The sequence below is a fragment of the Phacochoerus africanus genome, chromosome 15 (genome assembly GCF_016906955.1).
Source record: "Phacochoerus africanus isolate WHEZ1 chromosome 15, ROS_Pafr_v1, whole genome shotgun sequence".
Classification (NCBI taxonomy): Eukaryota; Metazoa; Chordata; class Mammalia; order Artiodactyla; family Suidae; genus Phacochoerus; species Phacochoerus africanus.
This window is the reverse complement of record NC_062558.1, coordinates 133,270,581-133,342,669: the sequence shown is the minus strand read 5'-3', so window position 1 is coordinate 133,342,669 and position 72,089 is coordinate 133,270,581.

Sequence of the window (72,089 nt, the reverse complement as noted above, 5' to 3'; positions counted from 1 at the left end):
TGTCCAGAGGCAGGATGCTTTAAGCTGTTAGAGCAAGTTAATATAACTCAGCAGCGCATTGACACTTACGGACTCCCAGTGAGATGGGGGATGTTCTACGAAACAAGGACATAAGGAACTAGTGTAGGAAGGCATCAGTGTGGGGTCACCCCAGACATAAGCCAATGCCCATGTGGCCAGCCTCCTACCAGCGTGCCAGGAGCTGCTCCATGTACTTACCCTGCATCGTGTCATTTTACTTATCTCCCAACCGCCTCCAAGGGAGGGTCTCTTCTTGCCACTCCCATTTTGCAGATGAGGAAACCAAAGCTCAGAGAGGAGAAATAATAGGCCCAGGTCACATGGCTCAGAAGCAGTGGAGCCAAGATCCAGGTTCAAAGAACCCCACTCCGGCACTATCCCTCCTCTTACAAAGAGCTGAATCAATACTGATTGGGTGGCACGTGAGTCAATGAGGCCTTTCCTGTATCGATCTAATGGCTCTTCATCAGGGGGGTGACCTCCAGGCTGACCCCTCCCCTGAGGCCCTTCCATGAAGCCGACACTAATTCAAGGGTCGCTCTACCTACCATCTTAGGTCATCATTTGAAAGAGTTAAAGGCAAGCCTTCCGATTTATGCGTTTGCCTCTCAAGTTGGGGAGTGTCCTATTAAAACACTGACTAAAACGACGCAACTCTGAAAAGTCTGGGGCTGAGTCTTCGCCTTCGACATGTGCAAACCACTCCCAAATGACACTCCTTGCTTTGCATCCCGCCGTTAAACTGTCACGAGGGGAAATAAATAAAGTCCCAGTGCACTGTTTGGCAATTAGCAATTATATCACAACCTCTTCGGTAGCCTTCGCACTGCTCTGTAATTGTGAGATTAAAAAGCTATCATTTACATGGTTGGCTATAAGTGTGTGGATATCTTGCTATGACAAAGCAATTACCCAAGTCATTATCCTCATAAAGCAATCTACAAATGTAAGTAAATAACGATTACGCGGCTGACAAATGTTGCAGTATTGACTCTTAAAACAAATATGAAGATTTATCTTTTCATATGGCCCCATATGATAGATATTCCTAGAGTCCAAGGTGAGGTCACTTTAAGCTAATAGAATATGAGATCGATTTACAGGCCACTTTAAAGTCTGGAAAATACTTTAAGAATACATTTTCCTAACTGGGTCACACAATTACGGCAGAAAAAAAAAAGCCGAACAGGTAATGTCATGTCCATGTGTTACAGGGAAGACGGAGCCTCAGAGAAGCTCAGAGACTCGGCTCAGCAGATGTGAAATGCCTTTTTTCAAGGATTTTTAAGCCGATGAACCCTCCCAGGATAGCCCGTCTCTCCCCCGCCCCAAAGGTCTTCCTCCTCTCAAAGGCTCGTAGGCTGATGCAAGGGACTTTTCAGTCTCTGTAGAATGTCCCAGTCCGTTAACGAAGTAGAATAATTCAAGCTATAATGACATCCCCCACCCACCAAAAAAAATCAAAAGGCACTATATACTTCAACTACATTTTATTGCCCTGTTCAGTAAAGTTGGCCAAAGGTCGTAATTCTTTCCTTGTGTCTATACAAAGCCAAATGGCCATGAGAAAAATGTGAGGCTAAAAATGTTCAGATGAAATGATTCCAAATCTACCGCTCAAATTTTATTACTTGCCTCAGTGTGACCAACATGATAATAAATGCAGCCTTATTGCTTTGTAGAGACAGAGTCAAGAGCCATGGCAAGCCCAGGAGAGGGCAGGAATTCTCCAGAGCATCTGGCCTACAAGACCAGCTTTCAGGTCGGAGCTACTCAAAAACCTGTTTTCAGAGCCCCTGCGGTGGAAACAGGATGGCTTTGTTCTGCTGCAAATGGTCGTGGAATTTTGGCCATTAAGAACCTGACTTTCCGGAGTTCCCGTCGTGGCGCAGTGGTTAACGAATCCGACTAGGAACCATGAGGTTGCGGGTTCGGTCCCTGCCCTTGCTCAGTGGGTTGATGATCCGGCGTTGCCGTGAGCTGTGGTGTAGGTTGCAGACGCGGCTCGGATCCTGCGTTGCTGTGGCTCTGGCGTAGGCCGGTGGCTACGGCTCCGATTAGACCCCTAGCCTGGGAATCTCCATATGCCGCGGAAGCGGACGAAGAAATAGCAAAAAAATAAAAAAATTAAAAAAAAAAAAAGAACCTGACTTTTCATTGATTCCTTCCTTCATGCAACAAATACATATTGAAGGCCTGCTGTGTGCCAAGAAATGGCTCTGGAGCTCCCCCAAGAACAAGTGTGTATCTTCACGGAACCAGCATCCAGCTCAGATGGAGACAGGAAAAGCAGAAAGAGAGGTGATTATTCCATTTGAATAGACGTTTGGAAAGCTGTTCAAATACCAAAGTTATACTGAGTTTTATTCATTTTTGAATGTTTCTGTTTCAGGATGCTAAAAAAAAAATTCCAGGTTTTAAACTTGCGTCATTCAAATTACATAATTGTCTAACCAAAATCACTTGAGTCAACCTGCAGACAAGTGTCCATCACCCGGTGAAGCCATGTCCCAAGTGGTCCAGTCTCTGGGTGACACTACGGTCAAATGACCGTGGTCTGCCAACCAAAAGTCATTTCAATATGGTGGCATCTCCACCCAGGCTCATCCGTTCGCTCTCAGGTACACATGGCCCAGGCAGCATTTCTTAAGTGGTCCTTTTACCTTCACATATTTTTGTTTCCAAGCTGTGGGCTTCTCATCTACTCCTCTCTTTCACATTCTAGAAAACGCCAGTAGTCACTGCTAGGGCCGTCCCATCTGCCCTGGCCTGAGCCCCACTTCGTAGCCTTTTTTCCCCACCTACTCTTCCTTCCCCCTCCCCCTGAGTCTATCACAAAAACCCAAGAAACCTCTCCAGGCAGTGGAAGGATCTTCCAAGAAGGACCGGAGAGGACAGAAAGGAAGTAGGCAACACCAGTATGTCCCCACTTGAATAAAGTGCACCCCTTCATATGGATGTATTACCAATCAAGATCTCTCTCTAGCACTGTTTCGATACATCGCCGAGGAGTGCAACTGTGGAAGATTCAGGAATTCCCATGCCTGGAGAGCGTGAAGAAGGAAAAGAGGAGGTTCACGCTGGAGCCGATTGGAGCCGTCCAAATATTTGTTTAACATCTGCTTTCATCAGGATTGTCAGACCTGGCCACAATTGGTGGCATTGTTCCTAGAGCTAATCTCATAGATTTACCCCTTTCTTTATTTTTAATTGAATTGCCCTACAGGTAAATACACGGGGCCCTTTCCAGTGCAGACACCCTGTGTGTGAGTATCATCCTTGCCCCGGCTTCTTTGTGTGTCAAATGAAAGCCTCTCCAGACCCCCGAGTCCAAAGTAGTTAATTAACAGAAATCAAAGGAGCCTTTGTTGCCACCCCAAATCTTCCTCTCTTCTCCAGATGGGGACAGATTCACTGACAATTTAGTTCCATTTCTGAGAATGGTTTCTCAGGTTTCCCTTGTCGGTGACTAGAAAGGGCCAGGTGCCATCAAGGACTCCTGTTCCTGGGGCTCTGCCAAGGACCAAATCAAAGGAAGCAGAAGGGCCTCAAATCAGTGGTCCAAGACCCATCAGGCTCTTTCGACTGGGGACTGAGATGGGGGCGGGGGGTAACCAGCAGAGAGACGCGCTGGCCAGGGCTGTTGATGGATGACATCACAGGGCACGTCTCTGAGCAGAAACCCACGGGGAGGGGGCTCCAAGCCGCGTGGAAGCTCCTTGCAGATAAAAGTTCCTGGGCCCGCCCACCTGAGACCCATCAAGCCGTGTCTGGAAGAACCGCATCTGAGCTGAGCGAGACTCTGCTTCCTTGGATGAAAGATCAGCGCCAGGATAAGCTTTAAGAGATAAGAAAAAGACCACCTTTATGAAGGGCGTTCATTCCTTCTGTGTTTACCAAAATCCAGGTGGAAAAGAGAAAAGATTGGCAGGGGGGTGCTGCAGGCAGGACGCAGGCAGTGGTCCACGTTACCTAAGAGTCATGAGGGATGCGGGCTGGAGACCCAGGACTGTAAACCCAGGATGTTAGGAAAGGTAAAGCCCCTCATGCAACATCTGATGCAATTATCACGAGTCCCGGCAGGTGAAATTTAACCCATGGAAGAATTGACCCTTAGAGAGGAAATGGTCTTTGTGAGTCCAGCACCACACAGCTGGGACTGCCCCCAGAACGCTCAGACTCCAGAATCTATGCTGTTCCCAAGAAATCACGTGGCTTCCTGCACAAACTAGACAGCACCTTTCGGAGCTTGAAGGAGACAGTTTTCAAAATGAAAGGAGGTTCTGCCTCATACAGTGTGTAATGAGGTGCTAGGGTTTATTTTAATGCTAAGAACCGAGCATAAGCTGAGAAGAGATGTAGATTCAAGAATATTTTTAAGCAGTGGTTTTCAAAGTCGCTCATGCAGACAAGGGTGGGGGGTGGGGGGCGTGTGGAGGTGGATGGGGCAGGGGAAGGACACAGGAGCATCCTGGGGAGCCTGGGATGGGGCAGGCAAGGCCTCTGAAACTCTTCTCACAGGCCCAAAGCAATTCGTATGTTTTTCACCCCCAGATTGCCTTCAAATTACATTGCTGAAAAAATAAGTTTTTTGTTTTGTTCTGTTGCTTTTTAGGGCCGAACCCACCGCATATGGAGGTTCCCAGGCTAGGGGTCTAATCGGAGCTACAACTGCCAGCCTACACCACAGCCACAGCAATGCAGGATCGGAGCCGCATCTGCAACCTATGCCACAGCTCATGGCAATGCTGGATCCTTAACCTACTGAGCGAGGCCAGGGATCGAACCCTCATCCTCACGGTTCCTAGCAGATTCGTTTCCACTGCACCACAACGGGAACTCCCCCCCAAATCAGTTTTAAATGAATAGTTTCAGTGAATCATTTTCACCACATGGATCTGGGCATGCTGGGGCACTTGGGTGGACAAACAAAAAGAAAGGCTCGGCCCTCCCTGCTCAGACCATGCCTTTCAGCTCTGAGCCTCCTGCATGGAGTGAACCAGGGGTGCTATTTTAGACCCACAAACTTGCTGGGTCCATGTTTGTTTCTCTGTGGGGGCCAGAGTCTCACCAGCTCCCTCAGAAAGACGTGTTTGGGGAGTTCCTACTGTGGTGCAATGGGATTCGTGCTGTCTCTGGCGCGCTGGGATGCAGGTTCAATCCCAGCCCCGCACATAGGTTAAGGATCCGGTGTGGCCGCAGCTGCAGTGTAGTTGCAGCTGTGGCTCCGGTCTGATTCCTGGCCCAGGAATTCCATATGCTGCAGGGTGGCCAAAAAAAGAAAGAAAGAAAGAGGAGTTCAGGATGACGTGGCTGGAGTAACACAGTAACTCTCGTGGATACCCTGGTTCCACTTTCTCACTTGCGGTCATGGGGTCTCTTGGAGCCCCTCCTTTCCTCGTCAGTGAAATCAAGAAAACAACACCCACTTTGCCGGATTAGGTGACAGAGTGACACCCTTCAATCTGACCCTGACATCCTACCAGGAACCCAGGCTGTGTGATGCAGTGGGCACGAGAGATGACAAGGCTTGCAAACGTCCAGCCAGCCCCCTGGCCAAACCTCCCATTCCTGGAAGGGAGATCAGGAGCAGGATGCCCTGCAGGCTTATTAGCACATGTGAACTAGGGCTTTCCCTTATTTGTCCTACATAAAATAATTGCTGCAATGAAAATACAAGGAGTTCAGGAAACAGTATTTTCTGAAATATAATGCTCAGTGAATTGGGAACAATACCAACTCAAACCCAAACCAAACAAAAAGAAAGGAAAAATGAATAGAATCTACTGACCAAAGGGGACGGAAAAGTCTCAACCTCAATATTGTGTCAAATTGAGTACTAAAGTGAATTCCCAAAATGCACCAAAAGGTAGTTGCTGACTGCCTGCGGAACTCAGGCCCCATCAGCCCCCTCCCCTCCTCCCTGAGTCGCTCTCACCGTTCTGAGGTCACCGAGACGGCACTCTTCTAGGGTGCCAGGAACCTCGTGCCATGCCCAGACCTCAGCTGCTTAGCTCCTGCCCCCACCCAGTCCTCCCCCCAATCTGGGTGGAACAATTTCCAGTTCCTCCAACTCTGAGTCGCACCCTCTCCCACCTCCAGGCCCTTGCAGAGAACACCCTTCCTTCTTCCAACCACCCCCCCATCCTTACCTTTCACCCAGCAGGCTCTGTAAACAGTCAACGTTACTTCAGCCTCAGTTTGATGTCCCTTCCCACAGAGCCCGCATCCCAGCAGGCCGGCATAGATGCTTTCCAGAAGCACCTGTCCTATTGCCACACGGCCCTGCCCGTTTGTGTGCCTGCAGGCCCTCTAGGCCGCCCATCACTAAGGGCAGAGCCCAGCCCACCCTTCTCCATGGCAGTTGAGTGCCTAGCTCAGTGCCTGATACTCAGTAGGTCCTCCGTAAAGATACATTTAGAGGAGTGGTTTCCAAAGCCACGTCTGGGCAGTCTAGTCTCCCAGCAGGAGAGAGAATGAAACGCCCAAGTGTCAGTTTCAGCCTGTCCGTGCTGAGAGGGACACGCAGCACACAGCCCATGTGTCTTAGGGGAATTGCTGGGATTTCTTTCCACATCCGTGGTTGGAGACAACGACCTGATGAACTTTCTGGAAAGCCCTGGCCTTGCCCTACACGGTTGTCTGTGCCTCCGGTCTTCACTGATCCCCACTGGGCAGCCCAGCCTCTCCTTCCTTCCTGGACCTTCCCCTCCTTCCTGGGCCCCTCAGACGCCTCTGGGGCTTAACCAAATTGCGGCTGTGTGTCTTGGGAACATTCATCACGGCATCACACTCCAAGATCCCGCTTCTGCGGCTGTGACATGATGACTGTGTATTTCACGCCTTTCAGTTTGCCAGCTGGGATTCGGAGGTTTAAAGACATGGGAGATGTATTTTGAAATTGACGAGAGGGTCATTGATTTAATTAATTGTGCTCAGAGAGTGTAGTCGGTCACAATAAGAATTCTTAAAGGCAAAGGAGACCAGGGGAGGGATGACGGTTTGGGGCTGCAGAGCTTCTGTTTCGTTGATGAAGCCAGGGATGCTAAGGACCTGAGCTAAAATGAGTTCTTTCCCAAGGCTTGTCCATCGCAGGCACTCTGAGAAGCGCTGGTTGCCCACAGCAAGTGCATACGCGCAGTGGTTCCACCAAAGCAGCTTTGCTTCGAGGATGTCCATGTAACCCGATTGTTCAAAAAGAGCAAAAACCAGTTCGGCAGCCAGAAATCGTCTCTGCTCCCACGAGCTCCCCTCCATCAGCTGACTGGCGCTGGCTGGGCCAGAGCACGTCCCCCTGGCTTCTGTGAATCCGGTTTTCCCCAATCAGTTCCAGGGAGGAGCGTGTTCTTCTCTGGATTAACTGGGTCCCAGGGTCAGGCGTCAAAGCCACCTAGAGCCTGCCTGGTCCAATCTCCTTATTTTATAGCTGGAAAAGTGAGTCCCAGACAACTGGCCTGAGAGTGACAAAGCCAGGCAGAGCCCAGGCTCCTGATCCCGCTTAGGGCTCTTTCTGCTGCCTGGTGCTGACTCTTGGCTGGGAGGCCATCGCCTGGAATTCCTTTCCTGATGCCCAATTATTTGCTCTACTTTTAGGCTTCCTCTCTTGCATGGAAAAAAAAAAAAATCATTTAATGACCTTACAAATTTTCCTCCAGAATTACACCTCTTATTTTTCTCCTTAGGCGCACCTGAGAGGAGACGCAGCCTGAAGTTTGAGCCTGGGGGGAACCTTCCTTCCACTCCCAGGGGGGTCTCCCAGGACACACTTCCCAGGGGCTCCAGAGGAGGGAGGGACACACAGAGAGAGGAGACACAGCCGTAGCTGTCACTTAGGACTTGATATCTGCATCTCTAAGAGGAGTGTGTCAATAGCGGAGAAATGCTGGCTGTCGTCTAGAAATGTTCCCAGATTTTTAGCAGGGCAGATTCCCTGGCGGGCAGGACAGTCCGAGGTGAAGGTCCCAACTGGAAGATGAGACCCCTTGCCCAGGAAGCCCGCACCACCCCCCCCCCCGCCCCCGCGCTTCTTCCTGTGTTGGTTGGTCCTGTCTTCCCAACACAAGGTTTAGCCCTCCTCCTAAGGAGTGCTGAACAGCCCAAGCTGGTGTCTGCTGACCCGCCTGCCGCCCCACTGGGTGGGGACCTCTCTGAAAGCAACGACCGTATCTAGCCTGTTGTATCTTAATCTACTAGCAAGTGCCCTGCAAATCACACATGCTCAATAAATGCAGATGGCCAAAATGGGAGATCTGGCCCCCCTCACTCATGTTATAGAAGAGGAGACCAAGGGCCCAGGAGGTCAAGTGGGAAAGTGGAGTTGGAACCAGAGCAAGGACCAGGGCCCCCAACCCGGACTCCTCTGGACTCCATAGCTTTGCAAATAATAAGGAAGCAATAAGGGTGAACCCGAACCACTTCGTTCTGCTGTCCCAGGATCAGCAAACTTCCTCTGCTTCTGCCTCCCACTCCCCAACCCCTTCCCAAGGTCTCAGAAAGGCTGCAGGTTTTTATGCAAATGACATTCTTGGAGCCTAAAAGAAGCAAATGTTTATTTTTCATGCAAAGGTCCCAGATGGGTTTTATCTGCTGGGCCTGCTTAGGCCCCTGCTATCAGATGGGCATGCAAATGACTCCCCTAGAAAGACCTGGAAGAAAACAGCTCTGTTTCAAAACACACAGACATTTGCCTGGCCATTTCCCTAGCTCATTTTCCTTTTCCACTCCAAACAATGCAGAGATAGCATGTAACCGTACCTGCCTCGCCTAGTAAAATTCTAACAGCAGGTAGATAGATCCAGGCCTCTTGACACCAGAGAGCTTAGCTGCCTTCCGACCAGGCCGTGAGAAGGGGCCCAGCCTCGGCACCCAGAAATTCTCTGTTTAGAGGGAGCCCCAGCTTATCCGGAACCTAAAGGTGCCTGAGGGAAGGCACTTTGAGGAAGGTTCTTGAAAAGCATCTCTGCAAACCAAGGGGTTGTCAGGTGCAGAGTCATCAGCTCAGAATATTGAGAGGTTTTAAAATGCAAACTTCGGAGTTCCCATTGTGGCACAGTGGATAACAGATCCGACTAGGAACCATGAGGTTGTGGGTTCCATCCCTGGCCTCGCTCAGTGGATTAAGGATCCGGCGTTGCCATGAGCTATGGTGTAGGTCAAAGATGTGGCTCGGATCCGGCGTTGCTGTGGCTGTGGCGTAGGCTGGTGGCTACAGCTCTGATTAGACCCCTAGCCTGGGAACCTCCATGTGCCACGGGAGCGACCCTAGAAAAGGCTAAAAAAAAAAAAAAAAAAGACAAAAAAATATAAATAAAAATTAAAAAAACACAAAATGCAAACTTTATCCCCAGGTCCGACCAGCCTAGTTTCTTTGGGAAGATCCTGAGGGAGCGTCCTGAGCCCCACAAGACCCCTCAGGGAAGGGATAAAGTGCGGGTGAAGCGAGGGCCTCCCCCATCCCAAGAAGCACAGGCTCAGGGGCCTCTTTTGGCATCCTTGGGTGGGATGCTCACGGATCCCAGAGTAAGCCAGCCTCGGAAAGCCACCTCCCAGGCATAAAGACGACAATACCATTACTGCCCACTCCAGGGTCCAAAGACGTGCATGGGAATGTTCACAACTGCTTCATTCGTAATAGTCCCAGCTGGAGATCACCTGAAGGTCCATCCACTAGGGAACGGAGGAACACATTGTGGGCCCATCCAAATCACAGACCATCACTCCGCAATGAAGGAATAAACTATCAAGAGCCCCAACGCGGGTGAATTTCAATGCCTTACGCTGAGTGGGGGAAGCCAGAGCCTAGGGTGGCAGAGGGCTGCTGGAAAAAGGCACAGGGACACTGTGAGGAAACAGAAATGTTTTATATCTTGATCGTGAGGGTGGTTGTACAATTCTATACGTGTGTCACAGCTGATCAGGTTATGCACTTGAAACTGGTGAATTTATTGCATGTAATTTATATTTCAGTAAGGATGACTTTTTTTTCCCTTTTACAGCTGCTCCTGCAGCATATGGACGTTCCCAGGCTAGGGACTGAATCGGAGCTGCTGGCCTATGCCACAGCCACAGCAATGCCAGATCCAGGCTGCATCTGTGACCTATGCCACAACTTGCGGCAACACCGGATACTTAACCCACTGAGAAAGGCCTGGGATCGAACCCACATCTTCGTGGAGATAGTATCAGATTCTTAACCTGCTGAGCCATAATGGGAACTCCAGGGTGACTTTTTTTAAAAAAAGAAATATCATGATAAGTTAAATACATTGAATTAGAGATTAATCTTCTTTAAGAATGCTCATTTTTCTGCCTGAAAAATGCTATTCAAACCATAGACCCACCAAGACCCTTCCTCAAAGAGTCATAGGAGAAAAGTGCCAGAGAGCCTCGCCCTGCTATCTCCTTGGCCCAGATCAGCTGCTCTGACATGCGGAGAGAGAGTGGACCCAGAACTTAGGAGTGGAGATTTTAAAACCTGAATCTAAAGCCTACCTCAGCCAGTCAGCTGGGGCTTCCTGGGAAAAGCACTGACCTCAGTTCCTTTTCTGTGAAATGGTGATAAGAAGAGCAATTCTCGAGGTGAGACAAGGCAAATGGCCATCGATGGATAGATAAGCAAATTATGGTGTATCCATGCAATAGAATACTATTCGGCCATTAAAAAAAAAATGAAATACTGGAGTTCCCGTTGTGGCTCAGCTGCTTAAGAACCCGACATAGTGTCCGTGAGGATGCAGGTTCCATCCCTAGCCTCCCTTAGTGGGTCGAGCATCCGGTGTTGCTGCAAGCCACGGCCTGGGTTGCAGACGGGGCTTGGATCTGGCATTGCTGTGGCTGTGGCATAGGCCAGCCGCTGCGGCACCAATTCGACCCCTAGCCTGGGAACTTCCATATGTCGCAAGTGCGGCCATAAAAGGACGAGAGAGAAAACACGAAATACTGACACACACTACAGTATGGATGAACTCTGAAAACACGTTAAGGCACAAAAGCCCACATATTATATGATTCCATTCATATGAACTATTCAGAATAACTAAATCCATAGATTTAGTAGAAAAGTAGATTTACCATGTGCTGGAGGAAGAGGGCTGAGAGAAAACTGCTTCAGTGGGTACAGGGTTTTACTTGGGGGTGAAATGGTTTGGAACCAGACAGAGTGGCGGTTGTACAACATTGCGATGTACCAAAATGTCACCGCATTGCTCACTTTAAAATGATTAATTTTATACCATGTGCATTTCACCTGAATTTAAAAAATACAGCACTTCCCTCCTTGGTGTCAGGAGGAGGCTGAGAAGGCAAGAGGCACAGTCCCTGGGGCAGAGCGAACCTTGGTGGACAGCAGCTCTAAGGATGCTGAGTTTGCCGGAGGAGCCCGTCTCCCAGCTCTGAACTTGGGGAAAGAGCGCCGTTCATGGGCGTGGCCTCCCGGGCAGGTGTCCGCAGATCCTAGAGAAGCCGAGATGGAGGGTCACCGTGCCGGTCCAGGTCCCAGCCTCCAAACCGCTGTCCCTGGGACATTTCCCCTCCCCTGAATCTGGGCTTGGACTGGAAGATGAACCACTTAGGAAACTCATCTCACTTGTGTCGTGGACCCGGACGTGGCCCCAAGTGCTGACACTTGATCGTCATCCTGCGACCCTGGCTCTGACCTGTGCCTAATCCCACGGTGGTGCTGATAGCAGGGCGGGCCGGCCAGGGACGCAGCGTTCTCATGGGGCCCAGGCAAAGCCTTGACTCCCAACTGCTTGTGCCTTTTGAGGGGCTTGTTGGACCCCTACAGAGGACAGAACAGCCTAGAAATTTTTAACAGTCTCATAATGACGAGACAAATTACTATCGAATGAGACTCATTCGCGCAGGAACGCACTGAAGAATAGTGATCCACAGTCCTTAAGACTAGGTTTTCTGGTTCCCACTGTGGTGCAGTGGGTTAAGAATCCAACTGCAGTGGCTCAGGTCCCTGTGGAGGTGGGGGGTCCATCCCCGGCCGGGCACAGTGGGTTAAAGGATCGGGCATTGCCGCAGGTGTGGCTCATATTCAATCCCTGGCCCAGGAACTTCCAAGTGCCATGGGTATGACCATAAAAAAAACCAATAATAAAAGACTATATATTCTTTGACTTTTTAAAAATTTACTCCATTTTATTTTTATTTTTTGCTTTTTAGGGCCGCACTTGCTGCATATGGAAGTTCCCAGCCTAAGGGTCGAATCAGAGCTGTAGCTACTGGCCTGTACCACAGTCACAGCAACATGGGATCCGAGCTGCGTCTGCAACCTACACCACAGGTCACAGCACTACCAGCTCCTTAACCCACGGAGCAAAGGCCAGGGATTGAACCTGCGTCCTCATGGCTCCTAGTCAGGTTCGTTAACCACTGAGCCATGAAGGGAACTCCAAGACTATATTTTCTAACAGAAATTAAGGAGTGCCAGGAACAGCTCTCAGCCCAAGTGTGAAGGGATGTTCAGACGTCCGCAGGCTCCAGACAAGGAGGTTTCGACCTGCCTCTCCTTAGGGGCCTGCTTTGGGCACCTGTAGCCATGAAATGAGCATCCCCCCAGCCCCATAAACCTGTAGCTGATTTTGAGGAAGGGTCAGACGTTCTTCAGAGCGTTCCTGCACTTTACCTGCTGAAAAAGAAAGGCCTCTTCGGACTAGAACTTAGCTGTGTCAACTTCACAGGCCCCTTCACCCTTTCGAGGCTCAGGATACTTTTCATTAAGTGAAATGGGGCTGTTTCAATCGACCAGTCCCTGGGGATTCTTCTAGATCTTTCTAGGAACTGAGAAAACTTCAAGCTTTCATAGACTCATGGGGACCAAGGAGAGGGCCTGGCTGGAGACAGAGATTGGGGATCATTCACTCCTGAAAGGTTAGAAAAGCTACGAGGATAAACTCGCGGAGCATAGATCCAAGTTCCCAGAGGCGCCTGGAAGGCCAATAAAAAAAAACACTGCCGGGCTCATCCCCAGAGTTTCCGACTTGGTGGGTCTGGTCCCTAACAGGCTGCCAGGTGAGGCTGAGGCTGCTCACCCGGGGACCACACTTTGAAAACGTCTGATGTGGAACCATAGAGAAGAAGGAGGGAGAGGACAGGAGGCCCACCAAAGACGGGACCAGCCCTGCAGGGTTTCGACAGGGAGGAGGCGTGGCCTCTGAGGGAACAGACAGGATGGTGCAGGAAGGGGCAGCAGTGTCCAGCCTCGAGTGGACGGTGTTCCTGAGAAAGGAGGATGGGCTTGGGTCACAGACAGGCCCAGCAGGAGGAAGCGAAAAACCAGGGGAGAGGCAGCCAGCAAACTCGGGAACAGAGGCAGGATCCAGGGGTGAGAAGGGACGGAGATTTGGTCCATGGAAGCGATGTGGTCACTCTTTAAAAAGAGAGAGACCTGGGGAGTTCCCATGTGATGCAGCCTGTTAAAGAGCTGGCGTTGTCACTGCGGAGTCTCAAGTTGCTGTCGTGGCTCAGGTTCAATCCTTGGCCCGGGGAACTTCCACGTGCTGTGGGAGTGGCTAAAAAAAGAGAGACTTGTTCTGTTTGGCTCAATGTCATGGTTCTGACATTCATGTTCTGAGTATGACAATTCGTTGGCCGGCTCTGACTTGCAGAAGATTCCGTCGATGCTGCAGTCGATGGAGAGACTGGTCTGGGACACACTGGGAGTCGGATGCAGGGCCTGGATTCAAACCCAGGCCAACTGTCTTTCAATCGGTCAGAGGCGGGGTTGGTTATCATGAAGTCCCCAGTAAAGTGACTTAGCCACCAGCCTTTTCTGCCTCTGCCATTGAAAGGGGGCTGTTACCACCAAGTCCAGGACTGAATCAGCTCATACAGTGAAATGTGAAGAAGCATCGCATTTACTATCCATATTTACTAAGAGGCACTAGTTATTGTCTATTCTTTCCAACCAGCCACAATTAAGATTGCAGATAGGGGCGTTTCTGTCGTGGCTCAGGGGTTAACAAATCCGACTAGGAACCACAAGGTTGCAGGTTCGATCCCTGGCCTTGCTCAGTGGATGAAGGATCCGGCGTTGCCGTGAGCTGTGGTGTAGGTCGCAAAGGCAGCTCGGATCCCGCGTTGCTGTGTCTGTGGTGTAGGCAGGTGGCGACAGCTCTGATTCGACCCTTAGCCTGGGAACCTCCATATGCCGCGGGAGCGGCCCTAGAAAAGACAACAACAACAGCAAACAAACAAACAAACAAACAAATCACAGATAGAAGCTGAAACAGTAACATTTGGCATTTTATGGGTCTATTCTTTCAGGCTCAGACCGAGGGCGTAGTTAGGGGTTTTGGCTACAGTGATGGCTGGATGGAATTTCCCTTCAAAGCTGAGCCAGGCAGAGCCTCAGGGCAGGACACTGCGGGACTGTGTGTGAAGGAGACAGTGCGGTCTGGGAGGGGCCGGGCGGCTGGGCTAACTCTGCAATCCCTAAAGAACAGGAAAGGGAGCCTGTCAGCCAGGAGCGGAGGGAACTTTCCCTGCAGACTGCGAGGCACCAGGGAGCCTAAGAGGTCACTGGCCTAGGACCCCGAGAGCCAGATGTTATCACAGGCTTGACCAGTGAAACCTGAGCCCAGACCCTCACAAGGCAGGTGACATCCTGGGGCAGGCGCCAGGCGGCCATCAAGGCAAGGAGCTGTTCCCCACTGGGGTGCTGCGGAGACTCACTGAGGGCTGGCGATCTTCTCTCTCTCCTCCCCCCCCCCTCCTTGTTCTGGTACCATCCTCCTGCACCTGAACCAAAGTCACTGGCCAAGTGGCGGCCAGGTGACACTCCTAGACTGCAATCATCTTGCATTTGCAGGGGTGCGGGCCAGGCAGAGGGACTGAATCCCTACCCACTGAGCACCCTGACTGACTCACAGACTCCTCCAGGGCCATCACTTGGCCACTCTCCCCTCCAGTCACTTCCTCCTAGAAGCAAGATTGGAGCCCATGGACCCCAAACTCAGCCTGGACACGGAAGTCCAAAACCACACCCTGTCTACGCAATCAAGACTCTGTGTCCCCTGCCTCATGGGCATAGCTTTATTTACCCGGAAGCCTCTTGTCCAGGCAAATGGCTTGATTGCTCATTAGAGGAATTTCCGAATTTCCCCAAAGACACATCAATTCTCCCATGGGCAGCATCAACAGATATGAACCCTAAGTTTGCAGCCTAAGAGTCTTTGACTCCTTCATCCTAGACTGCTGTTTCACAATCCTTATCTAACCTCAAGCCAGCCTTCTCACACATCCTGCAGTGAACCAAACTCCCAATTATCAATAGGTTCTGACCTTGCCCTCCTCCCTTCGGCACACTAACTCCCTAAGCTCTGTACAGGTGGTATTCTCCCTTACCTTGGTGATCAAGAAACTCAGCTTTGGAATTCCCGTTGTGGCTCAGTGGTAACAAACCTGACTAGTATCTCTGAGGACTTGGGTTCAATCCCTGGCTTGGCTGAGTAGGTTAAGGATCCAGTGTTGCCATAAGCTGTGGTGTAGTTCACAAATGTAGCTCAGATCTGGCATTACCATGGCTGTGGCGTAGGCTGATAGCTGCAGCTCCAATTCGACCCCTAGCCAGGGAACTTCCATATGCTGCAGGTGCGGCCCTAAAAAGACACAGACACACACACACACACACACAACAACAACAACAACAACAAAACAACAACGAAAGAAATAAATTCCGTTTTGTCTTGTCCACAAGTTGTGTTGGGTCTATTTGGGGAGTCAGAATTCAATAGAAGCTTTCAATAAGGGCTTTTTGGAATGATGAGTAGATGGGTGGATGGATGGATGGATGGTTTAACGTGGGAGGATGGAAGAATGGGTGAAGGGGTGACTATGGATGGGAGGACAAACAGATGGTTGAATGTGGGGAGGACAAATGAAGAGGTAGGGAGATGGATGGATGGATGGATGTGTGGGAGATGAATGGATGGGTGGATGGGTGAGTTGCTGGATTTCAACCAATGCAGATGAAGCCTTTAGGTCTGGGCTAAGCCTAGACCAGGAGAAGGTCCTGTTCTCATCTCATGAGGATTGGAGGCCTGTCTGATTGGAGAAGCATTGCCCATGCTGCAAGGAAGCTCCTTAGAAATACAAAGGTTAATTCTTAAATAGCAGATCAAGATGATTTTGGTTGAAATTTGCAACTCAAAGGCAGCATTTGAAAACAGCCCTGGTGAGTGAGTGGGGCTGCCCACCCCGACTTGATGCCATGCGTGTAGATCAGTATCAAATTCAATTTCCCCATTGTACCTTCTCTGTGATGGGCACAATGCACAGTGTTTCTCCCCCCGCCTCTTGGCAACATCCTTTTCAGCTCAAATTATACAGAAGCAAATAATTATCAGGGCTTTCTGTTTACCCTCCTTAGAAGATTTAATTTATCCCAATAAACATGGGGCGGCAGACCTTTTGGATTTGAAATGACATATAATTTACTTCTAACAAATGCTCAGGGTCCGGGAGAAAGCCCCATTCATCCAGCTGATCTGAGCCCAGGCAGCTTACCAAAAGGACCTTTTGTCTAATTGTTTTCCATCACAAACAACATGTGGGGAAGAGATTTAGGCAATATTTCCAAACACTGTAAGCTACATAATTATTGTCCTCAGCAAACCTGGTGATAGTCAAGAGTCACAATAGCAATTTATCTGCCTAATCCCCCTTCACTACGGCCCATCACGAGTGTCGTGTGGTGGAGGAGGCATTTAATAATGTTCCATTCAAACCCTAGATTTAAATAACATTAACGCAGTGACCCGGGCCCAACAAAGCCCAGGAAATCCAAAGGGGGCTGGGGGACCGTCCTTGAGGCCTGGCATTCGGCCGAGGGTCCCAGGATGGCAGAGAGGAGACTCTGGGCTGCCACTGTCTCCAGTCTAGACCAGGCACAAAGGACATCATCCGTGAAAGGAGAGTCAGGGGCTGGCTCTGTGCTGACCCACCTGCCCGTCTGGTACCCATCACCCACTGGAGGTGTCAGCCTCATTTTCAGCTCTTTGTAGAGTCACAATAGAATGGCCTCCCGGGCTGCCGGTGGACTGACCTCTGTCTGGGCTCCTGACTCAGTACCTAACCATCCACTGGATATACATCCCTTCTGATGTTTCACTGACACCTCAAACTCAGCCGTCCAAAATCCAACTCTTATCTCTCAACCTCCATCCCTTGTGCCCAATTTGCTCCTCAGTGTACAACCGCACCATCTACCCAAGCCCAAAACCTCGTGGCAGCCTCCATACCTAACTCCTACTCTACCTACAAAACCTTATCTGCCGTATCCCATCTCCCAGGACACCTCTCTGGCCCCAGGCCCCAAAATGGGTTTGGAAGGCCCCATGCTAGCACGCTTCTTGGCACTTTTCATCCTGGTCTCAGTTGCTGGGTTGTTCATCGGACTCTCACGAGGGACCATTAGTTGTGCAGGGCAGGGAGCAGGGCTTGCCTGTCAGTGTGTCTCTTGCCTGACTCATGTCTATACTGGCCACGCATGATGCCTCAGATCTCAATAGAAAGCTTCTCCCATCACAGTCCCTTTTCTCATCTCCTTGTCACACATTTGAAGCAGTTTTTATTTTGAGCCTTGAAATTGTCCATACACTTTTCTTTAAAAAATTAAAAAAGGAGTTCCCCATTATGTCACAGTGGGTTAAGAATCTGATTGCAGGAGTTCCCGTCATGGCTCAGTGGTTAATGAACCCAACTGGGATCCATGAGGATGTGGGTTCAATCCCTTGATCAGTGGGTTAAGGATCCAGCATTGCTGTGAGCTGTGGTGTAGGTCACAGATGCAGCTCGGATCCCGAGGTGCGGTGGCTGAGGTATGGACCAGCAGCTGTAGCTCCAATTCGACCCCTAGCCTGGGAACCTCCCTATGCCACAGATGTGGCCCTACAAAGCAAAATATATATATTTACAGCAGTGGCTTGGGTTGCTGCAGAGCCATGGGTTGGCTCTCCTGCCTGGCATAATGGGTTAAAGGATCTGACATTGGCAGCTGTGGCTCGGATTTAATTCCTGACCTGGGAACTTCCATAGGCCACAAGTGTGGCCATAAAAAATTTTTAGGAGTCTAATCGGAGCTACAGATGCCGGCCTACACCACAGCCACCAAAACTTGGGATCCAAGCTATATCTGTGACCTACCCCACAGCTCATGGCAATGCCAGATCCCCGACCCACTGATGGAGGCCAGGGATCGAACCTGTGTCCTCATGGATGCTAGTCAGATCCATTTCTGCTGTGCCACAACAGGAACTCCAAATTTTTTTTTAATTGAAGCAAAAACTAAAGGAATTGCCCTACCTTTAAAACTTTCATCAGGAACGACCTCAATTCCAGATACGTGCGTGGTCTTTAGCAGATCCTGGCTGTTTCTGCCATCACTGACCTAAGGAGGCAAAAGGCCCAGCCAGCAAGGGCACGTTCTTCTTGGAGACGGCTTCCTGAGCTCTGGCTTTGCTATCCATCCGTGATTGCCTCTGATCGGCCGGGAGGGTCTGGCTGCTCCTTGCCTGCAGGAGTGGGCTATAATCTTGCCAATGAGATGGGGGCTTGATAGACCACCACATTCCAAGCAGCTGCATCTTCCTTTGAGGCCAGGTCACCGAGCTGGTTGGCAGAATGGCAGCTTGTGGGTGCTGCGTGGAGCACAGGAACCCCTGTCTGTGTCCACTATTGAGGCTGCAGGGAGGCTGCGGAACTGCAGACAGCACATCCCTGATCCATCCTAGCAAGAGGCAGGCAGAGATCATACAGCAAATCCTACCACTCCTGGGCTGACTACCTGTGAGCTAAGCATGCCCTCAGCACCCAAGGAAGTTTCCAGGAAAAGCAGCAGGGAGACTGGGACAGCTGTGGCAGCAGGCTGTCGATGAGCTGGAAAGTGTCCTTTGCCGCTGCAGAGGACTCAGAAGCGGCCCCAGGAGACACAGACCTGGCCATCAATGGTGTCTGCCACACCAAGTACTCCTGCATATAAGACAATCTTCTTTTTTTTTTTTGGCCCCACTCATGGCATGTGAAAGTTCCCAGGCCAGGGACTGAACGCACACCTCAGCAGTGACCTGAGCCACTGCCGTGACAACACCAGATCCTTAACCCAGTGGGCCATAAGGCAACTCCTAGGACAGTCTCATGGCCAACACATTCTCATTACTGTGGGCTGTCTTGCTTACCTGGAGAGAGCCTTTGCCCAGCAACTGGAAAGCTCGGATAAATTAAGAAAGCAGCCTAAAAAGTGAAAATATATAGGAGTCACAGAATTCATGGGTTGAAGTTCATCCAACAAGTTCATGATTGCTTACCATTGCTTGGGTGCTAGGTGCCTACACCCAAGAGGTACAGTGGTGGAGAAGGCAAATTTGCTTCGCCTTTGAGGTGTTAGCATTTTATAAGGAAAGAGCAGCCCCCCAAATTTGATGTATCCTAGGAATGAATCCAAAAAAGGGGCAGCAATAGGAAAAGGAGAGGATGGGAGGGCCCCTTAGTAGGGTAATCAGGAAAGGTCTCTTTGGGGAAGTGACTTTTAAGTTTAGAACCAAAAGATATAAAGGAACTAGCTATGCATGGTAGAGCAAAAGGTGTTTTAACCCAGGAAGTGGCTTGTGCAAAGGCCCTGGGGCTGAAAAGACCAGTGATGTTTGAGGAGCTGAAGGATGCTCAGTGTAGCCAAAGTGTGTTTGGATAAGAAAAAGAGCAGTGGAGCATGAGGTTGGAAAGATGGGCAGGAGCCAAACCATGGGAAGGCTATGGGCAGAGTTTGGGGCTTGATCCTTGGGGGTAATGGGGAGCCACTGAAGGTTTTAACGCAGAAAAGGGACAGGCTCTGATAGGTAAATCCAAATGGCCACAGTGTCTTCCGAGCGGGAAAGAATGGAAGAAGAACAGGAGAGGGAGGAGGCCATGGACAGGATCCAGGTGCACTTTGTTCATAAAGGAACCTTTTCACCCTTCACTCAAAGAGGAATTACTGGTCATTTACACTCTATTTTAATACCATAGCTAGCTTGGCTCCTGGTCCAGAACACAAGAGAAGTCATTTTAAAAGGACGAGGAGAGGAACTCCAGGAGCTCAGTTTGCCAGAAAAAAACTGAAGCCACAGGAGACAATTTAGGAGGTCACGTAAACCTGAAAAGAGGACAGGAGAACAAAAGTGTCATCGTAGGGGGCCACTCCATGTGGGACCAAGCAGTCCCCGCCCTTCAGCAAAATGTTCCAGGAGGCACCGTCTGATGACCGGAAGCAGTGTTTCCTTGACCTTGGACGGTTCCACTAGGCTGGGCACACACACTGCCACCCCAAAGGATGAGATGCACCTTCAAGCACCGCGGCTTTTCTTTTCCAGAAAAGTCCCTTCAGTGCCGAAGGGAAGGGAGCCGGTGGTGGGTGCTCACAGGAGTAGGTCGCACTCACGCAGTGCTTCCCTGTGCCTGGCGTGTTCCCAGCCATCGGCGTGCACAAGAGCCTCATGAGGTAGGTGCCAGCCCACGTTCCAGAGGAGGAAGCCAGGGCTTGGGGTGGTGAGGTGACTTACCCAAGGCCCTCCAGGCAGTGCGCGGAGGAGCTGGCACTGGAACCCGGGCCGTCTGGCTCCAGGGCAAATGGTTTAGACAGGACACTGCATGGACGCTGAGACCTCCGCTGCACATCCTCTGCTGGGTGCCTGGGCGCCCCCCGGGAGAGCTGGCCATCTGTTGCCTGGTACGGAAGCCCAGCTTTCAGAGAACTGCCATGATCCAAGACAGAATGATCCCCCTTGGCATTCCTCACTCGGTAGGTAACATGCTCATTTATTTGTTCAGCATTTACTAAGCACCTACTGTTTACCGAGTCCTACCTGCGGGCTAGTCACGGACCCTCGGGAAGAGCACAGGGTCTGGAGTCCCCGTCCCTTTCTGCTCCTCGCAAGTGTCACTGAGCAGGCAGCTCGCTTAACTTCTCTGAGCCTTGGTTTCCTAACTCTGCCACAGATAGGCCAAGGGTGGTACTGGGGGTTTCATAAAAGACAAAAAAAAAAAAAAAAAGGAAAGAAAACAACATGAAAGTCGCCTGTGAGTCAGAGCATACTGGATGGTCGAGTGGCTTTAATTCTGCAAAGGCAGAGTGCACGAGACTGAAACCACTGATGTGCTGGCCGCAGGGGCCACAGACACATCCCTAGATCGACTTTGGCTTTTCAGCCCTTTGGAAAACAAAGCTGAAGAAAGTTTTGCGGTTTACAAATGTTAGGTATTTGCGTCTTAGGTGCGTAGATACACTGAGGTAGGTAGGTTTATTTCAGTGAATCCAAATTTCCTTCCTTGACTTGAAGCTCTGATACTTTCTATTTCCTCCAAGTGAAATCAACTTGATTACCCCAAGGTGTCGGGGACCTCACTGCCTACCAGGTAGTCTCTTCTTAGCCTTCCTTCTGCAAGCTATTTATTTATTTATTTTATTTTTTTGGTGTCTTTTTGCCATTTCTAGGGCTGCTCCTGCGGCATATGGAGGTTCCCAGGCTAGGGGTCTAATCGGAGCTGAAGCTGCCGGCCTACACCACAGCCACAGCCATGCAGGACCTGAGTTGCGTCTGTGACCTACACCACAGCGCTTGCCAATGTCGGATCCTTAACCCACTGAGCAAGGCCAGGGTTCGAACCGCAACCTCATGGTTCCTAGTCAGATTCGTTAACCACTGAGCCACAACGGAAACTCCTGCAAGCCCTCTTTCTTATGCTCTATCTTAAGTGGGTCCGTTTCCTCCACCTACAGTAACCTGTTCAATGAATGGGCTGCTTTGGTACCTTTTACTGAACAATTAAAGGTCAGAGGAAGGTCAGGGGCCTAAGGACAATTAAAATCTAGGCCCTCCACCTCTCCCAGATGGAGGCCAGGATGTTTTAAACAAGGACATGTATGTTTTCGGGTGAAATCTATGCCCCTCACCTGATCTGAAATGGTGACAGTGGCTTTCTTCGGGTTGGCTGTAAAATGGATTAAGCCTGCCTCTCCTGTTTTCCTGCACACTCTGCTCCTTTGGGGGAAAGGCCACTTCCCAATAAATAAATAACAGCAAATCACAAATAAAATAACACCAGAGTCCTTCCTATCCTGGAGTTACACATGATTTACCAGGACTGAAATTCACCCCCTAACAGCTTCTGAGTTTGGGGGAGGGGGGGCAGGAGAGCAAGTGCGCGGGCCCCCACGTTGCCTGAATCCCGAATATGTGCCTCGAAGGGAAAGGTTTAGTTTCTCTTCTCCCAGAGAAGAGAATCAACAGAGAAATAATGATAGTGTGCAGTGAAGGGAACAAAACGAATAAATAAGCCCTCTATGAGCTGGATTCAAACATTTATTTTACATGAAAGAGGGCTAATGACATTCAATAGGATATAGAGGAAATCAAAAAGTCATAGCCAGCAGCCACTCTTTTAAACCAGATTTTGAGCACAACCCCCCAAGGGCTGTTTCCACCAATTTTCCAATAAATCACGCACTGACTTTTAGAAGAGACAGATATTTAATTCGTGCATTAGAAACACCGGGCCGTGACCGAAGGCTGGGGCCCCGGCAGCCCACACTCTTCTGGCCCAGTCCCCGAAACCCCCGCTATAAAACGACGCGTTAATTGGGTAATTAAGCACCGGGCAGGCTGCAGGATGCAGGGCTGATGGATGACCTTTAGGGCGGAGATCAAAGTTCAAGGGTTAAAGGACTTACCTCTCCCGGGAGCCCACAGCTTCCTCTTTTGCTTCAGGTAGTTAGATTAGAATTAATTATTTAAACGGACAGATCTGTCCAGAGCCTGAAACACCCGGATGAGAAGTCTGCCTACCTGAGAATGTTAATTACCTCCTCCGTAGGAGCTGAAGTCAGCCTCCCATCTGCGTCCAGAAGGCAGGTGGCAGAGGAAGACAATGCCCCCGGGGCTGGTCCCGCAGGAGGCACTCTCCGGCACAGGAAGGGCAGAGGTCCACCCTTAAGCAGGGGCATTCAGACCCTCACCACCCACCCTCATGCTCTTCCTTTATCTGCTCATTCAACAGTGAATGTTCTGGAGTTCCCCGTCGTGGCTCAGCGTAACGAACCCGACTAGCATCCATGAGGATGCAGGTTCAATCCCTGGCTCTGCTCAGGGGCTTAAGGCTCCAGCATTGCCCTGACCTGTGGTGTAGGTCACTGACACGACTCAGATCACGTTGCTGTGTCTGTGGCGCAGGCCGGCAGCTCCAATTTGACCCCTGGGCCTGGGAACGTCCATATGTCCCAGGTGCAGCCCTAAAAAGAAAAAAGAAAGAAAAGAAAAGAAAAGGAAAAAAAAAAAAAAAAAAACAGAGCAGGAAAAACAAACAATGAACGTTCCTTCAGGGATAAAGCCTCCCAGGGTTCACGGTTTGTCCAGGAAACCCGGAGGGAGGTTGCCACAGCCTGAACAGGGCTCCCAGCAGCAACGCCAAGATCAGGACATCCCAGTTCTCGGCGTCTCCCAAACCCCAAGTCTGTGTGTCTAAGGGGAGGCGGCTACGGTTTCCTCTCCCTGGAGAAGGACTCGGTAGGGAAACAAGGCTGGTGTCTGAGAAGGGGACACACGCGGCTTCCTGACAGAGTGAGGAGCTGAGATCTGAGGGGGTTGGGGGGGCAGCACACAAGGGCATCAGGGGTTTTGCCGCAGAGGAGGCAGCACAAGGGAGCTCGGGAGAGAAAGGAGACCCAATTCCGGGTGAAGCGGCGGGTGGGGGTGGGGTGGGGGGGGGTGAGGTGGGGGGCTCAGACAGGCCCTACCCTGGATTGCCCACTGCTTTGAGGGAGGCACTGAGGGTGTGACACGAGCCTGGGTGTCGGGTGGGAGGTGCTGGACCTCAAGGCCTCTGCAAGGAGATTAAACTCAGAGCCTCTGGCCAAGACAAGAAGGACCAGACCCCATCACAACCCCCTATCTCATTGTAACACCCCTCCCCCACCTTGAGCAACCTGGCCTGCTCCTTCCCACCCCTACCAGGAAAGGTATGTGGCCCACTCCTCATCCCGCCCCTAAAGGGGCCTTATACACCCCCAACCAACCAGCAAGTGTATCCTAAGACCGCTCTTCCCCCAACCAACCAGCAGGTGTGTTGAGACCTCTCTTCTCCCTGGGCTATAAAATCAGACGTGACCATGTGCACATCGTCGGCTCTCCTGGTTCATCAGAAGTCCTCCTGCTGTGCCTGCAGCATCTCTCGTCTTAAACTCTTCTTTCTTTACAGGGTTGGCTCTCCCTGATGGTCAGAAAGTTGTCCCGCTGCATTTGCAGTGTCTCTTGTCTCAATAAACTCTACTTTCTTCCTTCACCCAGATACGAGTTGGGAAATTCTTTTCCAACCTGCATGTGTACAGGCCACAACAGGATGGGCACGTAACTCTGTCAGATCTGCAACGTCTCAACAGGACTCAAGTCCAAAGCCAAGGCGGAGCCCCTGGCCCAGCTGGGAGGAAGGAGGCAGAAGGTCCAAGGACCCTCATGCCCTTGCATCTGAGATGGCACAGCTTTCTCTCACCCCGTCCCATCACACAGCTCACAGGGTGGAGGTGGGAGTGCGCCCAGGGGTGGGAAGGTTCGGAACACCATTGTGGAGGCCTGGCAGGGAGGGGTCCCTCGCAGCATCAGAAGAGCAGGGGTTCCCAGGAAGCCGGCTGGGAGGACCGGGGCCTCTCCTGCTGCTGGACAGTCGGCCTTCTCTGGCCTATTTGGAGCCAGAAGACACTGGCTCGTGTCAGAGCCTCGGGCAGGAGAACCCAGACCTGCCTCCCGCCAGTACACTCATGTCACCGTGTGTGTCCCCCCTATCTCCTCCCAGACAGTGAGCCCGTTGAGGGTCTCCTCGCCTCCTACCCTCGGCCCCCGACACCAGACCTGGTGGGCAATATGAGTGGCATTGGGGTTTTTTGTCTTTTTTTTTTTTTAACTCTTTTTAGGGCCTCACCTGTGGCATATGGAGGTTTCCAGGCTAGGGGTCTAATCACAGCCTACACCGCCCTACACCACAGCCACAGCAACGCAGGATCCAAGTGGCATCTGTGACCTACACCGCAGTTTGTGGCAACGCTGGATCCTTAACCCACTGAGCGAGGTCAGGGATCAAGCCCACATCCTCTTGGACACTAGTCGGGTTTGTTTCTGCCACGCCACAATGGGAACTCCTTTAGTGGCATGTTTTAAGTGGCAGTCCTGTCTCCTGCCGGCCACCCCTGCTCACAGCTGCTTTGGGGAGGTCAGTAAAGGCTTTCTCCCCAACAGCCGCAGGATCAGCTGCTGGCCTTCGAAAAACGGCTTCAAAGCCAGGCCAATACAACTGCCAAAGAGGTTGAGCGGCCACCGAAGGTCACGCCTGCCGCTGCGGGCACAGCCACGTTGTGAGAAGCAGCACCCATCCGCAAACAGGAGCTGTGCTGTGGCTCTGTCGGCAGCTGGAAATCCTACCCTGAGTTTGCACCGTAATAAAAGAGACAATGGAGAGGTTTTTATTCCCCCAACTCCGCGAGGCAGAGCCCTGGCCCTGAGATAGAAATGAGGCCCGAGGCTCAGCAAAGCCACAAATTCCAGCACCTCTGAGATGCCCGTCGTGTCCAAGCCAACTCAAGCAAGTCTGCATGTCCCTGCAGCCCCCAAACAATAGCTTAAATAGTCATCAGATGGCCAGAAACCAAAGCCACTGTCATTAACATCCAAGAGGTGCTATTCATTAAAGTACCCCTCCCCCATTATGTAAAGAGAACTGCTGTTTTCGCTTGAAACCTGCAAGTGGGATAACTGCTTCCGTGAAAACAAAAAAAACTCCCTCTGAGATACGATTTAACATGCATGGGCTTTGGGGTTTGAGGCCGGGTGCCTGCACGCGCTGCTGAAACACACACTCCAGATTGTCAGGGGCTGCAGGTACCAGCATCCCTCTGCTCACAGGCCCGCAGGGAAACAAGAACATCCTGCCGAATTAGACTCTGCTCTTGCCACGATGGCGGCACCAAAGTCGGCAAAGGTTTGCCAGAGGCCGCAAAACTGGCCGGTGCACCAAAAAGCAGCCATTCCGAAATCTCATTCATTCATTCGTTTGTTTGTTTTCTTCATTCCCGATGCCTGGAGTTTGGGTACCCACCATGGGGCTGGCCCCTGTAAGAGGCACTTGAACAGCACAGTTAATGAAACGGATACAGTACCTGCCTGCATGGGGCTTACAGGGAATTCAGGAGCAGAGACAGACATGACAGCAATGACGGCACAAATGAACTCACTGGAAGTCCCCAGAATACAGGGACCGGCCCACCCGCAGCGTCTCTGAGACATGAAGGGCACAAAATCTCCACGCGGAGCCCCTGGGACCAGCAAGTGTTGACCCTCGGGCCGTCGCTGCATTGACAACCCTTGGATGCAGGGAGATATTCCAAGTCATTGCAATCTGACAAATTCAGCCCAAGAGCTGCAACATGACACAAAGAGAAAGGTTAGCCAGTGTGGTGGAACTGGGGCTGTTCAAAGCATCAGAAAGCCCATCCGGGGGCCCCTCTCTGAGCTGAGACTTTAACTCGCCCATCCACCAGCCTTCCCTGATGGTTTGCTGAGATGCCCTAATTCTGAAAGCAATCAGTCCCCCGCAGCAAGAGGCTCTAGAGACTAGGGCTTTGGAGTCAGCCCTCCAGGCCAGGATAAAGGTGGCATGGCTCCCCGGGAGAGGCAAGGCAAACCTCTTCTCTAGACAGATCCGAGGAAACTGACCGCTGCAGGGTGGGGGCCGCGGGCCAGTCCCATCAAGCCTGAATCCCAGGTCCTGAGTTTGCAAGAAGAGGGGCAATTAGAAGGAAGGAAGGGAGGAGGCAGGAGAGAGATAGAGGGAGGGAAGGAAGGAAGGAGGAATAAGAGGCCCTAGTCCATTATGTTCAGAAACAAATTCACTGCTTGACACACAGTAGGTATTCAAGAACTACTTTTCAGAGGAGAAAAGGAGGACGTCAGTAGATAGGACCAAGATTGACCAAACCTGATATAAAGTTCCCCTTCGGTACCGCATAAACTGCGAAATCATTGATGCTCTAGCATTATTCCATGAGAACAAATGATTTGCTGATGGAAGCCATTGCAGGTGATAAAGGAACTTCAGAAGCCAAGGCTGCCAGCTTTGGGTTCTGAAGCAGCTGTGTCCTTAATTACGTTGCCTGATTTATACTCTATTAAATCTGTATATAAGTAACCCATTTCTCTGAAAGCATTTAAACCTCTTCTATTCCACCAAACACAGTGCTTTTATTTGAAATAAATGTATCCAGCTCTTTGGGGAACATATGGTATATTTCTCTCTTATTAATAATTCAGTTCAAATGAGCAAAAATTAGTTGGTGCAGTTACGGCTGATTTTGTCCTGAAAAGATCCGCATTAATTTTAGACGTTTTGTAAATTGGGCTATTAAATAAAAGCATTATATGTGAATTACCCTTTAAATTTTAAGCAACTTGGTAGTTTAATGGTATTTTCTAGTCAGATTCATTTTCAATCTTTAAAAAATTAGAGTCATTATGGTAAGACAAATTTTTGAAACCTGCTCCTTCTCTCCAATTACACATTGTACTAATAAGTAAACTAGAAAACTTTTATGTCTTCGTTTCAGGGCTCCTCTGCTCCCCCTTTACACGGCATCGGTCTTTGGAGACATTCCCTAGAGGGAGGTTGGTTCTGCCTGAGAGGCTCCCGTGAGGGGCCAGGCGCTGGGGCAGCTGGGAGTTCCCGGGAGGGGATTCATCAAGGGGCTCCTGGTCCACCTTTAAAAGGGTCATTAGCTGTCTGCTGATGGGGTCTCCTCTCTGGACGGTGATAATTCCCCACGAATGGTACAGAGCTCTGGGCCTGCAGAATAGCCAGCAAGGCCCCGGCCGGGCAGGGGTTCCTAACTGGCCAGGGAGACAGAGGTCACAGAAAGTGAGCCCAGGAGCTCCCTGGTGGCGCAGCAGGTTAAGGATCAGGTATCGTCACTGCAGCGGCTCAGGTCACTGCCCCGGCCCTGGAACTTCCACATGCCGCAGATGCAGCCAAAACAAAACAAAGAAGAACAGAAACAGAAGATGAGCACCAGAGTTTACCAGGTCTGCAGTCCAGCCTGGCAGAGACTTCCAAGGCCAGGGGCACTCAGTGGTCCCTCCCAGCCTCCTGGGAGAGGCGGGGCAGCTACGCAGCAGGCCTGGCTCCCCGTGACCTTCCCGAGGAGCTCCCCCCTTCGGTCTCATTCCGAGAGCCTGGGAGAAGTGACAGGGCCCCGGGAAAGGCTAGTGTCTCCACGCTAAGACTGGCTGTCAGGGTGATTTGAATGAGTTGGGCTCTGGGACTTAGTTTCCACACCTGCAGAGTGGGGCCTGTCCAGGGGCTTCTGGGAGAAGCGAATGGGGTGGTGCTCGGGAAGGGCCTGGCAGCTCTGGGAAGCTCTGTGATGAAACGAGAGAGAAGAATGAAGGAGGGGACAGGAGGGCCCACTGAGGACAGGAGCCCCATCAAGGACAGGAGCATCCCCGTGGGGTCAGGGCCGGGAGGTGGTGGCCTTGAGGGAACTGACAGGATGGTCTGGGAAGGGGCAGTCGTGGCCAGTCTCCAATGGATGGAGTTCCAGCTGCTACTTCCTTCTCCACTTCCCGACCTGGCCTCGCTTTTCCAAGCACAGAGCCCGCCTGGGACAGCCACGCTTCCCGTCCAGCTTGCCTTGCCCTGGAGAAACACACTGTGCTGCTCACACCGACCCTCCCACCACCTGTTCAGGACAGTAGCTCCAAGACTGGAACCCTCTTTCGTCCTGTCTCCCAACCCCCAATTCCTTCCTACACTAGGCTCCGTGTTGGCCAAGGGGCTGGCTGGCCCCGGAAATGGGCAGTCCTGCCGCCATGTCCATGGACGGCAGGGGGATGGGGACACACATGGGATCACACGCAAGCACCCAGCCCAGCCCTCCTGCCTTACCTGGGCGGCCCAGCACGGAACTTCCTGGAAGGTTTGGGGATTGGAACAGGCAGAGGTGGAGGCGGGGCAAAATCCATCCTCACCACGCGCAGCCAAATCTCCATCCTGTGGGGTAGATCTGCTCCTGCTGAGCCATCCAAGGCGCCGGCTGAGGCCCGGACAATGAAGGATACAGTTTAGAACAGGAGCTGGAGCCCAAGGTCAAGGAGAAGTCCCCTCTGGGGAAGAGGAAACCACCGGGCCTGTGTGGGTAACACAGGGAGGGCCCCCATTGTACAGACGGGAACAGTGAGGTCTTGGGAGGAGAACAGGCCTGCCCAAGGCCACCTGGGGGAGTCTGGGGGCCACTCCATGGGGAGAATTTTCAGAACAAATCACCGAGGTTCTGGCCACCCGTGATGGTCCCCAGTCACACACCAGCCCCTGGGAGTGGACAGAGAATAGAGGTTCGGAACACAGGGTCTTGTGCCGGCCGTCCTGCCGCTTCCCAGTGTGTGGCCTTGGCAGATTTATCGCCCTGTAGCTCAAGCCTCAGCTGTAAGATGGGAAGAACAAACTGACTTCGTAGATGGAATGAGTTAGCAGATACAAAGTGCTCAGAAACTGTCCAACCAAGGATTTTTTGGGGGGAAAATCGCGCAAACCACCAGTTGGGGTCTCAGTTGCCAGGTCCATGTCTTCTGATCCTAAATAATAATGCCTGAAGGATCGATTCTAAGGGCGCACTCACTCCTGGCCCCTCCCCACATCACCCAGCAGACACCAGGCCACTGCTGGCTGCCCCTGATCTATTTCCTTTGAAAACAGGGCCCAATTGGAAGTTCCTGTCATGGCTCAGTGATTAATGCACCTGACTAGCATCCATGAGGATCGGGGTTCGATCCCCGGCCTCGCTCAGTGGGTTAAGGTTCTGGCGTTGCCATGAGCTGTGGTGTAAGTTGCGGATGCGGCTTGGATCCTGCGTGGCTGTGGCTGTGGCTGTGGTATAGGCTGGCAGCTGTAGCTCTGATTGGATCCCTAGCCTGGGAACTTCCATATGCCACAGATTTGGCCTTAAAAAGCAAAACAAAACAAAAACAAAAAAACCAAAGAAAGACAGACAAAGAAAACATGACCCAAAAGGCCCAATATCACGTCCACCAAGGGAACAAATGCTGCCCCGGTCTCCAAGACGGCCGTGTCATTGGGCAGGCCTGGCTGGAAACCTCACGGGCTCAAGGCGGATGCCCAGGTCCAAGCGGGAAGCGATAGGAAGTACAGACTGCTTGGCTTCACACATCACTTTAACACTTTCAAAACTCTCTCCCACACACGCTGCCACTCAATCTCCCCATCAGCCTGCGGTTATTCTGCCCAGCAATTATGATGACCAGTTAACAGCTGAGGTTAATCTACTTCCTCGAGGTCTCGAGGTAAGTAAGAGAGGGCCTGGGGTTTGAACTCCCCTTCCTGCGGACTACATGGAACTGTGCAAATGACCACACGTCTCCTTGGCCGTGGCCCTCAAAACAGCGCAAGGGGGCTGGGATGGTTAATAACGTGTCACCTTGGCTGGGCCTCAGTGCCCAGCTATGAGGTCAATCATTATTCTGGATGTTTCTGGGAGGGGATTTTTGGACGAGATTAAATCAATGGATTGTGTAAAGCAGATTGCCCTAGACGGACAGAACCATGTCTGACCCCCCTTCCCCTCCCCCCCGCCCCCATCAAGAAGAATCCTGCCAACCGGCCACCTTTGGACTTGAACTGCAACACTGGCTCTTCCTGGGTCTCCTCCTTGCTGACCTACCTTGTAGATTTTGGACTTGCCAGGCTCCATAACTGCATGAGCCAGGAGATGAAAATAAATCTAGGTAGATAGATAGATAGAGGTATTTCTCTGGAGAATCCTGACTAATTCAAGGGCTTAAAAGAAGATTACAACATCTCCACTCATACTCAGGCACACTTAAAACTTCAGCGCTTTGGACACGGAGAATATGGAGTTTGGTTGGAGTCAATCTTTCTTTCGGTGGACAGGTACTAGGCACTGTCCATGAGCCAGGCATATGCAGGCCCTGGTGCTGCCCTCAGAGAGTGTCCAGACTGGGAACCGAGTGAATGGCGAGAGTGAGTGTGGAGAGAGCACAGCAGGGGCCCAAGTTAAATGCATTTGACCTTATGACCTTAGACTTGACCTTTCTGGGTTCTAGTTCCTTTATACGCCAAATTGAGATCGTAGTGTCTAGGACAGCACTGTGTATGAGGATCAAAAAAAATTAAAAAAAAAAAAAAGCCATGTTTCAGGGCCTTCTTATAGTGCCTGGCCCACACTCAGCACTTAATATTTGGTAGTTGTTACTGGTATTAAAATGAGATGAATGAATTGCTCCTGAAATTACAGAGCCAAACTTCTTCAAGACATCAGGAGACGTGGAAAAGAGTAGGCATTGGTCTAGAAGAGGGCGGTGGAAGAGGACACTCAGTACTGAAATGACTGCCCAAGAGCAGGTGAGGCATCACCTCTCTGTGCTCTGATGACACAGGAACAAGAGGGCTCATGATGAAATTAAAAGGAAAAAAAACCTAAAAAGCACAGAAGGAAATACTTATGTGCATGCCATGTCATTAACCTGCAGCACTCTGAACCACAGGTGAAAAGCCTAAAGGAATTCGGTGCATCAGGAATGACAGCACTCCTGTTGGCGTCCAGTGGCCCAGGCGGGACAGCCACCCAGATGCTGACACATGAGCAGCTCTGTTTAATGTTACAGGGGCTACACACCCAAGCAGCACCACCATCCACCTTCCCATCAGAGGAAGACCCTTAGAAGATGACAGGCCAACCGCATGGCATCAGAATGAAAAGGGCTCTCACTGCCTAGGGTTGAAGGCAGAAATTAGCCTGAGTCCCTGTCACCCACCACCCAGGAACAGCATGAAAAAGGTACCATGGATAGTTCTGTAGTATAACTACACAATAATGATAAGACACGAATAATGTGACAATGACATTTAACATCACCATCCTGTCCTCCAAGCTCAGGGCAGAGGGACACAGACGGGCAAGCAAACTAGAGCCGTCCAAAGTCCCAGGTTCTGTCCACCAAACAAGAAGACATGCCCTGCCACGTGGTGGCAGGGGATCTGGGCAGAAAAAGTCAAGGACACTTGAGCTGAAACTTCCAAGATGAACTGGGTTTCTAATCTGAAGACCATGAGGAGCCTGGTAGAGTGTTCTAGAGAAAGCAAGGAGTACAAAGCATGGCGCTTGGAACAGGATTAGCTCGCGCAGTGAGCCCTCAGGGCATGAGAATGGTTGAAGGCGGGGAGGAGGGCACAGGAGGTGGAAGGAATGTGAGGCCAGAGGTCAGTAGGGACAAGGTCTCCAGCAGGGGTTCAGACACGTGGATGAGGTTCAACTACATGAACGTCCTCTGCTTAAAAAGCAGAAGAGGCATCTACATTGTGGGTTCCTTCCATGGTCTCTGAGATAGCTTCGGCGGCGAGGAAGCGTGTAACATCATCAAGACCATGAGAAGAAAGTTCTCCCAACGCAAGCAGTGGGAATGGTGGGTCGAACAGTAACAAGTGGAAAGGTCTGGAAGGCAGACCGCAGAAGGGGTGGGGCCAGGGAAAGGGAGGGATCTCCAGGCCAATGTCTCTGTCACAAAAGGTGATTCAAAGCTAAATGTTGGCCAAGTTACAACTGGGAAAACAATTGCCAGAGACACACCCACCATGTCTCAGTGAGTCTTCATATTTAAGTAAAAATGTCCCTTCTTGAAATTGCAAACGTATGTGCGGACCCTGGTTCTGCACGCAAGTGCAATCTTGGAGGTTCCCTAGTGGCTCAGCAGGTTAAGGATATGGCATTGTCACTGCTGTGGCAAGGGTCTGATCCTTGGCCTGAGAACTTCCACATGCCGTGGCCATGGCCAAAAAAATTAAAACGAAAACAAAAACAAAACAAAACAAAAAAAACCAAATGCAATCTTAGTCAAATGGTCTGTAGTTCAAGGCAAATGTCTAACTCAAAATGTCATGGTGATTAAAGGCAAAATGGAAGCACCTGTATTAATCTGTGGCTCCCTCGGGTATCAGCTGAATCATATGAGACACACAAAGAATTGACTGTAGATCAGAAAGAATTGATAAATCTATTCTTTATGCTGGTACACTCGATGCAGCTTGCATTAGTAATATTAGCAGCTAAAACGAACAACCGCCAAGATCTCCATGGCTAACCCAGTAGGAGTATCTTTCTAGTTCAGATAAAATGTCTTTCTAGTTTTAGTGTCTGGAGGCAGGACAAAGAATCTTGAGTCTTCTCCATCCATCCAACAGATGGGGAGAGAAAGCAAGATTCCCACAAAGAGGATGCCTCTCTTCACCTAGCAGAGGTGCGGGAATACATTCTTGCAGCTAGAACTCGGTCATAAGCCTCCATCCAACAGCAAAGCAAGCTGGGAAATGTGGTCCAGCAATGTGCCCAAGATGAGAGCACAGGTGAGAGCATGAGCCTTCTTGGCTACATAGCTTAATACCCCCAAAAATGAAACACTAAAAATAGACCATAAAATAGCAATAAATGTCCCATAAAGAAGCATTTGCTTTTATTCCTGCTACGAGTCAAAATTCTTTCTTCCCCAAGCTCATTTCCTCCACTCTCCAAAGTTGGGCAACCATGACCCATATACCCCGAGAGACTTAATATCAAATATAAATCAACAAATTCTGCGGTAAAATCTTTCGCAGAGAAAATGCCCGAAGGCGGTGCGAGCCGGTGCCAGCAAGTGGGGCCAGCATGTGTTTCTAGGACATGTCCCACTCCCCATTCATGACTGGCCTTCAGCAGCCCTAGAAATGCAGGACTACACCCAGCTTGTGCCAATTCTCTACTTGGTTGTCTAAACTGGATAGAATCCACCAACTCTAAGAATCTGATGAACTTACTGCCGTCAAGTTAGCTATTGGACAAAGAAATCAATTCTTTGGCCATCTGCCTAGAGAGAGCCAGAGCCACAGCCCAGCCAGTCAGGAGCATCCTGGACCAAGGTGGTGACTCAACCCAGAAGCCACAGCTCCCTAGGCAAACAGATGATGCCGGCAACCATCCCTCTGACCTGGCCATTTCTCACACAGCAGGAGAGACCCCATAATTTCTCCATCCCGGCTTCTTAGAGTCTACTTAGATGAAGACACATGACCATGTGCTAGGCTGTGACAGCTGAGAGGGGGAGGGCAGCCCGCATGATTATGGCTCATCATCGTCCCCCTGTCCCCAGGTAGTTGGTACTTATCAATGAATTGCACCCAGTGTGGTGTAAAATCCCAGATCATTAACCGTGAACCGGGGCTAACTTAGCCCAGGCCCCTTTCATTCATATTTTAGAGGGAAGACACACAGGTAAACAATTCAAACCTCGGTGTTTATGCCAAGCATCAAATTTGGGAAAAGAAGCGTCAGTATTGTCTCTTGCAGGCTGTAAATTCAAAGGAGACCCACAATTTCCATCCTGCCAAAAGGCAAGACCCAAACCGACAGGGCAGAGGAGAATTTATTTTTTCCCCTTTTCTCCTTAGCCGAAGTTATTATCACAACTGCTGGAGAATTTGTGAGATTGGGAGATAAGGATCTTAATGATTCTTTGGAGACCCGTCAATCATTGCAAACTGCTACCAGGATCGAAATTACATCTGCATTTGAATTAGCAACATTACTCGCCAATTTAGATCAGAGTGAACATTTTTCCATTGAAGATGGAATTAAATTAGAAAATGAGTGAGTCTTTAATTTCCAGATTATAAATCACTGAAAATAATTCAACTCCTGTACCTTAAGGCCAATTACATTATCCTAAGCGACATTTTATCTCCCAACCTTCGGAGTGATTTGGTGACAGGAGCCTTCACACAAATCAGTCTTGCTCCAGCAGCAAGAAGCGGATCTGCCCACCAAGTCACACACACAAAACCCACCAGGAACGGTTTTCCGGCCGAAGCTTCTTTTACACAAAATTTGATTGTCTGCGTGCTAGCGTATTTTTGTGTTCTAATGAAATGACGCATTAGCTAGCTACGAGGTCTGAATTATGGCAGGTTCAGCGAGGACATTTGAAAATGATTGGCTTGTTCCAGATGGGGGCCTCTTGGCTTCCTCCATCATCTCCCTCTCTTTGGCCTTAAGAAAGACCAAGGCATCATGGATGCTTTGAGTCTGAACCCTCTGCCTCTCAGCTCCCTATGCGCACAGCGCCCGGTCCATCCTGCTTCCAGCCCTTTTCACTAGCATTATCGTCTCATGTCCGCACGTCTGTCTCTCCCTAGGCTGAGTTTCTGGGAGGGCAGGTTGTATTGCATGCATGCTGAATCCATCCAGCAAAGTGACATGCTTTGAGTAGGTGTTCATTAAGTACTAGATGCGAAAGGACTGAACAACGAATGGCGTGGGGTCCTCTCCACCTGGCATCAATCGAATGGCAGCCACGGACATTAAACAAATAACAGGGGCTGTGCACCTGCCCCTCTCATCTTCTCCAGCACAACCCAGGGTCTACCAGAAAGCCAGGGAGGGGTCTCTGTCATGGGCAGGGTAATTTTCTTGGGTTAACAAGCCTATACAAAGATCGAGTCGTCTCCTCAACAAATCACAAGCCCTGCTCATCACCTGAGGAAAGTGGACGTGACCCAGAAAACTTCTGAGTCCCTGATGCAGGAACAAAGGAGGAATAAAAAAGGAAGCGCCAGAAGCAGTTAAGAGAGGGAGTTCCCTCTGTGGCACAGTGGGTTAAGAATCCAACTGCAGCAGGTCGGGTCCCTGCGGAGCTTCAGGTTCGATCCCCAGCCTGGCGCGGTGGGTTAAAAGATCCGGCATTGCTGCAGCTGCAGTTCAGATTCAATCCTTGGCCAGGGAATTTCCATATGCTGAGGGTGTGCCCATAAAAAGAAAAATGTAGTCGGGAGATAGGGCACGTGTTTTAACTATTCAGCCCTTTTAATAAGAGCCCACTTGCAGGCAGGAAAGGAAGGAGAAAACACTGTTCTTTCCCTTTGATGCGGGTGATGACCGAGGGAGCATCTACACTCCGCCTGGTGAGGCGGATGAGGCCGTGGCTGGCTCTGGCCCACGGTATGGGCTTGGCAACCCCCTTCCCCAAGTCTGAAGTGGGAGGTTAACCCCTGGATCTGAGGGACAAGGAGTTTCCACCAATCAAGCCCTGGGACCCTCCACATGGCTGAGAGCCCCATCTCCAAGGACAGGGGGGTGGACAGTCTGATTCAGCGCCCCTGACGGTGTGGCCTGAGCAAGCGCCCTTCCTGACCTCAGCCTGCGCATCTGCAAAGTGGGGGCCCGAGAAGCGGGTGTGAGGAAGGGTTAATGAAACGAGAATCTGGAAGATGGCTCCCACCACCAGGCAAGGAGAACAAAGTGTGTCTCTCTCACTTGGAGCAGCGGTGACCATGGACAAGCTGCTCCCTGTTCTAGGGCAGAAAGGCCCCGCTGTCTGGCGTAGCCTGGCCGACCCGGCTGGAGGATGGACAGGATGGACGGGAACCACAGGGCCCCCCAGCCAGGGCCTGGCTCCTGCTCCGTCTCCCCACCCAGCAGCCCCCAGCTCCCCTGGCCTCGCCCCGGAGGCCCCCATGCATTTCCTCATCTTGGCAGAAACAGACACCAGCTTCTCAGGCCCAGACGAGATGAGGGCGGCTGGCATCAGAACACATCCTGGGGCGGGGGGAGGCACTTTGCACATCGATCTCCAAGCCCCCCCCCCCCACAGCTGTCCCACAGTGTGGCCCTGGGACAGGGACCTTCTCTCACATTCCGGCCCATGTCCAGAATGAGTGTTGTTAGAGCCACAGGGAAGACGTTCATTCAGACAGCCCAGCAGGGGAAGGCAGCCCTGGGCACCCCTCACACAAGCGCACGCGCACACACACACACACACACACACTCGCACACGAACGCATGCACCTCAACCCCAGCAGCTCTATTTAGTCGCTACACCAGCTTCTTTTTTTTTTCCACTTTTTTTATTATTCGAATGAATTGATCACATCTGTAGTTGTATAATAATCATAACAATCTGATTTCACAGGATTTCCATCCCACAGCCCAGGCACATCCCCCCACCCCCAAACTGTCTCCTCCAGAGACCATAAGTTTTTCAATGTCTGTGAGTCAGCATCTGTTCTGCAAAGAAGTTCTGTCTGTCCTTTTTTCAGATTCCACATGTCAGTGAAAGCATTTGATGTTGGTGTCTCATTGTACGGCTAACTTCACTTAGCATGATAATTTCTAGGTCCATCCATGTTGCAAAAAATGCTGGTATTTCATTCTTTTTAATGGCTGAGTAATATTCCATTGTGTATATGTACCACATCTTCTGGATCCACTCCTCTGTCAATGGACATTTAGGCTGTTTCCATGTCTTGGCTATTGTAAATAGTGCTGCAATGAACATTGGAGTACATGTGTCTTCGTGAGTCGTGGTTTTCTCTGGATAGATGCCCAGGAGTGGGATTGCTGGATCAAATGGCAGTTCTATGTTTAGTTTTCTGAGTCCACAGTGGTTGCACCAATTTACAATCCCACCAACAGTGTCATAGGGTTCCTTTTTCTCCACACCCTCTCCAGCACTTATTGTTTGTAGACTTTTGGATGATGGCCATTCTGGCTTACACCTGCTTCTTTAACTCTCCCTTGAAGCAATGGTTCTGATGCTCAAAAGAACACTTCATTTCAGTTAGCAATGGACCGACGGAGTCCAACTCACTTGGTCCATATTCAGGAAGTGGGAGCCGCCCAACGAAACCCAACATGTTCATGACATTGAGGGCTCAGCGGGAGGAATTCTCAGCCGAGCAGGGGGGCAGGAAAGAAGGCATCGAGAGGCACCAGACTCACAGCAGCTTCCCGCAGGCCCTCTGGTCACCACTGATGGCTCTTCCACCTGCCCCTGGACCCTGTGACACTGCAACACATCTTCTCCGGGGTCTCAGGGAGAAAGAGAAAGGCAGGATGGTAGGCCCTTGGAGGGGCAGCACCAGGTTTGTTCCCCACCCGAGAGGGAATCTTAGCAGTGGTCTCCCTTCTCAATGCCAGGATCCAGCCCATCTCAGGGCCACAGTGGAGTGTGTATTTGTGGAGGTAACCTTTGAAAGAAGGGGTGTGGTAGGAGGTGTGCTTGAAAACTGGGGTCACTGTTTCCATTTCAACTTTTTTTTCCTTTTATGGCCGAATCGGAGCTGCAGCTGCCGACCTGCACCATAACCACAGCAATATGGGGTCTGAGACACATCTGTGACCTATGCTGCAGCTTGAGGCCACACCAGATCCCTAACCCACTGAGTGAGGCCAGGGATTGAACCTGAATCTTCATGAATACTGTGTCGGGGTTCTTAACCTCCTCAACCACAATGGGAACTCATGTTTCCATTTAAATTTGGTAAGATAGCAGTGACTGAAGATGCTGTGTTTGGACTCTGGGGGACAAAGCTGAGCCCAGCAGAGAAGAAAAGGGGCTTCACCACCCACCCCAGGACAGCCATGGCTGGTCACCGTCCAGGAGCCTGGCCCTGCTCCCAGCCCTTTGCCTGCAAGTGAAATTGAACTTCTCACAGCCTTGTGGTTAGGATCATGCCCCCTTTACAGATGAAAACACTGAGGCTCAGGAAGATTAAGTGCTTTGCCAAGGTCTCTTGGCAAGTAAGTGGCAGGACAAGCATTCAAACCCAGGACGGGCTGCCTGCAGTGCCCATCCTTCTAGGGGTCATGGGGCTGAATGATCCCGACACAGCCCTGGGCTCGGGGCAGCATGGAGGGACTCCCATCCCTGAGAGTCCAGTGGCTATAGGGGGTGTCCCTGCCAGCCTGGCTGTTGTTGCTCCCCAAGTCCTGCACTGTCTTCCAGGTGCGGCCTCAAGAAGGAAAACCAAATTCCAATAGCTGCTGGCAGAGGTGACCCTGGCTCAGGTCCTGGTCCCCTCACTCTTTGGTCAGGTGAGCACATGATGCCTGTACTTGACTTCCGGTGCCCGGCAAACAGGTTGGCTTGGGAAACCTGAGAATGGGCAGATCCCAGGTGGCAGAGAACACAGGTTGGCTGCTGTCATGACAACCACAGCTGGCTTCACAGGGAGCATGGGACCGGAGAATCAGTGGGCATGGGGCTGTGTCAGCTGGTGACCCGGCCCAGGCAAATAACACTTTCCTCTTTGTTATCTTCCGAGGCTGCCCCATCACTCTGCAGGCCAGGAACACAGGGCTATTCCCACAGGCCCCCACTCCCGGGCAAATGGCAGGGTGGGCGCCATGCTGGCCTCCAGAAGGGAGCTGCCCTTCGTTCTGCGTCCCGCCCTGAGAGGCTGCTGAGGGCCAGTGAGGGACCCCTGTGTGAGCACAGAGGCTGCTGGCCATCGAGGGAAAATGCCTCGTGAGTCCTGCGTAAGTCAAGATGCTTCTGCTCCCAAAGCCTCCATCACTATCCAAAAAGGCGTTTTGCTTTCATCCCTCTGTCTCTAAGGGAGCCCCCAGATTCCAATATCCACTGACCTATAACCTCTTATAGGACAGAAAACCTGCTGTGTTAGTCACGACTGTGTCTCCAGAGCCTAGAGCCGTGCCTGGCTGGTTGTGGGTTCTCACTGAGTATTTGCGGTGAATGGATGGATGGATTCTGCAGAGTCACGGACTCTCTGGTGACTAACTGGAGAGTCACGAAGATTCCTGTTTTTGTGGATTGCAGGAATTTGGAGGACACAGCGCGCCAGGCCCCCTGCCTTCTCCTCTTCACCTCTCTTCCCCACTTGGGAGGGAGGCCTTGACCCTAGAAGTCCAGAAAAGACTAGATTCCAAGCTCTTATTAAACGCATGCAACATCGATCCTAAAGAAACCTAACAAAAAGTTGAAAACACTCTTCAAAGAATCTTACAGGCCACACCATTGGAGGCTTACAGTGCCCGGCTCGTTAAACACCCTCAATAAACAGACACTGGTGGGTTGACCCCCAGTGGGAGAGACCCGTGGCTAGTTTGAGCTTCAGTGTCATTTGTCTTTGGCCAGATTTTCCCATCAGCTCCTCGAATTCAGGATAGCGTGCATACGTGGCCAACATGACCCCACTCGGCCTTTTAATTTTGTCCCTGTGGCCCATTTGCTCCAAGAAGCACATGGGGACAAAAAACACCTGAGGCTGGTACTGCCCTGGCTGGGCGGACAGGTGTTGCTGCACCTGCGCCAGGCTACCCTGCCATCTGGGCTCATCTCCGAGGCCCTGGCACCAGGTGGCTGGCTGGCTCTTGGCTCCAGGTCCTCCGTGGGACATATACCGCCTCATCCTAAGCTCGGCCACCAGAGCCAAGACCCAGCCCCAGACAACGTTGGAGCCTGTCTTATGGGGAAACATCACCGTTCCTAGAGACACAGTCCCCTCCCCCACCCCATTCTTAATCCTGGACATTAAATATTTATGAGCTTAAAAAAAAAAATAAGCCACAAACCTCAAATAATGCGAGTTGTCTACTAGGCAGGGAGATTTCTAGGCGATAACCATTATTTAGAAACATCATGATATGCTTCATATTGTGATGTGATCAGCGACCATATTAAAACGCGGCAAGGCTGTTATATCTAATTTTTGTTTCAATTCCGGCAATATCGCCACTGCTTAATATGATTTCTATTTGCTTTTTTCTATTGTTAGTATTTTATTGGGGTTGTGTCTGCTTTATCAAGCAGATCGCCTCTGAAAGGGAGGTCAGACTATGCTCAGACCTCAGGATTTTCTGTCATCTTTCTTTTAAAGGGGTTTCCATTATATTCTGCTTGGCCTGAATTCACTCAAAAACCCTCACCACTAATATAAACTCTTTTTCTTTACCCTTGTCCAATTATAGTATTTCTACCGGCACAAAGCCTGACAGCTTGATGTTCCCGTGTGTCCATGGCACCACTGGATTTGGGTGAAGGCTACATAAAAAGTGGGCATTGAAGGGTTTCAAATCAAGTTATCTCCTCCATCCATGAAAATTGAATTTTAAAGCTTATTTTAATTATAAGTTTAAACCCAGGCTCTATTAATGACAGGGGCAGCCTCTTCTTCCACTAAAACATCCGTTTATTTTCTCCCCAGGGTCACGGCCAAGCTGAGGAATACTGTTATTTCCTGAATGAAATGTAATTCTGTGAAACAGGATATTATTTTTTTAAAGTACTATGCACTTTGCATAACTCTCTCTTCCTGGACTGGGCCGGGGCAGTGAGGATAGAGGTGGTTGCTGGCTCTGCCCGCTGAACGAGGTCCCTTTTTGCACAAGCGCTAGGAATCTTTCCTTACCGCCAAGTGTGAAGCAAGAGACGGTATCAATATCCTGACTCCTTTAAGCCGTGTCCCATCCATCTGACTGACTGCAGATCAGGCGAGGATGTCACCTCGCCCAATAATTTCGAGGAAAAAATAATTAATAAAGTAAGTAAAATCCAAATTTTAAGCTCGATTTCTTCAGATTGCCATCTAAACTCCTGTAGTTTAAGAGGGAGCGAAAAAAAAAATCCTTCTTCTGGGGGCTCCTATAGACTCCAAGTTTCTAAACGTGTTATTGAAGCCATGATTGAAATCTGACAAAAACAGACTGCGTTTTATAATAATGTCCCGCAGCCAAAGTATGGCACCAATACCTAAACAATACTTCATCACCTTTGCCACTTTCAACAGCTCCCATTAATATTGAGATCACAGTGTTCGGGCCTCTATTCCCCAGCTGACTGCCTTAGTGACAGCACTGGCGAAGGCAATGACATTGAAAAATATTTGCCATGACACGGCCACAAATCACAGCAAGACAACTTTAAAACTCAATATTCACCCAACTTGCATCTGCTCGTTTCTTGTTCCAATTTCTAAAACACAATTATGATATGCTCCTTTTTTCTGAAATAGCAGAACTCGAACGGGTGTATGCCACGCCAAGAAAGCGTGATAAAAAAAAAATTTTAATTCTTTAGGGATCGGCAGTAGCATCATTTTAGAAGCCAGAAACCATCCCTGGGAGAGGGAGCTGAGAGAGAGCCACTGCATGTGCGGGACAGCCCTCGTTTTCTAGACCGCTCAGGATACGCACAGCAGCCTGAACTCAGATTGCAATTACTTGTGGCGCTGGGTTCACACGACAGTCTCATTTTACACGTATCGATTTTTATTTGCAGCTTTCTCGGGATGCTGAAGCAGATGTTGGTCCACTTGGCAATTGCCCCTAATTCACTGTGCAGAGGCCCTGGTCAGCATGACAGAACGTGCCCCGTCTGCCCACACTCTTCTGCTAACCATGGTGGGACGGTGCCGGCCAGCTGCACCCTGACCTTCTTTCGAGAATCAGGAGCCCATGAGACTCTGAAAGCGATGCTATTCACACTGGTTCCCTTAAAGAAAAACTTCCAAGAGGCCTGGCATCCATACGGCTTGAACCAAAGCCATCCCTCTTTGGGAGTGTGACTGGCTGAGACTCAGCATTTTCACAGCAGAGAGGATGTGTTTGCCTCCATGGTCCTTATGCCTGGCACAACACCTAGCTCTCAGGAGACACCCCAGAAGTGGGTGTGGGATGGAGAGGGAGCATTTATCCAAGTCAACGTCCTTGTACAAGAGCATCCTGGCTCTGCCACCAAAGCATCATGGGAAACTCCACTGAGTCCCTGCCCTTCATGGAGCCCCAGCCTCCATCATCTCCGGAATGAAGAGATTGTGCAGGATCATTGGGCCGCCCCCAGCACTCGAGGCCCTTTGCATGAAGAAAGCCTGCATGGTGAACACAGGTGGCTAGAATCCATTCTACCAAATGGCTGGCTCGCCTTGGTGACTTTCTTACCCGGGATAGGCTGTGACACTCCTCAGAGCCTGAAAACCTTGGAAAATGAACTGTTTTTGCTGTGTAGATAATGTGGCTGGTGCATCATTTTTGTAGAGAGAGGTGGCTGTTAATCACCGACTGGGGGCATTGGCTTGGGTATCACTGAATTCAAACAAGGTAAAGATTGGGAATTGTCCTCGGATTTAGCCACCCAGAAGTCATCGGGGACAGACATGAAAACCACTTCTGTATACGTACTCATAGTAAACGTGACGTGGCTTTTGCACCTTAAATTTATATCTGCATAGACAAATGTTCCAGACTAGTGACCTTGACCAAAGAGGAGTCTCCTTATCCATCTGTTTGTCTGAAAAATCATCTGGGACAAGAGCAATCACACACGACCTGCCTCCTCCCCTCAGCTTTTTTTCAGCAGGACTGTCTGCTGTAGCTATTTTCTACCTGTCTCCCCATGACACGTTGGGTCTCTTTTAGTTCACAGGTTTCTCCTCTGAAAGAGCTACCCCCTGGAGTCTCATCAGCACAGAAGCTGGCTTAGATGGCAAGATCCTGGACCTCAAGCCCGAGTCCAATGCTGTGATGGCATGGGACTTAGTGGCGGGGGAGGGGGGGGGAATGTGGGGGGGGGTGCCATGAGGGAGGGATATGAACTTCTGTGGCCTGAGGACAGGTTGTGGTGGATGACATTTCCAAAGGTGGCAACCTCAACATCTCACTTCCTACAGGATCCCTGGACATATGACCTTGCCAAGAGATGGAGCCTGTTTCCACTCCCCTTTGGATCTGGACAACTGTTGCGAATAAAAAGGGGCAGGTGATGCTGTGTGACGTCCAAGGCTAGGTCATGAAGTGTCTTTGTGCTTTTTCCTTTCTTTCTTGGTCTGTTTCTTCTGGGAACGCAGCCGCCATGCTGCAAGGAAGCCCAATGAGCAACATGGAGAGAATCGAAACACAAGGAACCCCAGCTCTGAGCTCCTCAGGATGTAAGTCAAGGCATTCTGGACATTTCAACCATCATGAAGCTTTGAACACTCTATGAAGCACAATGATCCCTCAGCCAACCCACAGAGCCACGAGAAATAATCAACCTCAGCCATTACATTTGCAGTGGTTTCTTACACAAGGACAGATAACTGAAACAAGGCTTGATCGAAATAATGGCTACACGAGTGTTGTGGTACCATATATTCAACTTTCCTGTCTATTTAAAGATTTTCAAAATAAAAAGTTGAGAAAAAAATGTTTTGAATTTAAAAGTCTCATCTAAAAGAAGAAATCAATAAACAAGAGAAAATGCTGTGGGATAAAATAGGAAGATGTATCTAGGATTTCCAGAACTTCATGGAACAATAGAATGAAGAGAATCAGGAGAATCACCAATCCAACTGATGGAGAAATCCACGAAACCAGAGAAAGAGAGGGGAGGGGGCTCTCTGGGACGCTTTCTACAAGATACCAAATATCTAGAGGCAAGCCCCTGGGAGCAAAGGAAAAGGAAGTGTCTATTTCACAGGTGCTTTCTGTCCATGTAACATCACATGACTCTTTCAAATATCCAGATGCTGACCCCCACTGTTCGAGCCACCTACAGCATAGGCATTCAGCCACAGAAGCAGAGGGAGAAAGAGATTTGGGTTTCTCCAAACAGCCAAACACCTGTGTGGTAGCTATGGCAACATTCCACCATGCGGTAGGTCTGACAATAAAAGATTGATTGACTAAGTGATAGCCCATTAAAAATATATACCTGGACGCCTCAGCAGCCATGGAGAGTAGCAGAGACTATGCTGGGCTTCTCACTGGGGCAAGATATTCCAGAAGTTCCAAATTGTTCGCTGCAGAAAGTGAGCTATAAATCAGTATACAGACCACGCTCTCATTTGAAGCAAAGACACACTGGGATACAACGCGCTTAGGAAAAGCCTGGCACGCAGTACACCAGAATGTTCACCATAGAGTTTGGGCAGGTAGAGAAGCAGTCATTTTTATTGTATTCTTTTTACTTATCAGCCTTTTTGGTAATTTTTTACATAGTGAACATGAGTTATTTAAATAAATAAATAGCAAGGTTAATGCTTTGCAGAATATTCACATTAATTTGAGTTCTTTCAGCTTTTCCTCTGAGTGCCTGGCCTTCTCTCTAGGTGGCCTACACTAACAGTTTGCTGGAGAGAAGATGAGAATTTGTGACAAAAGAAGATTGTATTTCAATTCAGACACTCAAAGTAGAACTTTGCGACAGAACGATGTGCCGGAGAAGCTGGCTTTGTTAGATAGAGAAATGGTTGTGGTTTTTCTGGCCCTGAGCAGACCGAGCCCTAGAGTTTCAGGCTGGAAAAAACCCAGGCGGAGAGAGGAAGGACAGGAGCCAGCCCTCTGCCCCCTAGGAGGTGGGGGCGGCTATACCACACGTGGTCCCCAGACAGATGAGGAGAGGGCCATCAGACTGGAGATTTCCACAGCAGCTCGCTCAGCAGTGGGCTTTCAAGGCAGCCCCCAGGTGCCCCCAACAGCAGCCCTTGAAGCCAGAGGCCTGGGGCCCCTTCTTCACTGCGAGAACTCATGAACAATTTCCTTTACCCTGAGCCTCCATGTGTTGTTCTGAAATCCAGGAGCATGCGACTTCATTTGCAGTGTGGCGGTGGCTGCTGAGGTGAAGTTCGTACAGTGCTGGCCACTGGCTTCCAAGTCCCCCCATCACTTTGCCGCACCTTGGTCCCAAGGCTGAGCACTCGGTCCAGGCAGGCAGCAGTCCAAGGCCTTGAATGAGAGACTCAGGTTCAAGCTCAGGCTCACCACCAACCTGTAGAGTTGGTTCAAACCATTTGCTTAAGAACCCGCTGGGCCTTCGTGTCCACTTCTGTAAAATGGAGAGTTGATAATATTCCATCCCGAGGTGCCCTTGGATTCTACCACTGCGACCCCAGGGCCTCCTGCTGGGGGCGTTTTTGTGTCCAGAGACGTCCATCTGGACCACGGGGTCTGTCTGGGCGCTGTTCCGGCCAAAGACAAGCTCGGGCAACTTGGAAAGAGTCTGAAATGGAGCCAAAGAAACCCCCTCTTCCTGACCCCAGCAACAATGAAAACATCTGGATTTCTACCAATCACCGAAGAAGGAGACAGATGGCCCGTTTCAGAGGGGAGCCTGCACACAATCGGCACGATTTCGGAAAGAATTCCTTCATGTGAGACAGGCCTTGGTGAATAAACTAAACACAGCCAATGCCAAAGGCCGTGGGGCAAATGACCTCCCTCCAAACAGGCCTGGAGGTTGAACCACAAGAGCTCCATGTGCAAAAAAGCCAACACAAATGTCCCTCCCGGGCTGAGGGAGGATTTAGACAAAGGGGAGGCTGCTGTTCTGAACAGAACACAACTCAGGCCAAGGTTCAAGGGCAACTGGCAGCTTCCCAAGATGAACCCAGGCCAAGGCTGGCAAGATTGGGGGGGTTCACCTGCTGACTGGGGACCGTCCTTCTCCCCACAATGAGGTGTAGCCTCACCACGGTCTGGACACAGGCCCCACTTGGGCTTTCCTGCGTGATTGGTCAGCAGTGTGTCCATTCTGTGTTGACCGTGACAACAGGACAGGGAGAGCTCTGAGCTTGGCTGCTGCTCCTGGCTGCCCTCCTCATCCCCCATGGTGACCCACTTCCAGTACTCAGCCCACTGAGGAAACCTCGGATACCACCCGAGCTGGTGTTAGGAAGTCTCAGGGCAAGGACGCCAGATGGGCCATCACATTCTGGCCCTGCTCTGCCTGCTCCCTTGTCTCTCGTCAGATGCCTGTCCCTGGGGCAGGTTGGCCTCCGAGCCCAGATCATAAGAGCCTCCTCTTCAGGAATCCCCATCCCTGCTCCTGGAACAGAGCCTGGCTGGGGCGGGGCCTCAGACCACTAGTCTGAACTGACCTGAAGGACAGAACAGAGGTACAGAGGCCTGAATGCCCAGCTCTGCATTCCTTCCTCTTCCAGGGAAAAGAGGAGAATCAAAGTCCATGACTCACCGAAACAATCGATGCTGGAAGAACAGGAAATACATATTTCTTCCCAGCCTTTCATCACTGACCACCAGCTGAAGTCCTGAAGCTTGAGATTGGATCTGAGCACCGTTGTTTTCCTGTCTAATCTCCTAACTAAAACGCTGCTATTGATCAGGGCAAGACGTTAGAATGGTAGGAAGGGAGGAGTTCCTGCTGTGGTGCAGAGGGATCAGAGACGTCTCTGCAGCACCAGGGCACAGGTTCGATCCCAGCCCAGGACAATGGGTTAAGGATCCAGTTTTTCCACAGCTGCAGCCTAGGTTGCAATTGTGGCTTGGATCTGATCCCTGGCCCGGGAATTCCATGTGCCACAGGGCAGCCAAAAAAAAGGAAAAAGAAAGAAAAGTAGGAAGTGGAGTTCTTGATACGGTTCAGTGGTAATGAATCTGAATGCTATCCATGAGGACGAGGGTTCGATTCCTGGCCTTGATCAGTGGGTTAAGGATCCGGTGTTGCCTTGAGCTGTGGTATAGGTTGCAGACACGGTTTGGATCCCACATTGCTGTGGCTGTGGTGCAGGTCAGCAGCTGTAGCTCTGATTCAACCCCTAGCCTGGGAACTTCCATGTGCCGCAGGTACAGCCCTAAAAAACAAAACAAAAAAAAAAAAGAAAAGAAGGAAGGCCATTTGACAGTCAACACTGCTTCTAGGCCACTGGCACCTGGTGTACTCTGACTTTTCACCTGGCTGCCTGCAACCACCTCTGACCAGCCCGGTACCTCCCATCCACCTTGGGCACAGCCACAAACTGTGCTTTTCCTAGAGGACATCCTCCCAGCCCCTCCCGGGGCTTCCCGTTACCCAGCAGTGATACCCTCTTCGCCCCGTGCTCCAGGGCCCACCCTCCAGATACAGCCTTCCCTCCCCACTGCTCCCCCCTCACTCCCCGCCGTGATCTCTGCTCCAGTCAGCCTGGCCTCCCTCCTCTCCTTCCAACTGGCCCCTGCCCATGGAGGTCACCAGACCAGCCTGCCTTGTCGCCTGTCTGACGGCCCCAGTCTTGTCCCCCACTTCCTCAGCACATGTGTAACATCTGACCGTGTCCTCCTCCCCTCTGGCCCCGTGACCAATCACAGGTTCACTGGAGGGACCTGCTACAGATGGCCTTGTTCCAGCCTTCCCTTTCCTTATTTGTCAGAGTTGAGTCCCTGGTGGCTGAGGGCAGCTTTCTGACTGTCCTCCCAAATAGAAGAGTCATCTTTCTCCTCTGGATTCCCGCATCATTCTACGCCCCACTGAGTGGAAATATGTGAAAGAATAAACACGTGTAAAGTGCTTGCCTGGATGATAATAAGTGCTCGCTAAGTGTTAGTTCTTTTTCTTCTTGTTATTCCCTTACTAGAATTCATTACGAATATATTTCGGTTCCCTTATAATTCAACAGGTATTCATGCATTATTTGGCCAATATTTATTCAGCACCTACTATGGAAGGCTTACAACACCTGGGGGCCACGTTGCTGTCTGGATCGTCATTGTACCACCTGTGGCACCAAGCTCCCTGTGGCAAGTGATAGGTGTTCAATAATTACTTGATGGATGTGTGAATCAATAGATCTCTCTGATTTCCAAACTTTATACAGAAGGGGCGTATGGTGCTATAACCCAAATAAATGTCAGGGGTGCAAGTGGTCCAGTCTCAGTGTTGTCACATCCAACCACCAAAAGTAACTCTAATCTTTATTGGAATGCCTCACATAATATTAAAAGCAATCTATATTATTACTCACAGCAATGTTTCCTAACATGCTCTCTCTTCCAGCTGTCCAAACCTTGCAGGCTCTTCAGATGCTCAGAAGCTTTTCATACTCTTCCTCTTTATTCCTAATTTCCACACTGACCAAGCCCTTCTCTTTCCTTTTCTCTGTATTTCCTTTTGATTGGTTCTTTTTTTTTTTTTGTCTTTTTGCCATTTCTAGGGCCGCTCCTGCAGCACACAGAGGTTCCCAGGCTAGGGGTCTAATCAGAGCTGTAGCCACTGGCCTACACCACAGCTCATGGCAACGCCAGATCCTCAACCCACTGAGCAAGGCCAGGGACTGAACCCGCAACCTCATGGCTCCCAGTCGGATTCATTAACCACTGAGCCACAATGGGAACTCCTTGATTGGTTCTTTTTTTTTTTTTTTTTCTTTTCCCTGCCAAGCAGGTAATGCTAAACTTTTCCCTTGAAAGGGAAAGACTGACAGCCTGAGAATAAGGATTCTATTTTGTTTCCTTTAGAGTCATAAGACCTCTGAACATGGCATGAGCTCAAAATGTTGATGTTTGCAACCTCTGATAATTAAACTGTCAGGCAAGGTCCTGACCGATGGAAAAACCTCAACTTCTTATTTTAATAAAATACAAGCCTATGGTTATTTTCAAGTATCTCTGAAGCAACTAGATAAAGGCATGTGACAAAATAAATAGGGTGGATTCTCAGGAAACCTAGTTGGATTGCTAAAGTAAATTATTTTAAAATAAGTAAATGAAATGATTTATAATTTTAAAAAACCAACAGCAAGTCCACCAAGTTGCTCTGCTGATGCATGTATTTCCAGGGTGCTGCTTGATTAATTTGAAACAGCCCAAGACCACCTGAACTGGGGAGTTAACATGATGCTTTAGTGAAAATCCCAAATACAAAACATGGGCATCAGAGAGAGTATATTCTAAGGATGGTTTAGTTTCCCCACACCGATAACACATCCTGAAAAATGTATACGTATGTGGACAAAACTTGCTCCAAAGTAGGGAAATGTTTAAAACTTTAACGTAAAGCAAACAAACCAAACAATTAGACTTTTCCATCACCAAATTTTCGAGTCAGTGAGAAGAGGCAGTAAAGACCAGGAAAAAATTTTTGACTATATTTTTAAAAATCAAGCTATTCTTGATCCAACACTGTTGAAAGAAGAGGCTGAAAGGAGAGCCTTAATAACAACAAAATAATGCCCTCCAACCTTTGTGTGCCAGACGCTATTCTAAGTGCCGTCCGCAGATCAGCTCATTTAATCCTCCTGACAATGCCAGGTCTCTCTCAGTAGATGAGAAATGGAGCCACACAGAGGTTCACTGGCTTGGCCAAGCGGCACAGCTAGTCAGTGGAGGAGCTGGGATCGAATCCAGGTATCTGCTCCAAAACCTGGGCTCCCCATGCTGCACTGAGCTGCTCCAACTGCACCCAGTGGGAACTGCCAAAGTCAGAATGGGCTCCCTGGACCAAGACTCAGCTCCTCAGGGCCACGGCTCTGTGGGTGCTTGAGCAGGAATATTCTAGAGGAAATTCCGACATTACATAGGAGGAGGCAGGTTTGAACTAAATTACTTTTATGGCTTCTTTCAGCCCCGAGAGCCGCAGTTCTAGGATGGTGTCTGATTTCTCTAACATATTGTATCTAAATTCACTTTTTCCTTCAGTGCACCCAATATGCTTGGGTTTACACGAGTGAGTGCATATAACTGGCTAATACATTTGAGGGAATAAAAAGGAAATGGATTCACCCAGGTGAATATCTACAGATACCAACATTTGCCAGATAATTGCCCAGCTTCCAAATTCACCAAGATCCCAGAGGTTAACTCCAGAGGACCCTCCGATACCCCAAGAGAATACCACCTCAAACAACCCAGTTTGTCTGATAAGCATCACAATACAGGCTAGAACCCCTCCAAAGTCTGAAGAAATGAACTTGGCCAGGCGAATAAAACCTTGCCAGGCAACTCACAAGGCCTAGGTATCCCTGGATGGTTTTCCTTGGGTTCGTTGGCCCAACCCATAAAACTTTCCAAGCTGCGTTTGTGTTAAACTGTTCCTGATATGCTCCAGTAAGTGTGCTTACGACACACTGTTAACATAAGGCCAGATCTGTAATACAGCATGGACAATTAAGCCCACAATTTTTGTATAAATGCAAAATCCCTCACTGTGAATTATTTAATTAATGCTCTCCAGTTCATTTAATAGAGCTCTTTCAGAGGCCATTTCACTCACAGAAAACTAATTTCATTCTCCGGGTTGATTTAATTAGATTGTATGATATATGGTATTGCTAATTCAGCGACTCCGGACGCAGTGCCTGGGCCCCGTGGTCCCTATTGTCGGCAATCTGTCAGCCCCATTTTTAACAGTATTGAAAAATTCAAGCTTTATTATTGCTCGCTCACTCTTTCTCTCCCATCAGGAGGAAAGTAATGAGCTTTTCTTCTTACGAGAGCCGGCAGAGAGCGCGGTACCCTCGGCGCTTCAGGCATGAGGCAGTATTAACAGGGCTGATTCATGAGTTAAGTTTCCAACTGCTCCTGGCTATTAGCACTCAGTCCTTTGCTGTCATTTAGTTAAAAAGACTCTTCGGTTAATTCACTCTTTTAATGAGACTGTGCTATTCAACTAATGTATTTTACTGTATGAAAGGTCACACCAGGAACCAAAACAGATTGGAGGGAATGTAGCAAGAAGCCTGGCTGTCAAGAAACAATTCAAGCCTCCGAGGCATTTAGCAGCCCCTGCGTCTGTAATAAGCTACGGAACTGATGGGGCAGCGTTCACCTCCAGAGTTGAGCGCCATAAATCAAGGCTAAAGAGAAGGCAGATTAATCAGAGGCTCAGACAAAAAGAGCACGTGTTTCATTACCCATATAATCACTAACATGATTGCCAGGCAAGCTGAGGAACTGGATGCGGGACTGGAAAAATATAGTTGAGGAGAGCGCGGGAACTCAGTTCCGTTTAGCTGCAAGCACTAAATCTTTTCATTAAGGCCCCGTGGCCTCCTTCTCCGAGCCGCTGCCCGGGGCACAGGCAGAGGAGAGGCGCACGGAGGGCGTGGGTTTGGACGGGCATGGGCGGCAGAGTTGGTGAACCGAGGCTGGGCCAGGTGGGGTGGGGACGGGGGTCGGGGTGGGGGTGGGGGGGCAGGCAGCTTGCACAGTCTCGAAATAGGGCCCCGGTGCAAGGTGACCAAAGGGTCGGGCCAGGCTGAGCTGCATCAGACCCGGGGGGAGGATCCAGGCTGGTCCTCCCCCTGGAAGCTTGTCAACCGGGATCACGGGACCAGAGCCACGGCCCTCCTTCAGCCTTTCATGTCTTTTGGTTCACACACAGACACACACACTCACACACATTTTGGAGGTGGTGTGTCTGTGTGTGGGCATGTGTGTGTGTGTGGGGGGGGTGTTGATGCCTCCTCAGACTTCCCACAGTCCTATAGCATCTTGCCAGCCTGTGTGGCAAAAGGGCCCTGCAGAGATGTCATTTTCGTGGGCCTCCTAAAGCCACCTCCCACCCGAGGTCTCCAGACCACATTCACTTCCGGCGGGGACGTACGAGAGGCGTGGGCATGTCTCCAGCAAAGACCCTTCTTCAGCAATGATCTGCAGATCAAGTTCATGGTTTCCAAAGTGGGTAGAGCCCAAGAAGCTGCCCTCCCCTGGCCTGGAACCCCAGCCCTCCTCCTCAGACGCCTCTGCGTGGTTCATTCTATGAATTCCTATTCTTGAGAAGCAGAGCACCCAGGACTTGGGGTGGAGGGGGTTGGGCAGGGGGAGGAAGAATATTTTCTTTCGCACTCTTGAGTTTTCTGCAACCGAACAAATCATGCCAATTGGAAATTCCTCCGGCTCTCCCAAACAGGGAAACCGTATGCTTAATTACGAAACATCTGTTGCCAGACCCGCCCCCCTCGCTTTTGCAGCTCCGATCTCACGGTATGAATTTTAAAATCTGTCAGCAAGGGATCACCAAAGCTCTGGGAGCAAAGAACTGCTCACGTTAACCTCTGAACCAGATAATCTAACGGTAATCCATTCAGAACTAATCAAACATTTACAGAACCGCACCGGCATTCCGGCAAACAATTCGTCATCTTCACACACTCATTACCTTCCAACCTCTCAATCTACCTATGCAAATGAGGCGGGGGAGCTGACGTGGGGCCCATGGACAGAAATTATAAACAAATATTCATCCATTATGCTGCTGAAATTTAACAGCTGAAGTACTAACAGTAGCTGAACTTCAAGCCCCGGGTATCAATTATTTATGAACCTAAAACTGACAGGACTGTGTAGGTGAATTAGCTGCATATGTCAAGCTTTGTTATAAATCCCAACCTACTGTAAAACTCATTTTCATAGAATGTATGTACAAGGCTGACAATATATCAACAGCACGGCATTAATAATTTAGAAGAATGGGACCGGGCGGGAACACCTTGGCAACTGCGCTCTGCTCTGTAGTTGATATTACAAATAAAAAAGTCAAATAAAATGAATTTCCCATAAACAGAGAATCAAATAAAGCATTTCCTCCATAATTTTATTTTCAATTTTCAAAAACATACCAGCTGATTCCTTCATGTTTCGGTACCATAAGCATCACCCTCAATTATCTTAATTTCTTTCTGGGTTTTTTTTCCCCAAGGAAACAGTGGGGAAATTTCTGATCCAGGGATGAAAGGAAGGTTTCCTGTTCTTTATTTTTATGAGAAACTAAGTACGAGGAGGACGAGGAACAGGAGCATGCGTGGTGATGTGGGTTTGCTGTGCTTTGCGTGGTGATATGAAACGCTGGGCTTTGCCAACCAAAGTATATGATAAAACGAAGTCTTGCACCGTATTACAGACGGTTAATTGAGCCTTCTTCTAGAGAAAATGGTAGAATGTTCCTAATTGTCACCTTCTGTTCTGAAATGCAGGGGTGGAACCCGCGGTGAAGTCTCAGTGGCTAGCTGGATGTGCAGGGTGCAAATATTCGTCTGCAGGGCTCCAACCTGAGAGGCCGGGGTGGGGGTGGGGGTGGAGCAGCCAGATTCTCCCGGGTGGGGCTCGCAGGAGGAAGGGTGGGGAGGGGAGAGCGGCCTCGAACCTCTGCCAGTTCCCAGGGAAGAGCGCACGGCCCCCCTCCCCCACCCCCACCCCCACCCCCACCCCACCTGCCTCTCCGCTCCCTCATCTCCAGCCTTAACCTTCACAATCATTTTTAGGCCAGTGCTGTTCAACTACGGGCACGCTTTGTCACCGCTAATGACGTCTCCCTGTCCATCTTCTCCCGACTCGGGATATTTATGGCTCTGTTGTGGCATTTGTCATCTCTGACCTGGGAGGAGGCATCTCTCAGCGTGAGGGGAGAGGCTCCAGAGTACATGCTGGGGCCGGCAGCCTTCAATTGAAGAGGCAGGGAACACATCCTCGCCTCCCAGCCCCTGCTCTCCACATCCGGGTCCTCGCGGGGGCGGGGCGGGGGGGGGGTGGTGGTGGAGGAATTAGGTGTCTCCATCTCTAAACCCCCTTCTGGCATCTCTGCCCGTGGGGCCATTCGCACACCTTCCCAAGGCAAGGCCCCTTCTCAGGCCAGGTGAGCGGAGGTGGCTCAAGTGCCTCATAAGCAGCGGCTTCCATCCCCTGCCCCCCTCCCATCCAGACGCCAAAGAAATTCGGAACAACTGCCAGAGGTCCCAGAGCTCCCCTCATTTGCACGAGGCCAAAGTAAAAATCGAACATTTCTATCAGCTCATAGCCCAAAGGCACAGGCCATGCTTGAAAATGTCCTGCAGATTGCCTGGCTGTGCACCCCGGAGGCCGGGCTTCTGTCAGATGGAAATTTCTGCTGGAGATAGACGCCTTCTCAAGCCTCCCTAGGAAGGCTCATCCTCCGACACCTGCTGATGCCCGTGCTTTTCCTCCCCTGCAACCTTTCAGGGCATCGTTAAGCTTTCCAAGTTCTTCCAAATGGCCTTTAGTAAAGGGAGCCCTGGTAGGGAACCTTTTTCTTTTTCTTTTTTTTTTAAATGCTAGATGAAATTACACTTTGCAAAGTACCTGCTTGGACAACCTGCTTGGGCCGTGGAAATTCTCATTTGTGAATGCACATTCTGGCCCCTGGAAAGACAGCAACCCAGTTCTTGCTTTTCAACCTGGTGTCTATAATTTAGGCAAAGTGTTACTCCTTCACGCATCCAGGACTGGCCCAGCCAGCTTCCCCCATCCGCCACTCCGTCCCTTGCAGACACACTCAATTTATCGTGTCCAAGGCAAGAGAAATCTCCCTGTCGCCTTATGAGTGAATTTCCTACGTTCAGAGTGGCAGAAATGGGAGGAGGCAATGGTGTGACTGGGCTGGAGTCGGACCATTCCACCCCCTTGAAAAACGACTCTGGAAAGCTAATTGATTAGAATGTGCGGGAAATGCTTGCGTTATTCAAATGACTGTAAAAGTAGCCTCGGCTGTTTCTAGTTTTATGAAATGCTAAAATATTTACACTCTTTTTACTTCAATCAGGGGGAAATCATTTGGATCTGTTTAAAAGGCGAAAGAATTAAGAGAGCTGACATTTCTGGAAGAAACAACGCTCGTGCTCGCAACTGGAATTTAAATGAGAACCTGCAGAAGCTTCTGACCGAGCAGGCTTTCATTCAAACGTGTGGATGGCCCCAGAACCAAACCCACCTCCAGAAGCACTGAAAGGACGAGAGCTCCGACTCTCTGGGGTCGGGGGTTGTTGGGTTTTGTTGCATTTTTCTGGGGGTAAATATCATGAGAATTTAGAAAGAGCCTTGATTTCTTTTACGTTCATGATTCCCTTCAGATGGTACCTTGTTTCTCTCCCATGCTTCTTGCAGCGTGAGGGAAGGAGAGGAGGTGTCGGCTTATTCCCAAGAAGAGCTAAAACATCTCAGGAATTATGGGCACTGTGGTCTATGGGGGAGGAAAATATATATTTTGGTCTTGAAAGTTATTGCTGCAATTTCTTAGTAATTTCTTTTTTTCTTTTGTCTTTTTTGCTATTTCTTTGGGCCGCTCCCGCGGCATATGGAGATTCCCAGGCTAGGGGTCGAATCGGAGCTGTAGCCACCGGCCTACGCCAGAGCCACAGCAACGCGGGATCCGAGCCGTGTCTGCAACCTACACCACAGCTCACGGCAACGCCGGATCGTTCACCCACTGAGCAAGGGCAGGGACCGAACCTGCAACCTCATGGTTCCTAGTCGGATTCGTTAACCACTGCGCCACGACGGGAACTCCCTTAGTAATTTCTTAAGCAACCTCAGGGTGGGCTCTTAAGAGGTGGGTTTGGGAGAAGCCTGTGGAATCTCCTTCCACGAGTATGGCCATTTACACCTGGTAGAGGGGACATAGGGGCGCCTTTCTTCGTTAACCCTGCCCACAGAGGCTGCCGGGATAAGCGGGCATGTCCAGGGCACCTGGCCCCAGGCTTGTCTCTGTGACTTTTGTGATTTAAAAAAAAAAAAAAAAAATTCAAAGACTGTTCACAACAGCACTAGTCACAAGGGTCCAAAGGTGAAAAGAGCCCAAAAATATAACACCTGATAAGGGAAGAAAGTACATGTGGCAGGTTGGCACCATGGAATATTGTTCGGCTGTAAAAAGGAATGACGTACTGACACCTGCTACAACATAGGTCAACCTTAAAAACACGATGCGAAACTAAAGAAGTCAGACCCATGGAGTTCCCATCGTGGCTCAGTGGTTAAGGACTCCAACGAGGAACCCCAGGGTTGTGGGTTCGATCCCTGGCCTCGCTCAGTGGGTTAAGGATCCAGCGTTGCTGTGAGCTGTGGTGTAGGTCACAGACGCAGCTCAGATCCTGCATTGCTGTGGTTGTGGTATAGGCCAGCGGCTACAACTCTGATTAGACCCCTAGCCTGGGGACCTCTAAATGCTGTGGGTGCGGCCCTAGAAAAGACAAAAAAAAAAAAAAAGAAGAAGAAGAAGAAGAAGTCAGACCCAGAAGGTCACATGTTATAGAATCCTACTTTCCAGAATAGTCAAATCCATAGAGACACAACACAGACTGGTGGTTGCCGGGTGCTGGGGGGAACAGGAAACAAGCAGCAGTGGCTCAATCGGTATGTTACTTAGAGAGAATGAAAATATTTTGGCTCTGGATAGAGGTTGTGTGAATGACTAAATGCCACTGAACTGCTCACATTAAAATGGTTAGGAGTTCCTGCGGTGGCACAGTGGGTTGAGAATCTGACTGCAGTGGCTTGGGTTGCTGTGGAGGCACGGGTTTGATCTCTGACCCAGCGCAGTGGGTTAAAGGATCTGGCATTGTCACAGCTGTTGTGTAGGTTGCTGCTGTGGCTCTGATTCAACCCCTGGCCTGTAAACTTCCATGTGCCACACATGTGGCCTTAAAAAAAAAAATTAATTTTATGTTATGTGAATTTTACCTCCAAAAAATGTTTAAGTATCATCAATTGTGTTTAAGTGCATGGAGAGACCTAGGCTCAAGGTCAGGTCCCCAGTGATTATTCAAGGGCTCGCTGTCACTCTCCAACCGAAGCCCGAGCCCCCAACATGCGCTGGGCACAAGCCTGGCGTGTCTGCTCTGGGTCCAGGGGTCCCTGGGCCACACACCTTTTGCAAGGCTCACACCACACTTTGTCTCTATTTGCCCGCTGGTGGCCACTCTGGTTGGTTTTCCCTTTCTGCTACTGTGAATAGTGTTGCCATGGACCTTCTCTGCATATTTTTAGCTCCTAAGGTATCAAGGAACAGACACCCTCCGGTAACCTAAAGAAAGTGGGCAAGGCTGGCCGCTGGCCAAGAAGAGCAAAGCCACCCCTGGCTTCCCGGAGATGGTGCACAGCTTGGGAACAGAAGGCCCTGAGGTCACCTCTAAGCTTGAGCCCCAGAAGCTGCTTTCCTGGGAGGTGACATCTCTCCTTCCTGATTCGAGGCTCTGCTGTTAGAGCAGCTCCGCCTAAGGACACCCCTGTCCTGCCGCCTTCCACTCCCGGTTCTTCCTCTGCATCCACGTGATTGCCGCTTGCTCCTGGCTTCTGCCCATCGTGGCTTCCATCCTCCACGGCCACACTCCCTGCCTTGCCTCTATCTCTATCTCTGTTCTCTGGAGGGAGCCACTAGCTTGTGCTTCTCTGTATAGCCTGAATACTATTCCTATTACTACTGGCCTTTCCCAGTAGGAAGCTCTTCTTGCTCCTCAAGGCCAGCGGCCAGCCTTGCCCACTGATAAAGTAAAACAACAGAAGTCACCTGGCCCAGCCTTCAGGACACCGGGCTGCTATTTCTAGACCCCCTTCAGGTCAGCAAGGATGTCCAGCCACAGGCTTAGAAAAAGTCAACACCCAAATCAGCGCATTTTCAGTGGAACATCTGACTTTGCAGAAATAGCAGGGCAGGGTGGGACGGGGCCAGGGCTGATGAAGAAGCTGCCCTGAGAGGCATCAGCAGATGGGGACCAATGGGGCCTGGCCCTTTAGATGGTCACCTGCAAGATAGGCAGCTGGTCTCACCGCAGTGGCTTTGGGCACCCAGTACTTATGCAGGCCTGTTCGTTCCCTGGCCTCGTTCAGTGGGTTAAGGATCTGGTGTTTCTGTGAGCTGTGATGTAGGTCCCAGATGTGGCTCAGAGCTGGTATTGCTGTGGCTGTGGTGTAGACCTGCAGCTAGAGCTCCGATTCGATCCCTAGCCTGGGAACTTCCATATGCCGGGGGTGCAGCCCTAAAAAGAAAAAAAAAAAAGACACATCACCCTGAAGGTCTCTGAGGACCCAGAGGAGGTACCTACCACCCGGCTAGACTTATCAGCCAGGCTGATAAGCTGGGGCAGGGTCACTGGACAAGAAAGACTCTTCTAAAAGAAACATGCTTTATAGACAATCCCAAGAATAGAGCTCATTGGGCTTCAGAACTGGACTGCCTGGTTCAAATTATAGCTTCACGACTTAAAAGCTGCGTGATCTTGGCTAGTGTCTTAACCTCTCTGTGCCTCAAGTTCCTCATCCATAAAATGGAGATGAAAATGGGACCTGGCATAGGGTTTTCAAGAGGATTGAGTCATCCTCATGTGTAAAGTGCTTAGAACCGGGGGAGTTCCCACCTTGGCGCAGCGGAAACGAATCCCACTAGGAACCATGAGGTTGTGGGTTCGATCCCTGGCCTCACTCAGTGGATTAAGGATCCAGCGTTGCCGTGAGCTGTGGTGTAGGTTGCAGACTCAACTCGGATCCTGCCTTGCTGTGGCCATGGTGTAGGCCGGCAGCAACAGCTCTGGTTCGACCCCTAGCCTGGGAACCTCCATGTGCCTCGGGTATGGCCCTAAAAGGACAAAAGACAATACAATACAATAAAAATAAAAAATAAAGTGCTTAGACCAGGGCCTGGCACATGGTGACAGCTCCTTGTTATCTATGACGGCTTTGTGGACCATAATCTAGGAAGGTAGCTAGGCGAATAGAACAGAGAAGGTATTTTCAGGGACGTCACAACATGAAAAAACCAGGAGACAAGATGGGAAGAGGCCTTCAGAGCCGTGTGGGAGGTGCCATGGGGTAGGAGTTTGGGACCCACAGTGGAGGCAGGACTCGATGGATCAGCTGGAAAGGGGCATGGGGGCTGGAGCACAAAAGCCTACAGCTCTCATCAGTGAGCCACCCAGCTCCGCTCCCAGCTCTGGGTGGACGCTTGAGGCTCCCTCAAGACCACGACTCCCTTTCTTCCCGCTTCTCTCAGCCAGGCAGGCCTCCGATGCCCACCCAGCTCCCCAGGACTCCGGGCTGACTGTCACCCAGTAGCGAGGGAAGGGCTGGGATGGTTTCCTGGGAAAATGGTGCTGAGGGGAGCTTGGTGGGCAGGAGGCTCGTAGGGAGTGCTATCGGCACAGATGCCAGAAGGGACAGAGGCAGGAACTGAACAGTTATCTCATCGTAACAAAGGCCTCAGTCAGGCCCGGGTCAGCCGTGGAATTGGGATGGCTCTGGTGCTCAGCTGAGCTCAGGGAATTAGGCCTTTGTGCCCGCTTATCAGCCAGCTATTGGAGGGGGCCAAACCTTGGGGCTCGCAGCCCAAGTACATGTCTCAGCTTCAGCAATGAGCTGTCGGCAGCCAACACCCCCAACAGCTGGAGAACCAAGGCCTGGGCTGGGAGGGAGGGCTCAGGCCACCACATATGTGTCCATGACACCTTTATCTAGATCAGCGCCTGGCCAATGTTCTCTTAAAGGGCCATTTTAGGCTTTGCAGGACAAGAGGCAAAATCAGGGACTCATATAACCACTGGAAAATACAAAAAACTTGGCGTTCCCACTGTGGCACAGTGGGTTAAGACTCTGACAGCAATGGCTTGGGTTGATGCAGAGGTGTGGGCTTGATCCCCAGCCTAGCACAGTGGGTTAAAAGGATCCAGTGTTGCCACAGGTATGGCGTAGGTCTGAACTGTGGCGCAGATTCAATCCCTGGCCCAGGAATTTCCATGTGCCAGGGATGCACCCATAAAAGGAAGGGAGGGAGAAAATATAAAAACAATTCTTATCTTGGGAGCATAACAAGCAGTGGTCCAGATTTGGCCTATGAGCTGTAGTTTGAAGGCCCCTGATTGAGGTCTGTGTTATCCAGTGTGGTTGTGACTAGGGGGTGGCAATTCCAGCAATGTGCTACTTCACCTCTTAAAGCCTCAGTTTCCTGAACTGTACAATGGGTGTGCTACCCTTTCCCTTATGATGTGTATGAAATAAGGGAACAGAGAAAGACCACATTACCCAGGGCCTGGCACATAAATTCTAGCCCTCCCCTCTCTTCTCCTAGCCCCCCCCCATGGCCAAGTCCTGTGCCTCGCTCAGTGTCCTGTAGCCAGTAACTCTCTATCCGGGGAATAGATGATTTCCAAGCTTGTCTGTTGGGTGGTTGGTCCTTTTAGGGCCACACCCGCGGCATATGGAGGGTTCCAGGCCAGGGGTTGAATCAGAGATACAGCTGCCAGCCTACGCCACAGCCACAGCAATCCTGGATCCGAGCTGTGTCCACAACCTACATCACGGCTCACAGCAACGCCGGATCTTAACCCACTTCAGCAAGGCCAGGGATCAAACCTGCATCCTCATGGATCCTAGTCGGGTTTGTTACCACTGAGCCATGACAGGAACTCCCCCTGGCTTGTTAAAGAGCAGATGAAATAGATTTTTCACCATCGGCAGGGAAGCCAGCGGGCCCAGAGCAAGGCCTGGGTGGAATGCTGCAGGCGCCCTGCTCTCCCAGAGCCCCTGGCCTCCCGGTGATGTGCAGCCACTCTGGCACGTGGCTCTCGCTGGGCCTCTGATGCCTCAGGGTGCATTTTGTGGCCAGTAAAGACCGTTAAATATACTCAGATAATAAACAGAGCTACTGATCCTACTCAACGTGCTGATTACCTAATCATTCTGAACACACTGTCTGCAGACAATGAAATTTACAAACCCTTCCCAACTCAGGTACAGCCAGCAACCCGGACGAGGTGTGTGACATTTGGACAGGCACACATTCCTGCCTCCCCCGCTCCTCCCTCATCTGAGAGTGAGAACAGTGCATCCGAGGGAGGAAGTCTGCTCTCTGGGGTTTCAGATGGCAGACCCCCCACCCCACCACCATGAGAAGAAAGCTGGCATTTTGCGAGGTTTGCAAAGCCCCAAGGACCACATCACCCCTCCTTTATGGAGACCATGAATGGGAAGCAGCTGGAGAAGGATACAAAGCAAGTTTCTCATGTAGGTGCGCAGTTAATGGGCTGACATCACCACTGCCCCAACCCAGGGGGCTCAACAAATATTCCTCCAGCTTTCCTGCATTTCCCAGCCACCTTTGCAGATGGGAGGGGTCGGGGGGGGCCAGTTCTGACCAAACACCTCACTTCTGGGCTGAAGCCTAGAAGAGCCAGTAGGCAATCCTGTCTGCCTCTGCTGCTACAGCAACCAAACATTCCTGGTGGTGGCACCTTGGTTACCCTGAGTCCCTGAGTGACTAGGTGGAACAGAGCCCTTTGATGATCCACAGAGGAAAGAGAAATGAACCTGTATCATGTTAAAGCATCTGAGGTTTGGGGTCATTGGTTACTGCCCTGTATCCAGCCTATCCTGACTAAATCAGATGAATTAAAAGCTGAATCACATCCTGGACAGGAACTGATTTCTCCACATAAATACATATATACATATAGCTTTTTAGGGCTGCATCCATGGCATATGGAAGTTCCCAGGCTAGGGGGTCCAATCAGAGCTGCAGCTGCCAGCCTATGCCATAGGCATAGCAATGTGGGATCTGACCCTCATCTGTGACCTACACAGCAATACCAGATCCTTAACCCACTGATTGAGGCCAGGGATCAAACCCAGGTCCTCATGGAAACTAGTCAGGTTCATTACCACGGAGCCATGAGGGGAATTCCCATAATATGGTTTTAATTAACCTTTTTTTAATATATTGTCTCAAAAAATTCAGGCTTCAAATTTTAAAATCACTGAGTACCCAAGCCAATTTCCACCTCCTACAATTTGCAATTTATACCATTTTTCATGAATTTGTTTTCCAAAGTCTAGAGGAGCAAACCTTAGACAAAAAGAATTCTAAAGTATAACTGGTAAGCTGAGAAAATAATGGCATGGAAAATATCTACTTTTAGGAGACCAACCAAAAGATAATGGAAATACAGAGGCTGTGTGTTGTCCTGTTGCCATGGTGAATGCAAAGTCTGAAATGGGTCTAGGTGATGTGATGGCAGAGGCAGCCATGGCTAGCAACTGGCTCAGGCCCATCCACCAAGCCAGAAGGTCAGGACCTGCACACAGCAAGAGAGGAGATTGTTGCGGGAATCTGAAAGGAGTCCTGAGATGGTGAACTAATTAACCTGAATTCCTAGTTGAATGAATAACCAACTCAGCTTCTCCAAGAAGACCAGGATCAAGATGTCTGTTTCTCTGATGTGTGGGCAGGCTCACCGCCTCCTGATGAGGAAGGGGCTTCCAATCTGTGCTTCCTCATTAACTGAGCAGAAAAAGGACAGATATCACCATTCCCACCATCCCAGTGGGCTCGAGTCACAGGCTCTCGTTAAGAGATCTGACCATCTTATCCTCTGGTTGGGCAGGCATGTGGTGCAGCCCAGCAGGGGAGGTAGAAGCAGGGTAAGGCATGGGTAGGAGAGAAGGTATGCGAAGGTGGAATTCAGCCAAATGTAGTGGTTTTTTTTGTTTGTTTTTTTTGTTTTTTTGCCTTTTTCTAGGGCCGCTCCCGAGGCATATGGAGGTTCCCAGGCTAGGGGTTGAATCGGAGCTGTAGCCACCGGCCTACGCCAGAGCAACAGCAACTCGGGATCCGAGCCGCGTCTGCAACCTACACCACAGCTCATGGCAACACTGGATCGTTAACCCACTGAGCAAGGGTAGGGACCGAACCCGCAACCTCATGGTTCCTAGTCGGATTCGTTAACCACTGCACCACGACAGGAACTCCTGTAGTGGGGTTTTTAGTGCCTCTCACAAGTACTCAGATGCATGAATCTAGCCGACTGGTTACTAAATAGCAACTACCCAAATGTATTCAACTCCATTAAAGGAATTTTACTAAAGGGCTATTCTATGCTAGGACACAGTGGTTATATAGAGTTGGAGATCAACTATGAGCTACTTGAATAGAAAGAGGAAATAAACTAAAACATTAAGAGCTATCTCTAAAAGGTCAGGTTATGGGAATTATTATTATTTATTTATGTTGTATTTTTAGGGCCGAACCTGTGGCATATGGAAGTTCCCAGGCTAGGGGTCGAATCAGAGCTGTAGCCACTGGCCTACACCACGGTCACAGCAATGCCAGATCCAGCCTGTGTCTTTGACCTACACCATCTCACTGCAACACCAGATCCTTAACCCACCGAGCAAGGCCAGGGATCAAACCTGAGTCCTCATGGATGCTAGTCAGATTCGTTTCCGCTGAGCCACGATGGGAACTCCCAAGGTTATGGGAAAATTTTTTTCTCTTTGTTATTCTTTTCTGGATTTGACAAGTCTTCTATAACAAGGAGGACTTAACTTTATCATTAGAAAGTTATCATTCTTGGAGTTCCCGTCATGGCGCAGTGGTTAACGAGTCCGACTAGGAACCATGAGGTTGCGGGTTTGGTCCCTGCCCTTGCTCAGTGGGTTAACGATCCGGCGTTGCCGTGAGCTGTGGTGTAGGTTGCAGATGCGGCTCGGATCCTGCGTTGCTGTGGCTCTGGCTCTGGCGTAGGCCGATGGCTATAGCTCCAATTCGACCCCTAGCCTGGGAACCTCCATATGCCGCGGGAGCGGCCCAAAGAAATAGCAAAAAAAAAAAAAAAAAAAAAGAAAGTTATCATTCTTAAGGAGCATGATACAACCAGCTAAAGAGACCTGATGATCTAGGAAGGTGGGATCTGATGGGCTGAGCTCAGCTGTTCAAATGTTGGAGAGACACCAGCCTTTGCAAAATATCACCGATATTCCTTAAACCATTAAATACATTTTATAATTGTGATTGCTTGCTCTAAATTGCCTGTTTATGCTGTTAATGACGTTTTTGGTGAGCTACTGTTTACAAATAAGGCATTTCCTCGAATCCGCTAGCAATTAGGGAAATGCTCTGGCCTCCTAATGAAAGGTAAACACCGTTAATAACGCCTGTCCTAGCTCATGTTCACGTTGGTTTTGTGTCATTTACTTTGGGAACAGATAATAACAACCCTAAAAAAATGCACTTCACCTATACAGACACTGCCTATGCACCGTGTGCTAATTTCACAGCAGGGAGAGGCCAGAGTTGACAAGACGAAGGAAGAGGCATTTTCCCTTCTCCTGCGAGTTGACTTTCATAAACGAAGGTCTCCTGACAACTAATTTGGCTACTTTATTTTGTATATTCACATCAACCTCATGAGTCAAGTTAAAGCCTCACTGAGACCAGGACCCCCTGGCTGCCATTGTCTCAAACCGGAGTGTACAAACACCCCTACCAGTCTGTGCAGAAGCAGTGGGAAGGCAGCTCATTCTAGAAAGAAAAGATACCTGATTAGGAGAGAAGTGAAAGTTCAATGATAAAACCACCCAAGAAAATGGAAAGCGTAAGTCCGTGCAAAGCATATTCTATTTGAATGGTCAGAGTTTATTTTAATAGCCCCAAACTGGAGACAAACCCAATGTCTATTAGGAGGTGAATAGACGAGCAAAAAGTGATATATCCACATGGTGGAATATTACTCAGCAGGAAACAGGAATGAACTGGTGATACACCCCACAGTATGGATCCCCAGATAATCAAGCTGAATGAAAGAAGCCAAACAGAAAAGAGTACGTACTGTATAATTCCTTTTTAATACAACTCTAGAAAATGCAAGCTAATCTGTAGTGAGAGAAAGCAGAGGAGTGATGGCTGGGGTGCAGGGTGAAGAGGGGGGACAGAGACGTTCACACTGTGGGGTGATAGTTATGTTCATGACCTTGATGGCAGTGATGGATTTACAGGGGTTACATATGTCAAACTTCAATTTACAATCTGACATACATGTATGTCAACAGTGTATGCTCTGGGGGTGGTTTACTGTATGTTGAGGATGCCTTAATAAACTCTTTAAAAAATTAATGGGCCATATCTTATCCCCTTTTGTTTATAAAATTAATAATGAAAAATGTCATAATAATGAAAATCTTCCACCATTAAAAAATAACCTTTATTTTTAAAAATTAAAAAAGTAAATAGAGTGGAAAGTGGTGAGGAGAAAAACTCATGTGCCTGTGGGATGAATCACTTAATAACTATTCTGGCAGGGGGGTAGGTTCACATACCTTCTGTGTGTGTCAGGTAACATTTTTCATATATCAAGTATTTTATAATGCAATAGATAAAAGATTCTGAGGGACACAGAATAGAATGGGAAACATGAGAATTGCTCAGAGCCTATAAAACATGGTCCTACCTAGCAAGGGGTGAGGGAAAGAGATTCGGAAAATGAAAACTTAAGGCCAGAGGCTCAGAACCACTTCACAAGCATAGCCCCGTGCCCATGCTCCTGCCTGATGCTAATTCAGAAGTCTGGGAGATTGTCCCGGAAGTGAAAAAACAAAACAGACTGAAAGGGCTGCTTCCAAACTTGATCAGAGGATGGAGGGGGTCCCACACCTTTGAGATCCACTCAGAGCTGTGTCACCGAGAGGGCCAGGGCCCCACTCTCCATGGGGACCAGGCACAGGGCTCTCCTGCCACACCTTCTGTCTCCAGGGCTCAGACATGCACCTGACCTAGAGCATCTCCTCCTCCCCATACACCCAGCACACTCAGACTTGTCCTCTGAACTTCCCTTCAAATGCCCAGAGGAACCCCTTCCCCCCACCCCTGGCAGACTAGGCCAGTCCCCTTGCTTCTCCTTGGCACCATATGGCCCAGTCGCTACAGATCAGTGAGACCTGTGGCTTGGTCTCTGCCTCGCCCTGGATGGAGACCCTGACAGCAGAGCTCCCTTCATCTGTGCCTCCTCAGGGCCAAGCTCGGGGCCTGGCACATGGTGGGCACCCAAGAAACAATGGGACAAAAGGGAAAAGAAGGCACTCCAGCCTCCCAGGAGGGCCGGTAAGGAAGGTGTGGGTTTCAAAGAGGTGTGACCTAACCTAGAGGTGTAAAGAGGAAGAGAGCATAAGGAAAACTGGCCACCTTCTAAGCAGCCTGCTAACGGGAAATTCTTTTTTTTTTTTAGGGCCACGCCCTCAGCACGTGATAATTCCCAGGCTAGGGATTGAACTGGAACTGCAGCTGCAGGCCTACACCACAGCCACAGCCACGCCAGATCTGAGCCACGTCTGCTACCTACACCGCAGCTCATGGCAATGCTGATTCTTAATCCACTGAGTGAAGCCAGGGATTGAACCCACATCCTCACTGGATACTAGTCAGGTTCATTACCGCAGAGCCACAATGGGAAATCTGGGAAATTCTTTATTAGGTCCCCGCATGCAGAGCTGGTGGTGAATGTGCTAGAACATTCCAGCACCTCTGGACCTCGCCCCTCACCCCACCCCAACAGCACACATTCACAGGCATGAATCACCAGGATGTAATTTTGCAAACCAGTGCTTTTACCTACTTGCTAAGCCACTGCCTGCACGTATGAAATAGCAAGAGCTAAGGGAGCAACGACCGTTGTCAGAAAGCCAAAGAGCATCGCAATTGAGAGCCTGGGCTTTGGAGCCACACACTTTGAATCCTACATTACAGTTTACCAGCCTGTATTTGGGAGGCTAACAGCTCTAACAAGCAGCGTCCGGCAGAGTTATTTCTTTAATCCAATCAGTCCTGAGAAGTGAGACACCCACACCGTGACACGGGAATCCCTCTTCTGCCGTCTTGTCAAAAGGCCCACCTTCTGGGCCTCCTCAGTCACCCACTGATTCACTGAATTCAATGAGCTGCTGAGTGAAGAGAGCATGTAGAAGATGCCACAGAGGATTTAGGGACCAGCCTGGGAGTGATGGATACCTTTTTGCTCACTTGCTATTGGCCCAAACTCAGGGATATGGCCCCAACCTGACAGCAAGGGAAGCTGGGAAGTGTGCTCTTCAAGTGCGTCCAGGAAGAGAAACCAGATTGGAGAGGGCGCAGGGTCACAGAGCATCCCCCTAAAATCCATGTCCCTTCCAGAACCACAGAAGTCATCTCACTTGGAAATAAGGCCAATGAAAATGACATCCTCCTGGAGTAAAGTGGGCCCTTAACCCAGTATGAGAAGAGACACAGACTCCTGGCCATGTGGTGACAGAGGCAGGGACCAGGGTCATTCTGCCAATGCCAAGAACACCAAGGATCGCCAGCAACCACCACGGGCTGGGAACAGCCTTGGGAGAGAGCCCCCCTCTGCCAACAGCTTGATTTCAGACTTCCAGTCTCCAGAGCTGTTGGAGATTACACTGATGTGGCCTTAAGCCACCCAGTCTGTGGTACTTGGTTATGCGGCCCTGGGAAATAAAAATACAGAGGGAGCATCTCTGCCACAGTGCCTGGAGACAGCTTGCTTCTCCAAGCCTCAGTTTCCTCATCTGTAGAGAAGGCATGTTGACAGTCGCTCACCAGAAAGTCCCTCCAAAAATCAAATGTGACACAGCATGTGAGGCGCTCAATACACTTCATGGACCGTAAGTGCTAATTTAATCGGCTTTGAAAATCGTCGCTTTCCTCTAGGCCGATAGAAGAATCTAAGACGGCCTCCTCAGGGATTAACCCCAAGTGAGAGTGAAGGAAGCAATAAGCCCCTACTGGACAGCACAGGGAACTATATCCCATCTCTTGGGATAGACCCCGATGACAAATATGAGAAAAAGAACATACATTTATAGCTATAGATATTGATATAGACATATAGATACATATATGTGACTGGGTCACTTTGCTGTATAGCAGAAATTCGCACAACATTCTAAATCAACTATACTTTAATAAAAAAAAAATTTTCTTTAATTTAAAAAGACCTTGCAGGAGTTCCCATCATGGCTCAGTGGTTAACAAATCCGATTAGGAACATTGAGGTTGCGGGTTGGATCCCTGGCCTTGCTCAGTGGGTTAAGGATCCGGCGTTACCATGAGCTATGGTATAGGTGCAGATGCAGCTCGGATCTGGTGTTGCTGTGGCTGTGGTGTAGGCCGGTGGCTACAGCTCCAATTTGACCCCTAGCCTGGGAACCTCCATCCACGGAAGCAGCCCAAGAAATGGCTAAAAGACAAAAAAAAAAAAAGAACTTGCAGAGCTGGGACTGAGCCCAGCTGCAAATCATCAGCCATGTGCCATGGAGCAGGTAAATTCAAGCATCATTTCTTTATCTGAAAAATGGGGGCATTACCTTACCTACCTTGAGAGGATGTTTGGTGTCTGAAATGAGACATGAAACTTGCACTTTGGGAGTACAGTTTGCGGAAAGCAAAAAAAAAAAAAAAAAAAAAACTTACTAGGGATGAATTTGTCCAGGGTCAAGGTTGTATGAAGCTGTAATCCCCTAACACCAAAGATGCCCAAAGGAATATTCACGAAGGACCACATGTTGGATGCCACCATCCTGTCTCCAGAAGTCCAGCCCTGCCAGGTTTTCCTCCAGGGCTGGAAGGAATCAATTTCCTCAACCAAGCTGGAGGCTGAGCTGGCTTGCATTTAGGAGCTATGCTGAGTAACTATCTTTAAATCATAGAATCTCACTCAGCAGGGTGAGATGTCCCCAGGGGAAGAAGCAAAACATGCCACACTGGAGATGCGAGAGAACCCAAGTCCCCCTCCCCACGGCCAACCTCCCCTGGGGAAGGAGGCAGAGACTTACTCTCATTCTCACTCTCCCTCCCTCTCCCCACAAAGGCAAGCGTATGCTGAAGTCACCTGCCTTCAAGTACGGTAACCCACTGCCCCTTAAGTATCCCTGGTGGTGATTGTTTTACAGGGAGAGAGAATTGCACAGATACTTGTTAGGGCATCTGATGTAGAGAACAACCCGTGGGTTGAGAACCTAATCTCAACTAAGAAAACTGATTTGTCGAAAAGCAAAGGCACAAAGCAGCAGTGGACAGGCAGTTGCGGGAGATGGAGGAACCTCAATGACTCTGAAAACGTCCCTGTCTGCTTAGTCTTTAAGCAGCATCTTAACATCTGGACACACTTGGTGCCTCCTGAGCCACAAACCAAATTCTCAAAGAGGCTGCTTGGGTGGTAGCTAAACCCATTGCCACTGCAATGTGCAGACTTTTTCCAGGGGCATGGGAAAATTTTAGCTGCAATTGCATTCTTTTATGGGCCTTTGAAATGGAATAAGGTCCAGCCACTGTGGGTAGCATCCTTTAAACTCTGTTGAGGCTTCTGCTCGATGGTGAAGTGGAGAGTGGAGAGCAGCTTCCTCACAGCAGGTGGACTTTCCCTTTCACCTAAAAACATAGCAGTGATTTCCATAGCTGAAGCCTCAACTTTGGAGCCAATGGATGACTAAAGTGTATTTCTGCAGTTTCCGAGTGACCAGGATGGATTTTATGAGCACCCAGAAATTTAGGGTCAGAGGTGTTCTGAAGAACACGGATCATCAAGTTCCAATGGTATCTTATGTGTCTGGAATGACATTGAGATTAGTTCCCAGCTCCCTGCGTGTCAAGCACACTCTGTTTCTGACCTTGGCTGCCCTCCAGTTGATACCCAGACCAGTGAGGTGATCAGAGGCCAACAGTGAGCACATCATTTTGCCATAACAACAACGAGAACTAGAAATCAGGCAGAACTGCTTTTTTAAGATGGGCTTTTTATCCAAGTTCAACATTTTTCCCAAATGTGCTGTTGATCAATCCTTGAGGACTTCAGAATTCTTAAGGCTTATATGTCTAACGAGGACATAATCAACGGATATAATCAAATAAGAAAGGCCCCTGAGAACAGCACGTGACTCTAGCCAGCTAGAGATGGGAAGGCGAGAGACAAGGGGATATCCAAGAAAATACATTTGTTCTCCCTCTGGTGACATTTGAGAAGAAGCGGGTCATCATATGTGGGCCTCACATGAAGAACAGTCAAAAGTACCAGGAACCACTGCAGAGGGTGGCCAACGGTGCCGGACAGAGGTCTGGACATACAGCACCAAGGAAGGACCACTTAATTGAAACTAACCCGAGCAGGCATCTCTGACCACTTCCCGGACCCCACACAGGCACCAGAGAAGAAGGAGAAGAACGAATGTCTGCTCAAGAAAAAAAAAAAAAAAAAAAATATATATATATATATATACATATATGTATATATCAATGGCTACAGGCAAGAGACTCTATTTTGCAGACTAAGGTCACCCTGAAATGCTAGAGGCTTAAATACCACATGCGCACTTATGGTCTGGCATGTGAACTTCTCATTTCTGGTTAATTAAAGATCTTAATATAACTTTGGGGCAAGAGTATTTTTCCAATGTGTTCAGGAACCCTCCCGGGAATGCTCAAAAAGAGGAACTCTCAGGAATTCGCCAGTAAAACACATTATTTAGAAAGGTTCATGAAAAGACGTGCATGCAAGGATGCCCCTCTGCAGCGAGAGGCGGATGTGAACAGAGAGGAGACCCAGCCCTTTCAGCCGGGGAGCCGGGAGCAGCCCGAGTCCAGGACACCTGCTTACAAACTCGGCTGGAGGCGGAAGGAGGGAGGTGGCTCTTTGGCTTCAGAGCACAGTAATGAACTACTTCACAAAACTAAAATAGAATACGAAAAACAACGTGATTATAAGGAAAACCCAGAAATATAATAGGGTTCCATGAGAGAGTACAGAAGCTGGAAAGAACCTTCGAGATCAGGACTGACTCTCTTTCCTGACTTCCTCCATCCTCACCCCTCCCCTCCCCCACACCTCTTCCAAGCCCGAGTCCCAGACGGTTGAGCGAAGAGTCTGAGTTCATCCAGCCACGGGCTGCGGCACAAACCCTGCCACCTGGGCTGCTGGGCACAGCTCCTTCCACTCCATCACACTTGCTTTAAGGGCAAGTCTTTGGATGACCAATGCCATGTGGAAAGTTTTACCACCAGACTTCTTTAAAAAGTCATGTGTCCTCACTGTTTACATGCGACAGCATGATTTGGCTCTTTCAAAAAAAAATAATATCCTTGGAGTTCCCGTTGTGGCTCAGTGACATGTTCGATCCCTGGCCCCACTCAATGGGTTAAGGAGCTGGCCTTGCTGTGGCTGTGGCGTGGGCCGGCAGCTGCAGCTTCGATTGGACCCCTAGCCTGGGAACCTCCACAGGTGTGGCCCTCAAAGAAAAAAAAAAATTCTTATCCTGAACAATCCATGGTCAAAACCAGCATCCATTTGCAGAAAACAAAGATCATTTGCATCCAAACTTTGCCCAGTACAAATAGTTAAATTAGGAAACAGAGGGTCTTATAGTTCTCGTCTACCAACAGTTTCCAACGTGGCTTGTTAAGAATCTAGAGTTCCTTTGTGGAGCAGTGGGTTAAGGATCCACCGTTGCCACTACAGCAGCTTGCTGTGTTGCAGGTTCAATCCCTAGCTCAGAACTTCCACATGCTGCTGGTGTGGCCAAAAAAAAAAAAAAAAAAGTATTATAAGTTCCTGTACCCCAAGCCAGACCTGCTAAATCAGAATCTATAGGGTTGGGGCACCAGGAATACATGTATATATTCTAGAATCATCCCCCAGTGATTCAGATGCAGCCTGACCCTTGCTCAATGACCACTGTTTGTGTTTATATCACAGAAAGCACTAGAGACGCCTTCTCGAATTACAGCAGGCATGCTCCACGGGCCCAACCGTGCGGGCAAAAATAATGTGTTATGATGACTGGTGAGATGGAGAAAAAGATCATTTCATCCCCAAACGGCCAGTTTCATTTTTGACTGTGTACCCTACCCAAGAATGTTAAACATCTTTAAAATATCCGTTATGCATCCGCTTTCTCTCTGAGGCCAAAGGAATTCAGG